We start from the raw sequence: 72,089 nt of genomic DNA on the forward strand, positions 1-72,089 counted from the left end.
TTTAAAATTTTTTTTTAACCATTCAATTCAATTTTTAATACTAAATTCTCTCAACTATTCATTATTTTTTCGTACTTTTTTTTTCATAATTTAACAACACAATCATTACAACCCAATTAAAATAAAAACTCAACTCTACTTAATTCTAAAACCAAACACACTTGCATCTGAACAAAGTCAGTGCAATCATAACCATCGATTCTCAACTAGTACGATAGTGATGTAACTGCAAATTCCCAGATAAATGTAAAGACGACAAGTATACCCATCCATCAAAAGGACGTAGCAATTATTGACAACAGCGGTAATTGCTCAAAATGAATTGAGAGAAATGTAAACAATCACAAACATAGTTAAAGCCTGACATCAACCAAATTATAAAATAAGTTACAGCGTCAGAGAAAATAAGATAAGGAGACGCATGACCTCATTGATGGGATTTAATAAAATACGCGTGTAGACGGAAAAAGAAAGAAACGGTGAGCAAGCGGCATCTCATCCCTTTTGGTCTTTCACCTGTAATTTCATATACACATATTACGAATAATTTAGAGAAATTAAAATATTATCTATTTATGTGCATTTATTATACCATAGATCTAGCACAAAATTCCTAAATTCATTGTCAGTCGACTAGTAAAGTCAATTACAAAATGCCTGACTCAATTGGTCGATCCAACGGCTTACGACTTCCTCACGGCTAACATTATTGCACGATGGGACTCGAGAAAGATAATGGAGGTTTTGAGAAAGACGATGGGGGATGTAAGACAGACCCGATGCGCGAGAAAGTTATCTACGTACGTAAAGTTGAGTACGTAGATTATGGATTTAAGAGTAAAGCACAAGTTCTATGGATTCGTCAGAGCTTTGCCATTCGCCGAGGACCCTCAGGTAGAATCAAGTCGAATTAAAGAAGTACGGTTGCTTCCCTATGTCAAGACCAAGGGGGAGGTGGTGAATGGACTCACCCCCGAGTGAACTTGCCCCCCAACTCAGTGATTTGGGTCAAGTGGGCTTGCCCCCCAATTGGTTGGACAAAAGTAAATACCGATGGATCATCATCGAGTAACTCGAGGGTGGGTTGATTTGTGATTATCGTGGTGATTGGCTTTATGGTTTCACCATAAAAATAGGTAAAGAAGCTAGGACGAACGAAGCCGGGTTATATGCGGTCATTGATGGGCTGCAGTTAGCTTGAGACTACGGCTCCGGGTTTGTCATTCTTGAGCTGGACTCGCAGGAGGTTTGTGATCTCATTAATGAGATCATTCATTAAAAAACAAAAAAAAAAAAGGAGCATTGACACCGGTGGTGGTTCCAGGAGACCAGAGCTTGCGGAGTTGATCCCCGCCGTCCGAGACTTGTTGGATTTGGAGTGAACGGGCTTTAAGGCTCAGCGTGTCTAATGGGAGGCGAACACCCGTGCGGACGTGATGCTTCGAAATTAGAAGTCTTGAAATTTGCATACCATTCACCCAATGATTCCATGAGCGCTTCATATCCATATTTGATTCGAAATACCGTATTTTTTTTAATCAAAATAATAGAATAATCAAGTGACATGTCTTGTTTGAAATATCTGACGGTATCAGAACATCTTCTAATTGTTAACTTATTATTTTTATGCCTAATTATGTCCTTGACGAAGAGTAATATTATAATCAACATATAATAGAATGATCATCATACATAAGGCTGAATATATATTGCAATTGATGGATTAATGAAGGCCTCGTCTTAATTAAACTGATTTCCCTAATTATTGATTTTGTTTGTGTAAAATGAGCCATTTTAGCTAGCTAGATTGACTAGTTAATTAATTGGCTCAATCTCCAAAAGCAAGCCTCTCTTGAATTCCACGTAAGGGTAAGCAAGCGGCATCTCATCCCTTTTGGTCTTTCCACCTGTAATTTCATATACAAATATTACGAATAATTTAGAGAAATTAAAATGTTATCTATTCATGTGCATTTATTATTCCTTAGACCTAGCACAAAATTCCTAAATTCATTTTCAGTCGACCAGTAAAATCAATTATAATCTTTATAAGAGTATATAACGATCAAATCTCTCATGATTTCGAGAGATCGAAACCTGCCCACATTGGGCTGTGAAGGCCACCAAAATGCTGGAGGTTACATCACTAGGCGTCCCATGCCCCGCCGCGGGTGGTGGCAGGGGCAGCACATACCCAGGGTCTTAAACAACTTTCATTGCATGTATGTACTTAAGATGATTATCAAAATGATTCAGAATTTTTTCTTATTAATCTTAAGCAACGTCTGCTCTTGAGAAAGTCATTGATGCACGTGATGCAAAAGCGACCGAAACCTTTTATTTTTGGGTAATTTTCAAGGACTTAATTAACATTCAGATCAATGTGGTAATTAATTAATGAGTAAATGATTTTTACGTATGTCGATTTGGTACGTGCGGGTGGATGGCGCTCTATGAGTGGGAGTGATCAAGGACCATTGATTTCTCATTTGATGTTTACGGACGACCTTCTCCCGTTTGCCCAACCTTCGGAGGTTCAATTGATTGAGATTTGCGCAGTTCTGGACCAATTCTGTGCAGCCTCGGGCCAACGGGGTCAGTCCTCAAAAACTGTTGCTTTCTTCTCAAGAAATGTGGAGCTCGCACGTAAGAGACTATCTTGTCACATAGTTCTGTCTAAAGGACGGATGATCTTGGCAAATACCTTGGTATCCCAATTGTTCATGAGCAAGTGAGGAAATCTCACTTGATTGGGTGGTTGCTCAGGTTTGTTCGAGACGGAATGGTAGGTCTACATCAACCCTTTCATGGCGGGTCGTGTGACACTCATACAATCAGTCCTATCAGCCATACCTTCTTATACAATGCAATTAATGCGTCTCCCAGTGTTGGTGTGTTTGATTTTTGAGTTAAGTAGAGTTGAGTTTTGATTTTAATAAAGTGGTAATGATTGTATTATTGAATTGTGAGAAAAAATGTGAAAAAGTAATAAATAGTTCAGAAAAAGTAATAATTGTGTTGTTAAAATTTTTGGAAAAAATAATGAATAGTTGAGAGAAAGTAATGATTGTGTTGTTGAATTGAAAATAAGTGGAGCTAAGTAAAGTATAGTTGAAACTAAAGTTAAAACTGATTTGTGAAACCAAACAAGGAACGACTCCATCGAGACTTTATTTGGGGTCACTCCTCTGATCGACGGAGGATCCATCTTGTTGGGTTGGATGTTGTGACTGGACCAAGGCAATTGGGTGGTTTTGGGTATTCCACACTTTCACGATTTTAATACGGCTCTTCTTAGTAAGTTAAGTTGGAATTTGATTACTAATTACTCCTCTCTCTGGGCTCAGGTACCCCAATCGAGAAGACGCAGCCTACGAGGTCAACCTCCGAGGTCAATCTTAACTATGATTCCTTAGACTGCTCGATCATATTTGGGGTTGGGCGTTGGCTTATCTGGAAACGGAGAAATCAGGAAATCTTCCAGACTGGTTTTAATCGACCTTATAATGCAGCATCTCGTGTAATCGAGACTTGCAGAAGCTTCTCTTTGATGCGCCTCCATTTCTGATGCCTCAGCTCCTTTGCGTTCCTGGCAGTGTGTGCAATGGACTAAATCCCCGGGCGGGTTTCCTTAAATTAAATACGGATGAAGCGTCTCGTGGGAACGCAAGTTTGGCGGGAGCGGGTGGAATCATCTGCGATGAGAACGGGCACTGGGTTATTGGTTTCATGATGAGTATTAGTATTGGCATTGCCTCTTCGAAGATGGCGGAGCTTCAGGGTATTGTTGCGGGACTCAAACATGCTTGGGAGTTGGGATGCAGAACTCATTTTTGAGATGGACTCCTTGGTAGTTCGGAATATCATTATTGGCAGAATGAAATGTTCTCCCTTGTTGCGAAGGCTGGTGGATGATACTCATTGGATTGGGAGGGTCTCGTTACATCATGTCTTGCGAGAAGGAAACTCGTGTGGATTGACTTGCCCGGCGAGCGGTCTCTCTTCCTTTTGGGGTTCTTATTTTAAATTTCGTTCCTAACAGTCTAGGCAATTTGTTGTTAGGTGACATCGTGGGGTTGCTACTCCCCGTCTGTGCTTGGTTTAATCTCTTGTAGGGCTTTGGGCTTGTTAACTTATCGAAACGTACCGGTAATTAAGGACGAGATGGTGAAGGAAGAAGGCAAGCTCTACTTGGGCGAGTCCATAGCCTGGGCAGAGTTGAGCTCCCCCTCCAAACGGCGTCACTGTCTTGTGCGTCCCTTTGTCCTGCGTATTGACATGCATGACATGCACGCATAAACAATTCATTAGCTACACAGCTTAATAATATTTTTAAGAACTCCCAGCCAGCATCCAACTGCTTTATCAAAACCGTTTCATACGATGTTTCGGTTCGGTTTTTGCCTCGACTCAATTTGATCGGGTCACTAGCTTGAGGAGTCGAATATGATATCTAAATAGTGTGGGCACACGTGTGGCTTATTTCGACTTTCATACAAAACGTCTGGAAAAGCGCTCGATTTCTGACACATGCATATTTACGTGCTTGGATTTACTAATGTACTTACTTTGCTCCATCTCCAGGGATCGAACTCCATAGGGTTTGCGTGAAGGTCTGGATCAAAATGCGATGCGGTGAACATCGGAAGAACCTTCCATCCAGCGGGTATGCACAACCCTTCATCCATTAATTAAGTTGAATTTGATCAGAATTAACGTTAAACATATGCTGGCTGGCCAGGTGGCCGAGAATAATACAAGATCAGTCAATCACTTATTAGGAGGAGGTAGCACGAGTAATTTTGTACCTTTGTACACTATATCTCGGATTACTTTCCGGTGCACAAATTTGACCACGTTTCCGTACCTCAAAGCTTCACAAATGACCTAGTACCAAACGTATAACATGTATAAAAGCCCACGTTACTATATGCATGTTATCTAGCTTCAAATTACATTCTCTAGAATTCTTACAATTTACTCATAAAATATATATATATATATATATATATATATATATTTATATGTGAATAAATGGAGGAATTTTTACATGGAAGTCACATAGATTTCAAATCTATGTAACTATTCATTTTTTAAAAAAAATTATGAAAAATAAATAGTTTTCAAATCAGAAATAAATTTTAACTTTTTTTTGTTATAAGGAATGCCTACGACCTAGCACAAGAATAGAACTAACAAAACTAAATAAATTGGCACAAAAGTCCAACCGACGATGATCGAACTCGAGATCTCATGGTTTCCAGCAAGGACTAGTGACACTGTACTAAACCCCCTTCTCATAAATTTTAACTTTTTACCATAAGTATTGCATAGATTACAAATTATCCCTTTGTGAAAAAAAAATGAAAAAGGAAACAGTTTTCAAATCAGAAATAAGTTTTAACTTTTTACCATTTTGGACGTGTTACATAGATTTGAAATCTAAGTGGCACTCATGTAAATTTTTTTGAATGAATGTGCTAAAAGTTATTAATTATTAAAAAAAAAGACATGACGTACATTATAAGTGAACTGCATTAGATTGTAATCTTCCCAGTTCAAGGGTTCTCCATCCTGCTTGCTTCGTCTTATTGCTTGGTGTTCTTCCTGCACCGATTTAGAGTCGTCGATGAAGAAACTTCAATTCCTTATTAACACGCGAGGAATGAAGTATATGCATATATCTCAAGAATTAATTAACTGAGCGAACACGACTACTATATATAAATGCATCGAAATTATAACACAAATGGGTGGGAGAGAGAGGGACCTTCAGGGTTTGGAGGGCAATGGGGGAATGGGCAAGAAAGTAGACGAGGAGGGACATGAGAGTGGCAGTCGTCTCGTAGCCACGGAGCAATATGTCCAGGACGATGCTCACTCGCTCTTCGTCGCTCAGGTCCCACAATTCCGTGGAAAGAGCACTATAAGGTTTCTCCCCTCTCAACAAGTGCGTTTCCTGAAATTCAAAGCCATCTTCTCCTCCTAGGGGTTGAGACTGCTTAATACTTCAACGAACACTTTATTGATTGTATATTTGTTTTTTTTAATGATAAAAGAGATCTATGTAAGTTGATGAAGTATTTTTTAGCTAGGCTTATTTGTGTATTTTATTTGTTTATTTTTGTGTATGCTCTTATATTAGGAAGTCTAACAAGTCTCGACTAATTCAGTATAATTCAATTTGAGTCAGATCAGTCTACTAAAAAGTAAAACTTTCTCAATCATGGGATTTTCTCTATTCAAAAAATCCAAACCCAAAACTTTGGTCGTCTCAAATGTTAAACCGCTTGAACCAACCAATACCGGTGGCTTGTCTGTGTCTTTATATATATAATACATATGTTGTACACATATATATGTATATACATATATAGGCCTGCCTAAAAAAAATAGCATAATGTTGGAATTGTAGAAAAGAGTTAAAGTACCAAAATCGTAGAAACATATATATATATACATATAAATATCTATATATATAAATCTCCATTAATGGACACAAAAGAGAGAGGACACATTTGACATCCAACATCATGGTTTATTAACTATGGGATTGAAAGAATAAACGAGAACGAGGATGATTATGTCTCCGGCGCATTTGTTAATCATTTAAGAGAGGATAATTAACAAATATTTTTCCCCTATGATGAGGTTTTCCATGCTTGGTTAAGTCTACAGTCAACATCTTCCCTCGCAAACCCTAGTCGCTTTATAATATAAAAATCTCTTGATAAGATCATAAATTAATCATTTGTTTTTCTTGCCTTTTAGGGCATCAAATGATAACAATCCTTTTTTTCTTTTTTATGGGTGCACTAAATGGCATATATCCGAAAATCTAGCATGTGCCCTAACTAATCTAAATTTGAATTTAATCAATTTACTGAAAGATAAAGCTCTTTCAAATCATGAATTATCTCATAGTAAGAATCATCTTTTATTTTTTATTGCCATTGGGTCCTATTAAATTGCATCGTTGGGCAGCAAAAAGGGGATAAAATAATGGTACATGTCTTGCTTGAAATTCAGATATTTTAGATTCAATTTTTGCCAATAGAATTCCCCATACCTTTTGTATCTAATTGCTATATTCCTTACATTAAGTTCATAGACATTTCTGTAACCAAAAAATAATAATAATAAGTAACAATGTGGTGGACAGAAGCATGTCTCCATCAATACAATAGTGGACTATCGAAAAAAGTCGCGGGCGGAGGGTCCCTTGGAGGGCTTTAGAATGGGAAGACACATACATTAATTCTTTTCTCTGGTCACACTCTCTAGATGTGTTCATGATGCCTCATCCCACGTTCGGGGCAATATATGATTCAAAAGAAACCATCGTGTTGTTCTTCTTATGCTCTTTTTTTTTTGTTTTCTTTTGGGTCAATTCTTCATTTCAAAGCCTTGATCCATTCATGCAAGCCCTAATCAAGGCTTAAGAAAGAGACAAACTTATTGCCATTTTTTCCCTTGCTAAAAGATTGCATGCCCTCGTCTTTGAGATGGTCCCACAGACAAGAAGGAGGCGATTTTGCTCGAAAAAGCTTGAGCAAGGGGAGGAAGAGGTTAATGATTAGCATGAAACATGAGACATATTCGTCCTTGTATCCTTTCTTACACAAGCGGACGTGTATCGCAAGACCGAGCAATTTTCAAATCGTATTATAGGGAGGATTCATACTTACTTTGTTTTTTGGTTAAACGGAATACCTTCAATAGATTAAACCCAATCTTATATTTTTTTATGATTTTTTTTATAAGAAAGCCAATCTTATATAGATCTTCTCTCGTACGGGGCTCGTGGAAATCTCAGGTCGTAATTAATGGTTTTGTAGCAAAGCATAAAGTTTCTCTATTGGATTAAGAAAGGATTGTCTCTTATGTCTTAAGCAACTCCCGAGCCCAAAAGATGGACTTGGGCTCGATCGAGGCCCAACAACCTATGCGGCAGTAAGCTTATTATCCAGTCCACTCAAATCTCATCTCATATGATGCGTTAAGAATCAACCCCTGAATTTCTTAAAATCGGATTAATCCTTCATCTACCGGAATTTTATAATGTTGTTGATTTATCACATGGCAAAAAGGGACTCATCACCGCATAATTGTTGGTTACTTGCTCCATCGCATTCTCAGCTCAAGCGCCCTTACTAGCCACTAAGACTTAATAATTCATCAAAAAGTTGCAAAGACTCGGTAAGTCCGGATTGCTTGATATGCAGGATGTCTGGGTAGATTCAGCAGATGGATCGATCACGGGATCAAAATAATGCGGACTTCAATGCAGTGGTTATTTTGTAATAGGCACAGGGATACATGATGTGCAGGCGGTGATCCGACACTTCGAGACAAAAGGAAATCCGACACTTCGAGACAAAAGGAAATGGTGGACGAGAGAAATGGAAAGGAATCACCACTATTTATTTTAGATCCGAAAACCTAGGGCCGATGAGTCGCTGAGTCTAGGGAATATAACGATACCTCCTAGGTTCATTTAAGGTCATAATCTTTCGGAAAGAAAGTTCCAAATTCGGGGATCCTGACACGACCGAGTTCCCTCGATCGCCCCAGAATTGGTACTCAGTACATCTAGGGGTTGTCATATTTTAACTTATTCACCAAGTGATTAAGGTTCTGCAAATCTCACGCGATTTGACTCGAATATGAAAAACGGGAGAATCAGGGCGAGCGGATGATTTCAAATCATGAGAGAGGTGGCTTAAAGGCATAAATGCCTCGCTCATTACTTTAAGGGGAATATGAGATTACTAATAATTAGGCCAAATCCCATTAACAAAATGCAGATATTATAGGCCTAAGCACTAGAAATGAGACTAAGCATGCACATTTCGATTTTTCCATGACATGACCTATTCAATCCAATGAATGTGTGCCTAAACTACAAGGCTTCTTGATTTTCCGGTTTTACTCTCGAATCAAGTGAAATCCTAAGTCTGATTGGTTTCATTTTCAAGGGCCACCACCCTCATGTTCGAAATAATCCACTTAACTCAATTCTCGTTTATATCCAGACCTCACACATATTAAGCTCAGAACTCTTACAATTCTAATCGAAATACAAGATATGAATTTCCACTCATTCTCACCTATCCGACCCAAATACATGAAATGCTCAATCCTCTCTTTTATATCTCTCCCCAAACTAAATTGCTCAAAAGCACATAAAGGAAAGGAAAAATAATTCGAATTACGAGATTAACATATGCAGGCTAGTATCATCTCGTGCTCACCATGAATTTGACAAGGCATCGAAAAATCAGATTTAATTACCGAAATTGTGACAAAACGAGTTTTGATTGAGAATAAAACATTTTAAACCTATTTTTAATTTTAAAAATGGAAAAGGAAGCTCGAGCCGGCCCGTTGGGTCTAGTTGGGCCTAATCAAGCCCGCATTGGTTGTTAGGCCACCATAGTAGTCAACCACTTGGATCCCGAAAGGTCCAGTCGGGTCTGTGTTGGCTAGACAACTGCTTTCCTGATTTTGGTCGCATTCAAATTTTTGGGTTTTGACCCAATTCACGCGTTAACTCACAAAATCATGTTTCTTAGACGATTTGACCCATTATCGCGATAAATAAATTCGATTTTAAGCAAGTTTACGCAATTAATCTGGTTTATGTCAGGTTATTATAAAAAAATATCAATGAACACTCCAAAACACACGTTCATGCTCACCTATGCTTGGAAACAATCCACGATGTCCATCTTCGATTCACCTACCCATTTCACAGTGGTTTGGGTCGAGTATTGCCGCTAAATCGGATTAGGCTCGTCGTAGGCTTCAATTGCAGGCTATCCTCCTAGCTAGGGGTGTGCACGGATACCGGGTATACCTGGAACCGGTGAGAACCTACCCGTTAGGATAGGGTCCGGGTAGCTCGTATTGAAAATAGAGTAGAGTCTGGGTATTAAAATACATATAGAGTACCCAAAACCGGAACCAGAACCGGTATCCGGAACCGGTATCCAGAACCGCCGGTTTCATTAATTTTTTTAAAAAAAAAATTCTGAAACCTAACAGTAACACCAAATCCCTAGCCCTCATTGCCGCCTTAGCAAATTCCACCTTGAAGGAGGAAGAAAGCCCAAAGCCTAATCGTAAGAGTTGGAGAGTTGACTCTGACATTCGACTTCGTCGCCGCTGTTCCTTAGTCCTCTCCACTACACTCCCTCATCTCATCTCATCTCGCAGCAGCTCATCGTTCCTCTCCACTCGTCGTCGTGACCGACCGTCGTCGATCTACTCGAGTTGCTCCTGCCCTGCTTCAGTTCGGGTAAGTAGAGGTACTCTGCATCTCATATGCAAGAGGGAGAAGGAAGTTTGATGGGGAACGATGTCGTATCTTCTGCCGCACCTGCACTCGTGACAGGCTGTGGATCAGGCAATCCTGGCTGAGGAGGAGCGCCTCACCGTCATCTGATTCGGCCACGATTGGGATGAAACCTGTATACAGGTATCGCAAAAATTGAGCTTGAAATTGATATCGAGTTCAATTGAATTGTGATTGATTCCTTGCTCTAGTGCTCTGCTCCATCTCTTCCTCTCCGAGTTAGGGTTTCTTGTCTTCTGCTTTTCTCTTAGATACTACCGATCACCGATATTAGGGTTCTTGGCTGCTGAAATCTCTACTTTTGAGATAGTCTTAGAACGATTTCTTTGCTTGGCGTTGATTTAAATTGTTAGAATATGGTCAATCACTTTCACTTTTATTCAATTTTCCTCTGTTTCTCAAGCGTTCAGATGCCTTGGATACCTACCCACCATTTCTATTGTGCAAAGTAGTCTCTTCGATTAATTAATAATCAAGAGCCCTTCTAGGTGTTCAGCTGTCTCTTATGTAATATTGAAGTTGAGTGATCTTGAAAATAGGATTGGTCTGCAAACATCATGGAATTCTACAACTTACTTTATGTTTGCTTTTCGGATTCTTTGCGCAGTCAACTCTTATAGAAATCGCTAGTACAGCTCATGACAAATAATTTTGAGGGAGACCATAATCAATGATGAGTTTACAATACATTTGTCTGTACATTTCATTTCAGCCACTGGAGTTGTGTTCCGTTCTAGATTGAGTAAATATTGAAATTGGGCTATCGATATTATTATTGGCAATAGTTTTATTATAGGGATTAAATATTGCCCTAGTCCATCCATTTAGTGAGTTAACTCAATCCCTTCTACCAAATCTTCAATGCTTCTATCTTCTCTTTTCACCAAACAAAAACCTTAAACTCCGGTTTTTTCAACTTGTCTTTCCTTCTCTCTTTTCACCACCACCGCCAACCACTGTAGGCTTGTCTGATTATGGATGATATATTTTTTTATTTTATTTAGCGAGATAAAAAATTTACAGGTTCCAACAGGGTACCCGGAACCTGTGGTATAATACAGGTTCTGGGTAGGTTCCGGTTCTAGGACTCAACATGGTAGGGTCCAGTTTCAAAATTTTGGAACCGGTCCCTTACAGGGTAGGGTCCGGGTATTGTGAAAAAAACAGGATACCCGAAACCGAACACCCCTACTCCTAGCATAGGTTGATCTCATGGGCCTTACATGCCTAATCTCGCATTTACTACAAAGAGCAAAAAATGAGTGTAAACAATACCCCCCCCGTATGTTGAGCTGCGTGAGAGTATCGAGCGGGGCTGGACATATAATTATAATTTGCCACACGAGCCAATGTGAACGTTTTGCTTCCAATGACTGTAGGTCAGCCATTAGCTTGAACTTCCATTTGAAGATAGTAATAGCGGCAATGTAGCCAACCGATGCATTTAGCGCTCTTCTAGTCGCGAATGGGGCTACACATGTGTTTTTTGACTAATCATGACAATAAGCCGAAATTCAAATGGATGGAGAAAACTGAGATGTTTGGCTCTTTCAAGCCAAAGTCTCCAATCTATGATACACTGCATCTTAGTCACGGCCTTAAGGCGACCCCTCGAGCGTTTTTGTTGCTCGGCTGTTGGTATTGGTAAACAACCATTTCGGTTACCGCCCCCCGAGCACTCTTGACGCTTGGTTGTTGAATATTGGGAATAGCCATAGGGTTAACCATTACCCCTGAGAGTTCTTGAAACTCGGCTAATGATGTTGAATGGCAACAGTTGGTTTTGCTGGGCTGCTGGCCATATGCAGTTAGTCGCGTTGAGGAATCAGCTAACTGTGCCTCTATGTAAGCAGCTGATTGCGAGGAAATAGTTGGTTGCAGTATACTATTGGCCTGTTGTTATTGTTGTGGTCGCCAATAGAATGTGCGCAACGTCAGATGGTTCGTCGATGAAGATCACGAACAATAGGTGAATGGCAGTGAGCTGTCGGTCGATGGCATCAACAGCGAATAGCCGGTTGATGAATAATAAGTATAATTATTTGAAAGCGATAAACCGCCCCATCAATGGCGACAATGAATAATTGTAGTTGTTCATGTCGATGTCAGCACTATTTCAATAGGGTCCCACTAGGCGTGCCAAAAGTTATTTCGCGCAGAATCACATAATTGCACTTTCAGCATCAGCTAGTTGAATCTCTTACAAGATCGATGTTGCCAGGTGTGCCAGGGCATAGTCCCAAGGATTGATTGCAAAACTGCTAGCTGACCTCACCGAGCTAGAGTGCAATTCCACGGCCCGGAAGTCCGTAGATTTAGTCAGCAGCTTGGTTTATGAGAGATATCGTGGAAGAGGATAGACAATGACAGTCAGACAATTATACAGGCCGAGTATTTGGCCGCTTGGATTCTGCCCAATTAGAGTGCTAACAATTGGATTATGTCGAGAGATTGCTAGAAGCCGGTCTTAAAATCGAGTTGCTCCGTACAGGGACGCCGGAGCAAACTGCGCCCCTATTTTGAAATTCCACCTCGGTGGGAGCTCACTTGAACCGGTTGAACTAAACTGGTTTGGTGAGGTAAAAATAACATTCCTACCCTCAAACTTTCAAAAATGTTACATTTTCACCATTTACGGGATTTTAAAGCACGTTTCAGCGTAGTAAAATTAAAATATCCATGGGTTTAGAAAGTATTTCTTAACTAGAAACCACCCCGAATTGAATATTTTTGCTATGAGAGAATATCAATTTCTCCATCTCGAACATTTGTCCAGTTAGATAAAGTCTATGAATCAAAGGGTTTTAAACAGAGAAATTTCACCGTGCCTTTTTACATTAAAAATACGACCGATTGGGTTTTAAAGAAAGTCTCTGAAGGCTGGGCATCACGTTTGACAATTCGTTTTACACGTGTTCCTCCAGAGGATAAAATTCTACCAATTAACCCGTATTGTTTTAAAAATAGGCACTGAATGTAGGAATTAATTACTTAGCGCTCGAAAACTTATCTGTTTATTCTCGAAAGTCCGTCTTCTGACATGTGATCCCCACCATTCTCTAATTCAATGTGCTTCTCAAATGGTAGACCTAGCCTGGGCTGGAACGAAGCACTTACACATATAAAATTTCATTGTTTCTTGAAAAGATAATTTTGTTATTTCTAATTAATTAAAACTCAACGTTACATTACTACCTCTTTGGTTCTCTGTTTAAACCTTTGGATTTTCTATAATTACCCCGAGTTCACTAATTTTCTAATTTCAGCATAGTATAGAATTTTTCTTCATAAAAATCGACTAAGGCTATTTTTCTTCGGGTTTAGGTATGGCTCATCTGTTATCCGCTACCAAATCTGTTGACTCAGCTGAGGCTATTCTTCACCGAGCATGGGCATTGTTCAATTTTTATATCCACTATTAGATCCATCTTTGCTATGTATTTTGATGATATGTAAAATATTCCAAATTTGGTAGATCAACTCAAAATGATAAAATGATAAATATGCCAACAAAAAGCTTATTACTAGGATGACATAGCTCGGTGTCAAAAGTACAAAATTGTTGAGGCAGTCCTAGTACAAAGAAAGCAGTCAACAAACGACAACTATGTATTTGTACATATGCCTATTTACTTATAATAATTGGGGATATAGGTATGCCAAGTATGTTGGGTATATGCTTTATAAAGTGCTTCCACCGCCAACTGATATTGGCATGTTTATAGGCTTTGAAGATTTTTTTAGCCACTTTAAATGTTCCGACAACCTTCTGAAACCATGTTTAAATGTGCCTCAAGCTTGAATCCATCTGCTAGAATAAGGATTAGAAGTAACAAATGCTCAACTAATATACATGTGTGTGTATGAATATATGTTGTGTATGTAATAGATTTGTAAGAGAAACTTTAATTGATTTGGTCCGGTGATGTGTTTTTTTGTTTTCATTTTTATTCCCCTTCCACCCTTGAAAATCCTCGTTAGTGAATCTTCCCTAAAAATATATGAGAAATCCCATAGTTAATTTTCGAATGATGTAACTTGTATGCCGTGTTGGTTTAAAGGCTTGAAGGTAGGAGTTGAAGTTTCTTAAAATCCTATAGAATAAAGAACCTACAATCATATGATTTACATAGAAAGAAAAGTTGAAGCAAATAAAATTTATTACGTATTATACATCACTTACATGCCTCTCTTTGGAGAATAGATTTGATGGTCTACAATTATGCAAAATAGAGAAGGTTAGTCTCGTATACGGTAGATTGAAAGCAAATAGACTGACTAAGCTATTACTTGCATGGCTCATATGAGAGAATAGAAATAGAACAATTACATGTTAAAGTCATGACTTGCATATCGCTGTTAGTGGAAGCAAAGTTCATGATACAAACTTCAGTTTTTATGTATAAATCTTGTAGAAGAGAACGCAATCATGTGAAGAAAATGTTAGGAAACAGTAGAAGAGATCACAATCAGGTAAACTAACTATAAGGAGTTTCTTTTAGGTAGTATTCTATAGTGAAGTAAAGAAATTTGTTATATCTCTCGACCTCCGTTCCCATCTTCTTTAGTGAAGTGAAAAATTAAAGAGCATATCGTTAAGTCTCTCACCTTTTTCCAAGAGCAGCTCCAACTATTGTGTTTTGTTATTATCTCAACTTCTTTTGTTGGTCACTAACATCAGCAAACTTTTCTAGACAAATTTTCTTTCAACTTTACACTAAAATTACCAAAAGTGAAGACTTTATTATTAATGTTGCGTTTGGTTTGTAAGAAACATTTTAAAATCAGATTTTGATTTTGAAAAAAAGTTATATAAATGATTATGTATGGGACCCACCTTTTTGACTTTATATGAGTTATTTTGTTTTGTTGTGGAAAAAAAGTGGTATAAATAGGGCTCACCATTTGACTTTGTATGAGTTATTTTGTTTTATTATGGGTATAATTAAGTTAAAGTGTGATTTCAAAATCACACTAACAAACCAAACAAAGCATAAGCCTCTCTCCACTTTAAGCTTCTTGTGTTATAAAACTTTGTCTATAAAAATTATGTAGAAGAGAACACTATTCATGTAAGATAACTCTAAAAAACATTTTCTTCTAATAGTATTGTTAAATGATGGAATTACAAAAGTGGGGAACTTACGGTCAAATCTTTCTCAGCATCGATCATGTCTTCTCTATTAACCTAGCTTCTTTGTGATTTTGTAGGTGGCAATGAGAAGAATTTTTATAGCAAAGTATATGTAGGACATGGAGCATGTAAGTTGCAAAGAAGCAAAGAAAGAATGAAGGAAGAAGAGAATGTTGTTTGTTCGTCTCATCTGAAATTATTGTTTATCTCTTATGTTTATCAATGAGGGAAGAAGAGAACGATGGTTTTATATAAAGTGCAGAAAATTAAACCCTCTGCTCCTATATATGTGTAGTCAGAGGGTACTAGAATGACTGATGAGAAGTAACTTGAAATGTGGAGCAAATCTACAAAGAATCGTATACGATTAAAGTTTCGAGCTTCCTCGTGGAGAGTTGGAATTCCAATTTCTATTATAAAGCTGACTCCCTCAGCATACAATAGTGCAAACAAAAAAAGCAAAAACAAAGTTTTCTTTATTTTTTGGAAAAAAAATAAAGATTAATATTTAGCTTCATGATATATATCATGTACAGTAAAAATATGAGCTGGTGAAGGTAAAATTGTACATTCTTTCGTTTTACATTTACTCCACCTGTCAAACTGCTTCTCATAAGTCATTCTAGTACCTTATGATTACATATATATAGGGGCGGAGGGTTTAATTGATTGTACTACTATCGACTCAAAAAGAAGAGACCTAAAGAGAAACATTACAACTTTTAGTAAGTCACTTTCTTTTGTTACAGTGGCACTTAAGAAAATTGAAGCTGCATCTCCAAATTTTTCTTCAACTAACTAAAGCATGTGAGTATATAACATGAAACTTACTATGCTATTTAATTGTTGTCTTTTGTCTTCTTTATAACAAAACAAGTTCTCACATAAATCGATGCCGAAGAAGAGAGCAACAAAAAAATAATAATACTACCTTAAAAGATTATGTGCCGGTTCACTTTACCTGATTGTTGTCCTCTTTTGTAGTTTTTCCAGGGAAGGTTGAGGCTGTACTAACTGGAGCATGTAATTCAGTAAATAATACTTTAGTTGTTGTTTGTTTCTTAGTAGGGATGTGCGGGGTTTGGATACCATGTGTTTTTTTACGATATTTGAACCCTACCATGTATAAGATTAGTTCCTAAAATTTGGAACCGGACCCTACCCTGTAGAAATGTGAAATAGACCCTATTTGGATCATGTATTATACTACAGGTTTGATTTTCTTTTTCTGTCGTCATACCCAATAGCGGTAGGCTAAGGTTATAGAGTTTGAGGGCAACAACCATCGAGAAATAGCAGTGGCTCGAGAAGGGATAGCCGCTCAAGATCGAGCATGAGAAACGAGAATGAGTAAATAGGAACGCCTTTAGAGTGAGCAAAATTAGGAGTAGGAGCTGCTTGTGGTGGGTGAAGAGGTGGCTATACCATTACATGTGAGCCAGAGTAAAAGATGAGATGGGTGTCAAGGGAATTGGGGAGATGGACGAAAAAAGAAAGGATTTGTTCAGGGGATTGGAAAGTAGGGGAATAGGGGACTGAGGGCACTCAAGAGAATTGGGGCGCATTTCTTTTATTCCTTTTTCTTTTAATATGTGGTAACATTATTTAAGATATATGTAAAGGAAGCAGTTCTGGGTACCCAGTGTGCAGGAAGCTGAATCGAAATCAGATCACATCGATTCCTTATTTTGCTACCCGAATCCTACCCAAATTCTTGAAGGTGCTACCCATAAGCTACCCTAAAATGGTAGGTTCCAACCGGTTTCGGTTTTACCTGGTATCATGCACACCTCTATTTCCTAAGGTCTTCAAACAAGTCCATCATTATAGCATATGTTATATGCTCCTTTTTCCATTTAAATATACTTTTTTCCCCATTTTTGTTCTTCTTATAATTATAGTAAAAGCGTAAAAACAGTTATATTACTCTATCTTTCAAAGTCTTTCCTTCTTTCTCTTCCTCCCACTAAGTTTGAATTACACAACCATGAGCCTGAACCCAACTGAGATCCCTTTCTTTTTTTTCTTCTTCAATTTTTTTCGTTGTATCACCCTTTATAGGAGAGGTTTTCGATTCTCATTTTCTATCTCTTTCACCTTTTTCTTTTCATTATGTCTAGGTGTCACCATATCTTATCTCTTTCTTTTAGGAGTCTCATCTTAATTCTTGATAACTATTCATTTATGTTTGTGCGTATTCTATCTTTTGTTTCTCGTATACTTCAGATGAATATGTGTTATTATAAAATGAAAAAAGACTTCCTTTATAAAGGCTAAAAGAGCCCGGTCTATTCTGGCCTACTCATAAGATGAATAAGTATTGTAATATTCTGTCTTTTCTTTAGAAAAAGTAGTTTGTCATGTTATCTGCAAATAATGCACATTTATTACTCCTTGAGTGTGTTGATTTTGTCTTTATCTACATCGTAAGCTTCAAATAAATATGACTAATTGTAAAAAATAGAAACTAACCTATTGCCACTTATGAATGTCTGTTATTTGTTGCTATAGATGTTATATTTTGTTACTTTTAGTTAAAGTTACGCGCATATTCCACTGTACAAAATTAATTATTCATTGTCATGCTTATGTAAATGGTGGTTTAAGTGCAAAAGTGAGATGATCTTATTGAAATCTATCATCCACACTGGAAATAATAGTAAAAACATTTATCTTCTAAGTTGTTTTTTAAAATTTTCATTCTCTCAAATTCTTGCTTTCGTTGTAATACTACTTTTGCCTTTCTTTTTGTCTTTATTTCTTCTATCAGAGTTCTCCAATAAAGATAATGCTATTGAAATTTCCTTAAACATAATTGTATTGTAATCAAATTATACAGTAACAAAGCTATTTACATATATTTAGTAGTATAAACATTTTTACACAACAACGCTATTACATCTAACAGAAAATTAAGTATATTAGTACAATGATGGGGCGCTTGCTTCAAAAAACCTCTTTTGAAGGACTCCATATATTTTTGTTAAGATGACATAAATCTGTTAGATGAAGAATTGTGAGAAAAACTCTGTAACTCAGTGTACAAAATTAAAGAGATTTCCTTTTTCAGTTTGAGGGATAGATTTTTGCATATATTTTAGTAACAATAACCATATCTAATACTATCATTACACATAGAAGGGAAAGAAGACAAAAAAAAATTTAAGAGTAAAAAATGAAAAGAAACCGTGTTATAAAATTTTCAATCATGAGACTCTTACTGCAAAGAACCATAATGAAACATAAGAGAGTAATATCTTTCAAATCCTTTCATACAACATAGCAAGATCGAATTCTTAATCTCTAACTATCACAATATTCTTCTTAAATAATTTATATAACTATAATACATCATTTTACAATGGAGTAGAGTACTATCAGAAATTTCCAAAATATTTCATTGACTTGGGCCTTTGGGATTCATGGTCTCGATCACGTGAGCCCTATCAGTTTCGAGCATAAAATTAATTATAAACAATATACTAACATAAATATTGTATATAGTGGTACTAATGGGTTTCTATCAATACTAGCATAAATACTGTTAAGTTTATAATTGGTTTAGGGTGCCATAAGACTCACCAATTTTCATCAATCTTAATCCACATCTCAAAACCTCAATAACTCATTCACAAATATCGTAATTGGTTGTAGAAAAATACATGCACGATTCAAAATATTGATATGGCCATGACAATGCAATTCTAAAATTACCAACATAATGAGAATAAAAGTACTAGTTTAAGAATATGTTACTCACCTTGACAAGATTCCAAATCTCAAATCTTCGAAAACAAATCGTTCTAATTTTCTAAAAATTCTTGTCTCCATTTTCTCACACGGTTTCTCTCCAACTCTCGACCTCTCTCTCTGCTATGAAAGAAAAATTGAAATATAAATATAAAAGGAAGAAGATGCAAGGCAATGGGGTTTGATCAAATTGAGTGGCTCGCGTGATAAGTAGGAATGTGGAAAAATTAACACATAGAAAGCATACTCAAAACTTATCTTCTTAAAATAAAGTATTTTATATTAATTAACTAATAATAAATATAATATCAAATGCAATAATTGAAAAATATATTTGTATAAGCACGTGAAACAAATTTAGTATTTTCCAAACTCCCCACCTTTAAAGAATTTCATCCCCGAAATTCAGCTTATTGAAAATAAGTTTACATTCCATAGGCTCATAAGATCGAAAAATCTAAACTCTAATACTAATTATAAAATTCGAAAAAAATATACACGATAAAAATAGATTAATACATATGAATTTCCATAAAATTGAGAAAATTACAATGAACGAGTAAAAATTTCATAAAATGCCACGATCCACTGCCATTTTTAACGTATAAAACAATTGAGAGAATATATTTGTGGATGAGCTTGACACTCGGTGAATAACCGCAACCTAAAATAACCGAATCATAGCATGGGTTCAGTAATATCATAAAAATATCGTTGAGACCTCCAGTTCTAATAATCATACTTCATACTCAATAAGATCCACTATCTACATGAGATAATATTGGAGATTTGTACCTTCTTTCTTGTAGAAAATCACTGTAATGTTGGAAATTAAGGTCGTTGTAACTTGCATATTCTTGCACAATAGAAGATGGAAAAGTGTGAAGGTTAGATGAAGATCAAACATGATTACATTGAAATCAATTGGAACAGTTACATAAAATAAAAGGACAATGTACGATTACTAATGCAGTTTGTGAGCATGCAATTGAACAACTAAGAAAAATCTAATTCTTTTGAAGTGAACCATGTGAATCATTTTCAAATGCATTTATACAGAGAAAGTTCGACCGACCCTACCACCGGCACAAAGAAGTCTGTCTGATATACACCCTAAAAATCCTAAAACCATAAACAAAGCTATCTAGGAAGTTCTCCAAGCTTATCACCGCTGTAAGAAATGGTTATCCAGCTCAGCCAAGCTAATCTCAATCCATTTGGAAAAATAATATACAGAGTGTGAGCTGCATTTCAGTGAGCACAATATTTCACAGTAAAATGAACCAATATTAAATAAAAATATTTTTAAACGACCAAGTGTTCATATAGCTAGTACTAGCAATCTGCATACGTTAAGCTTCTTGCTTCTTCATATGCTTTGTTTATGTTCATCCATTCCATAAAAATAATGCTTCTTCCATAAGATATTGAAATGATTGATTGCAAGCTTTCTGTATCAGAGAATGTGATGAATTGTTCATTTGGTAACTGAAATGTTAACCTTTCAACTGTGGAAGTATGATGATGTATATCGAATTGAAGTATTCTCCATGTTACTTCACAGGCTGATATATACCGACAATTAGATAAGTTTGTAACTTATCAACTTCTCGTGTTTGTTCTGTGCCGTCATTTATATTCCGGGTGACATTTTCTTCTATGGCAGTTGTAGCTTTGTCGATTCCTTTATTGATGTATTTGAATAAGTACTTTATTGATCGGGATCGATCGCACCATTCAACATTAATATGTGCTTGGTATTTTGTAACTAATCTAACATTGTGTGGCACAACAAATTTGTCGTCAAGCATCACACCTTTTTTCTTTACTGTTCTGCCATCTTTTCTTCTCTGACATAATGCATATCTTGTCTCATCTATTATGGTTTCATCTCGAAATGCCTTCGGATAATGTTTTGAGCATTGATTGTTAGTCACGCAAGGAGTTCCTTTGTTAGGTATCAGGTATCAATGGCAGGTCGATTAGCCCAGGAAATGTCAAACGATCGATAGTTAATTGAAGGTTGTTCCTCAATTAAAGCTACTGCTATTCGTTTTCGTTTATTTATTAATATATTATGATAAATTTATTTTAATTCTAATATATATTTTATTCGACTTTCGATGAATAAAGTGAAAGAAATATATGCGCTCACATTAAACTGCAATTCATTTTCGTTTTTTTAGTATATTTTAATAAATTTATATTATTTATACAGTATATTATATATAATTTATATTTTATTATTTACTTCCTCATTAAGTAATGTATATATTTTTATATTAAAATTTAGAGGGAAAATTATTAATTATATATTTTAAAATGAAAAATTTTAAATTGCATAATAAAACGAAATAGCAATTTCAATACATTTATTTCTTAATTTTTTTATAAGTCAAATAGAATATAATATGAGTAATATAAATTTATTAAAATAAACTAAAATAAATGAAAATGAATTGCAGTTTAATATGAGCGCATTTTTTCCATTCTACCCCTCCGTGGTAAGTGCTTGGATATTATGATATCGATTAGAGTACGATTTAAATTTTGTAATCATGCCACTGTGATTCGTTTCGTTTATTTATTAATATATTTTAATAAATTTATTTTAATTATATTTACTTATAAAACTAAATATTCTCTTTCAGAAGTGACATTATTTTTATATCTAAACCGAAAAACGTACCAAGTAATCTTGTCAGCATGTTACACCAAATGATCCTATCATTAACCGTATTTTTATTTTTTTTGTAATTTTTATTTTCTAAAAATTTTCTCTTTTTTTAGCCATTTCATATTCGACCCAAGTAAGTACCCCGAAAGATTAATCTCTGTTTTCTGGGTCAAATTATTATTTTTTTTAATAATTTGGAATTGGAAAAAAAAAATCAAAAGTTTCTTATTGGCCTCTCTCCCGCTGTCTCTCTCTCTCGTGTCCTTGTACTGTGCCGGTGTCCGCTTCCTTCTTTCAGGCTCTCTCGCCGGAGAATTAGGGTTTTGTCACCTTCCGGCGAAGTGCATCAGTGTCCAATCTTAGATCTCCACACATAGGCAAGACATCGATACCGAAGGATAGTCCTGAATTTGAGCAGGGAGGGACCGGAGGGGAGATCGGATTGTGAAGTAAGACCGAAGACCGCTCAGCTCCTGTCTATGGCGTGCGTTTACATACCAGTGCATAACTCGCAGGAGGAAGTGCGGGTGGCGCTGGACCAGCTCCCCCGCGACGCCACCGACATCCTCGACATCCTCAAGGCCGAGCAAGCTCCTCTCGACCTCTGGCTCACTATCGCGGTACTCTTCTCATCTTTCCTGTATAGTAATTCTTCTTCTAGGTCTCAGTTTAGGGGCATTGCTCTGTACCATGTTAGTACAGCGTATTGTGTTTCCACCTACTGGGAATAACTTCGTCCCTAGTCGCAATGTGGAGTAGCCGCTCAAAGGTTGAGGCTTGTAGAATTTGGTCGACATTATCTCTATTTTGTGCCGTAATGTCCTCTGTGTTAGTCTGTCTTGTTTGTTGGGATCAATGTATATGGGTAGTTTCAGCAATGTCTAAAATTTTCACTCTCCTTCACATAAAAGTTTGCTGCTTGATGCCCAAGTCTCCAATCATCCTCTTATCTTTAGCATTGAAACCTGTTGGTACAATCGTCAGCCTGCTTTTCTAATCGAAATGGCCATAGACGAAATTGTAATGCACCCCGAGTTTGTCATGCCAAAATAATTCACCCTTTGCTTCCAATTCAACTTCGGTTTATGTTTGCATCTTTTGTATTGTGGCTTGTGGATCAATAATGAACTGTAAATGCAGAGGGAGTACTTTAAGCAGGGTAAGGTAGACCAGTTTCGGCAAATTCTGGAGGAAGGTTCAAGTCCAGGTACATCCTTTTCCACAGCTTTCCACTAATGCTTATCTTATTCTGTCATCCTCTGGTAAAATTCTTGCTTAGTCCTAGAATAAGGTTTTGAAAGTGCTGACTTGGATGTTTTGTACTGCAGTTAATGCTTTTATAATGTGTTTGGAGGTTCAATAAGAACGAACCTTATGGAGCATATTTTGCTAAGATTTTTTTTTTGGGCAGAAATCGATGAGTATTACGCTGATGTGAGGTATGAGCGGATTGCGATTCTAAATGCGTTGGGTGCTTATTATAGTTACCTTGGAAAGATTGAAACTAAACAGAGAGAAAAGGAGGAGCACTTTATTTTGGCGACTCAGTACTACAACAAGGCCTCAAGAATTGACATGCATGAACCTTCTACTTGGGTTGGAAAAGGTAATATTAATAGGTTTTTCCTTCATGATGAATGATGGATGTTGTGTAATCAAGGTTCTGATTTTAGTATCACTGATAAAACTGTACCTGTTGCTTTTTTGTCAATTAGTTATTTAATTTATACGATGCCAAAGAGACTCATATGATAAGCTTTCATTGATCTACAGATATTATTCCCTTTCTTTGGTAGTAAAAAATTTAACTGAAAGGAGTTGTACCTTTTGATTTGTTACCTTTAAAGAGATTTAGGAAGTATTAAGACCAACCTAACCTAGGCTGCTGATTATTTCTTGCTCTGCCTGTATGCATATCATAATCTTTGACATAGGAATACTTTGGAACTTCTTTTTCCTTGTGATCCCCCTACAGGTCAGCTTTTACTTGCTAAGGGTGAAGTTGAGCAGGCATTTGCTGCCTTTAAAATTGTTTTAGATGGTGATCGCGACAATGTCCCTGCTCTTCTTGGTCAGGTACGAATTGCAAGAATTATGCATTTTGAGGAGTTCTCAATATTTAGTTGGAAACCTGAATCATGGAGATACTCAGGAAGAAGAGGAGAAGATCCATGACAACCTTATCCACCTTATTTCTTTTAAAGAAAAATGCCTATCAAGGAGCTAATTTAGTTAAACCTGGAGGATATTAAATGAAATTCTCTTTGAAATGGGTCAAGAACTTTATTAAAGAATCCGACATGCTCAAGTCGGTGTCAATGCAGGCCTGTGTTGAGTTTAATAGAGGGCGCTACTCGGATTCGCTGGAGTTATATAAGGTGTGTGACCTCATTTCTTCTTGAGATATGATAAGATTCCTCTCTATCTAATTCCACATTAAGCTTAGTCTGTAAGTTTATGTCAGATGATCTATGGTGCTACTCATTTCAGAACAATATTTTAGTTTAAAGTGGTCATCTGACTTTTCTCTGAACTCATCATGCATGAAATATTCACAGAGAGCATTGAGAGTACATCCTGATTGCCCTGCTGCTGTTAGACTGGGCATAGGACTCTGTCGCTACAAGCTGGGTCAATTTGGGAAAGCACGGCAAGCTTTTGAGCGAGTTCTCCAGGCAAGTTAATCAGGTTTTATGCATCCTTATGATATATAGATTTGGTACTGTGCATTATTGTTACTACTGCTGATTGCCCATTTTGTGTTTATTGCACAGTTAGATGAAGAAAATGTTGAAGCACTTGTGGCACTTGCTGTTATGGATATGCATGCGAATGAAGGTAATATGTGTCCTACTGTAGTACTTATGATTGGTATCTGCATATGTTTGCATTGGATTATGGCTGATCCATGTGAGGGTTGCTCTTTCAATCTAATCTCTATCTCTATTATCTAAATACATCTACAGCTGCTGGTATTCGGAAAGGTGTGGAAAAGATGCACAAGGCCTTTGAGATATACCCTTATTGTGCTATGGCATTAAATTACCTGGCTAATCATTTCTTCTTCACTGGGCAACACTTTCTGGTTGAGCAACTAACTGAAACTGCCCTTGTCGTTACTAATCATGGGCCAACAAAGTCACATTCATACTACAATTTGGCAAGATCTTATCACAGCAAGGTATGATAATCTACTAGCAATTTGGATTTATTAAGAACTTTTCATGAAAATACTTAAGATAGCAGAATTTCTAATGCTTCCTTTTCATCATGTCCCATCACTCAAACTGCTGATTTTAACATTACAGATAGTGTTTTGTTGTATGTTGACTTTGACTTGTTTTCTTCTGCAGGGAGACTATGAAAAAGCTGGGCTATACTATATGGCATCTGTTAAGGAAGTCAATAAGCCCCATGAGTTCGTCTTTCCATACTATGGTTAGTAGTTCAATGTGCTTTCTGTTGTCAGACTTTTCTTTCTCTTCTTATTTTTGCTGTATGAATAGTTATTTTCTTTCTGTTGTCCAGTAATATGTGCTGAATTCTTAAGTTTTCCTGACCATTGCAGTTGCTTGAAGTTGTGATTCTTTATATTATTCTTTTTTTCGCTTAGTTTTCTGATTAGGCTTCAATCAGATACTGTTCCATGCTAGCTCTTGCCTTAGCGTCCCCCTCATATGTTCATTTTATCAATAGGTCTGAGTCAAGTGCAGCTGAAATTAGGGGATTTGAGAAGTTCAGTGTCCAACTTTGAGAAAGTTTTGGAGGTATACCCTGATAACTGCGAGACACTAAAGGTAAGTTTGCTGATGTTACTGCTGTCAGGAAATAAATAATTTACATCTACTTTCAAGCTTAATGGGTTTATCTTTATTCAACCAGCCTTTCCTTGTCAGGTTCTTGGGCATATATATCTGCAGCTAGGGCAGTTTGAAAAGGGCCAGGAGTTTATGAAGAAGGCAACAAAAGTTGATCCCCGTGATGCGCAGGTGCTAATCTTTTCTTATGGTTCTTAATGCTAGGTATGACGGCGCATATGTGAATGATACCCCTGTCGGGTTGCTACGGCTTCCTTATTTCCATTCAATCAGAAAATTGTTTTTTTTTTTTCCCCAACTAGTGATCCTCTATATTGCATGCTAAACTTTGATACTCTAAATCCTAGAATTATCTTTTCTTAGCCAAGTTCTGTCGTGGCCTTTGTTTCCAAGTGAAAGTATCTATGAGGATGAGTGTATTTGTCCTCTTGCTTTTTTCTTTTTCTCTGTGTCTGCATTTATTTCATTCTAAAAAAGAAACATTTTGTGCGAATGAGTGGACTGGATCTACCTTTTTCATTTTGAATTAATATGATTTGAGCTTGGTGGTTTTTGAAGCTATATATGTCACATTCTTCTATGCTAACAATCTTAAACAAAATCAGGCATCTTTGGATCTTGGGGAACTGTTGATATCATCGGACCCAGCAGCTGCTTTGGATGCCTTTAAAACAGTAAGTTGTTCAGCTTTGTTTCTCTTCTCAAAATATAACTATGCTTGAGATAATAATAGCATTCCTTGTCATTTAAATTTTTTAAAATCATAGAATGAGACACTATGTCATCGGCTATTAGTTTTTCATTGTTATAAGATATACTCTACATCATTTTTGGACAATATCCTTTAGTGCTACAAACTTTTTCTGTGCAATTGAAGTTTTGTCAAACTTTGCTCTTTAAGTGGATAAATCTCACTACATCTTGTTAAAAGAACTAGGCTCGTCTTGGAATCATTACTCTGCACCTTCATTCTTAGTGATGATTTTGCTAATCATGTCACAAGGTGAATTTTTTACAAAAACAGTTGAGATGATACTTCTGGATCTGGTCCTTTTATCTTTCTTTATATAGGGGTTGCTTGCTAGCACGTGGTAGCTTTCAGTTGGCTTTACCATTTATCATTTAACTGTCCAATTCAACTTTTGCAAGTTTCCATTGATATATTCAAAAGTTGACTGTTTCATGTTATTGCCACGGTAGCTCTCTCTGTTACAATATGGTTTCATCTTTTCTTAGTAACCGACTTTGAATTTTGATCTTCCATTTCGTTGAATCTGTTGACGGTCTCGAGAAACATTATTTGGACTTTTCAAACTTTCTTGCAGGCACACAGTCTGCTGAAGAAGGGAGGGCAGGAAGTGCCGGTAGACTTGCTCAACAACATTGGAGTTATCCACTTTGAAAGGGGAGAGTTTGAGGTCAGACCTCTTAGTTTCATCTACATTTTATGCAGAAGAATCTGTTGCATCTTGTTGAAAATCTTCGTTTCTATTCCAATTTATGGAATTGTATATGATCCTCTCTCTCTCTCTCTCTCTCTCTTCCCCCCCTTCTAATTTCCTGTACTATCTTGCAATGTACTATACTTAAATATCTTCTCTAAACACATATAGTAAAACATTTCATTCTGAATCCAGCTAGCAGAGCAAAGTCTTACGGAGGCTGTTGGTGATGGCATATGGATTTCATTGATTGAAGGGAAGGTGAAGTCTAACCCTACTGATGCTGCTGAATCAGTACGTCTGTACAAGGACATGAAGATATTCACTGAACTCGAAGAAGATGATGGTCCAGTGGAATTACCTTGGAATAAAGTAACGGCACTTTTCAATCTCGCAAGATTACTGGAGGAGATTCATAAAACTGAACCTGCAAGTCTGCTTTATCGGCTTATTGTTTACAAGGTGAGTTAATTTACACATTTGTCTCTATTATTCTATCCTGCTGGCTATAAGTTCATTCTGTGCTAGGCAATTGTGAGCTCCCTGGGGCTCAGACCAACTGCTAGTGATCTAGCTGGTGCCTGAGCGGGGCCAATGGTGACCTTAGAGGGGCTCAGCCCAACCAATGGCAACCTTGCCTGGCCTTGGCTTTATGGCTCTTGGGTGGGCTTGCCGCACCCTTGCCAGGGTCCTGGCTGGATAGTGGTGGTGGTGGAAGTTTCCTCAGTAGTAGCTATGCTACTCTGTTAGACAACTTTGGGAATTACAAATGATAGTTCTTTTACGGTAATCATATACGTGGATGAGGCTAAAAAAGATGTTGGCTGACTTTTCTGTTTCCATCAATCAAATGTTGGAGTCCAAAAAATATTTTTTCGAAAGTGGTTTTTCCCGAAACAAATGGACCCTATCTCTTTCTCACTAAATTCTTTGTGCACACATGAACATACTTTTTTTTTTTTTAATCTTTGATTAGATGGTGTATACCCTTTTCTTGTTTTCTTTTTTGATTTCTGGGTAGGTTATGATGCTTGGTCTAATGCTATTTTTTCCTATAAATGTTTCAATAATCTAGATGTTTAACTCATTTTTTTCTCAGTATCCTGACTATGTAGATGCCTATCTGAGGCTTGCAGCCATTGCCAAGACGAGGAATAACATTCAATTAAGCATTGAATTGGTGATTACTGCTCCTAGTATTGATGTTGCAAACTTCTTGTACCAGCATTTGATATACTCCAATGCTTTTACCTTCTATTCTACAGGTAAACGATGCTTTAAAGGTGAATGATAAGTGTGCAAATGCATTATCTATGCTTGGAGACCTGGAACTTAAAAACGATGACTGGGTCAAGGCAAAAGAAACATTCCGAGCTGCCAGTGAAGCAACCGGTGGCAAAGATTCTTATTCCACTCTCTCTTTGGTACCCCATTTGACCCTCTTCAAATATGTTTTAGGTTGCTTAAGTATTAAGAAATCATTTTGGAGAATCAGAAAGTGAAATCTATTTTTGTTTTTGTATATTTCTGTTACCACGCTGGAATTCTGATGTACTGTGGCTGCGATTGGGCAGGGGAACTGGAATTATTTTGCTGCAATGCGCAATGAGAGGAGAAACCCTAAGCTAGAGGCAACACATTTGGAGAAAGCAAAGGAGCTGTATACAAGAGTATGATGTTCCTTTTCTCCCTCCCCCTTTATCCTTTCTGCTGTAGTTAGGGTCATTTTGCAGCAGTCTTTCGCTGCTGGGTGTTTCTGGTTCCACTCTCGGGGTATTCCATTTCTCATTTTCTGAGCTCTAAAGCCTCTGGATTATCGTTCTTCTTCCATTTGATTATCAGGTTTGTTGTTCAAGGTTGCTTACCTGACAATCTCTTTATGTAGATGTAACTCCTTTCTTTATCTCTCTGTAGGTTCTGGTTCAACATAATTCTAATTTATATGCTGCCAACGGTGCTGGAGTAGTCTTGGCTGAGAAAGGGCAGTTTGATGTTTCCAGAGATATCTTCACCCAGGCATGCTATAACTATTCTTTGTTATATAGTCCAGAATTCTCTTTTTTCCATTTTTCGATTTTTCATTTTGTAACTCTGACCTATTAATTTGATAATCTCCATAGGTTCAAGAAGCTGCGAGTGGAAGCATTTTCATTCAGATGCCTGACGTTTGGATCAATTTAGCACATGTTTATTTTGCTCAGGGAAATTTTGACCTTGCTGTGAAAATGGTGAGTGAGTGTAGTTTGGTGATTTGTGTATGCCCCTTTCCAAAACCATAAGCAAATCTCCTGGAAACCTTGTGGACTCAATGAGAACTTTTAGCTTGTGATGATATCTCATATCCGAAAACTAGCAGTTTACTGATAAACCAGTCTCTGAAAATGGCAAGATTAGATTCACGACAATCTAATTTGAAAAAATAAAAAATTTGGAATTCGAATCTTAAAATCAAAACCTAAGAGAAGTTGCTTTAATGTTCCCATTGGAAAATAGAGACTTTGCAATGAGAACTTGCTTTTCAGTTGGAAACTTCAAATAAAAAATTAATTAAAAGGAAGAGGAAAATTGGCAACTTTCCGTCCGTGTTTTGAAAACTAAAAGATAAGAAAGAAATAGGATAAATTCCTCCAAGACCCCCTGCTGTTAAAAGACATGGACATCCATTGTTTTAAAGTAGGTAACACCCCAATACTAAGTAAACTCATACCCTGTTAAAGTTTTCAAAAGGTTATAGTCACTCCATTGTAAGTTTCTAAAGACACTATAATCCCCGCATGTGGGGTTATAAGTGTCTTTTTGTTATGGGGATGTCATAGTTCTGGGAATAAGGGTTATTAGTGTTGTATTTTAGAATACTGTGGATGTCTTTTCCAGAATTGCTGAATATGTCGCTGGAATTTATCTGAGAAAAACTTGCACTACCGAGTCGGCTATTCAACTGGCAGCATGTGCCAAATGCAGCTCAGTTTTGTAAAAATATACCTGAAGGCGAATACCATTCGTCCTAGTTACTTATGCTCATGAACATATATATGAGCTTGACCTGATTGCACTTGTTCTCATGCAGTATCAAAATTGCTTGCGGAAGTTTTATTATAACACAGAGTCTCACATTCTTCTCTACTTGGCCCGTACCCATTATGAAGCTGAGCAGTGGCAAGACTGCAAAAAGACCTTGCTGAGAGCCATTCACTTGTCACCTTCTAATTATGTACTAAGGTTTGATGCTGGTGTCATGATGCAAAAGTACTCGGCTTTAACACTGCAAAAGGAGAAGAATAAGAGAACTGCTGATGAGGTTGCTTCTGGACCCTGGTTATATGTTGCCCATAGTTGTATTTAAATTTTATCAGTTTTGATGAGTATATATTCAGTCTTGTGTTCTGTTTACCTAGTAATTTGTGAAAAACCATGACAAGGCGCATGCAATAGTTCTTTCTTCAACGAGATATTGAAAGTTAAACTGAACAGGACAGTGAATTATTAGAATTGGGAAATTGCTACCTGTCGGTTCCTGGGACAGTTAAACTGAACGGGACTGGAACGGACAGGCAACGATTTCTATGGGAACTGTTCTTTGAACAGGGCATTCTGCTGGGTCTAATTGAAAAAAAAAGAATATATATATATTAAATTGGCGGCTGTATTCTTAATTTCTAAAAATAATTTAGACTTGGAAGTTGTTGCTTTCAAGATTTTCAAGAAACTTTAATTTAAGTGGCATGCATTTGATTTAAGTTTTGCAACTTCCAAAATTGACAAGAAGATTAGTTGTACGATATGATTTTACATCTGGAAAATTAGAACTCTTGCCCTAAAAACTAAACATGGAGAGTGGAAGTTGGAGGAGGATGCTGCAAAGGAAAGGAAATTTTCAAGAAGACTCACTGGGTAGTTGTTGCAATCAAATAAAAGGAGTCAGTGCAGTGACAAAAAATAATTTAATTTATAATTAAATAAGGATTTGTTTGGATTTATAAATTTTTTTTAACTCAACTCAACTCCATCTATATTCAATTCAACAACACAATTATTACTTTTTCATTTTTTTCATTTTTTTTAAACCATTCAATTCAATTTTTAATACTAAATTCTCTCAACTATGCAGTACTTTTTCCACAATTCAAGAACACAATCATTACGCAATCATTACTTTCTCTCAACTATTCATTAGTTTTTCACACTTTTTCTCATAATTCAATAACATAATCATTACAAACCAATTAAAACCAAAATTCAACTCTACTCTAATACCAAACACAACCTAAATCTTCAAGAAGTTCAGTTAAGAAACACTGGATTTTGTGCAATTTGTAGAAAAGCTATGCAAGATGTATGGTATATTTTGGTTGATGGGGATCTTTTATTGGGACAGGTTCGTTCAGCATTTGCAGAACTAAAGAATGCTGTCCGAGTATTTGGTCAATTGTCTGCAGCTGCCAATCTAAACTTTCATGGATTTGACGAGAAGAAAATTGCGACACATGCCGAGTATTGTAAGCACTTGCTGGAAGCCGCGAAGCTCCACTGTGAGGCAGCTCAGCGTGAAGAAGAGCAGGCTCGGCAAAGGCAAGAACTTGCTCGTCAAGTAGCTTTGGCCGAGGAAGCTCGGAGAAAGGCCGAGGAACAGAGGAAGAAACAGGTCTGCTGCTTTAGACTGCTTATTAGGTGGTAGAGAATGAGTTTGATACGGTCTTGTTTCTTGATATGGTGTTGTTTTTTGAGCAGTTGGAGAAGAGAAAACTAGAGGATGAGCTGAAGCGTGTTGAGCAGCAAGAGGAGCATTTCAAGCGTGTAAAGGTAAGGACTACTTGAGCAGTTACCACTTTATCTCTGGGCACATCTATAAAAGCATCAAATCTCTGTCTGGGCAAATGTCAGTTTTGAACCGGATCTATAAAACAATATCAAAAGTGGAGGGGACCAATACAAAGCTAGAGGAGGCTGGTTTTCTGGGAGAGGGGAACGAGCATGTTCACTTGGTCCAATTGCACATCCAGCTTTTATGCCGAGAGGATGGCATGAAGCTCCACTTTCATTCTGACTGGCAGCTTGATTTAAGCTCTAAAATGATTATTTCTATATAAGACTCTGCTGTCCTTGTTACCTCTTGCGTTAAGTGCCACTGGTATCCCCAGAAGTAAAGGAGCACTTGAAGTGTGCTTTTTTTTTTTACCAAAAAAGATGTCATATTTTTATATTAATATAAATGAACATTTTTTTTTATTGTGGATTTCCTGAATCGTGAATGTTAATGTGTATCAAGCCATAAATGAATACTTTTTCCTTCTACATTCCTTATCAACAGGAGCAATGGAAGAGCAGTGGACCTAAGCGGAGGGAAAGGTCCGATAATGATGAAGAAGAGGGTGGACACAGTGAGAAGAGGCGGAAGAGAGGTGGGAAGAAGAGGAAAGAGAGGGGCTCGAAGTCACGGTATGAGCCGGAGGAAACTGAAGCTGATATGGTGGATGATCAGGAGTATCCTGAAGATGAAGATGCCAACTTGAATTACAGGGAGGGGCCAGCTAATGAAACTCAGGAGCAGGATGACGATGAAGTGGAAGAAAATGCACAGGGTCTTCTTGCAGCAGCAGGGCTTGAAGATTCTGATGCTGATGATGAGGTAACGATATGTCTCAGTCAAAAAATTAGCTGTTTTCCTGTAGATGGTCAAACATATACAGTAGGTTCTGTGTTTACTTTCTCTGTTTCTTCTCTGCCATGGATTCATGTTTTAGGTAAAAGCTGCTCTTCAAGCTTTTGCAATGCTAGTCTGTCTAGCTTGATAAAAGTTGGTTTAGAATTGCAAAAAGGGAAAATGGGAATGAAGGAGGAGAGGGTTGAGTAACTATCTCAAATACCAATTCACTAAGCAGATGGAAACCCATCTGGTGAATACAATGGTTTTTGACTTAATTTGTTCTCAGACGTCTCAGCTCTCTCTTCCTTGGCTCTCCTTCCTTTCATTTCCTCTTCAAATATTTTTAAGTGCCTTATCTATTAATTTTAACCAATTAGCTTCCAATGCTGACATATTGGAGCACCTTTCAACTCGGTGGGGTTGGGCATAATTCCTGTTTGTATTATTACTAGCTGTAAATCCATGCCTGGTAAATTGAAGACCTCCATCACGTATTGTCACAGATGTATCTTTTCTTCTTATGAGTGTTAAAGGTTCAATCTGATTACCATCAATAGAAGTTTTTAAATTTTAGAGCCTCTCTTTATTGAAATGTTTCTCATATTCTTGTTTAAGCCATCAAATGCTGGAAAACGAAAGCCGGCATGGTCAGAATCCGACGATGATGCTCCAGAGCAGCAGCCCAACATCAGCCCTGTAAGAGAGAATTCCGCTGAGCCTCAAGAGAGCGACACAGAAGTTATAGAGAACAGCGAGAAGCCTAATGGAGATGATGATATGGACGAGGATGATTAGGGTTGTAAATGCAAATCTAAAAAATTTCTTGTTTCTTGGGTAGTACGAAGAGGCTGTGCTAGGGAGGGAATCTTCTCTTTGTTTATAAACGTTTGTCTATGATTCCCTAAATGTATAAAGCTGCGATTGCACTTGAAGAGAAATCATTCATATAAGCAATTCTCCTTGTCTTTCGGTTGCCTTTCGCATTTCTGAGATAGTCCACATTTTGGCTTTATATAGCTCATCTCTTTTTGGCACAACTTTTTCTATTATGAATTCTTGGGTTTCAGCATTATTCGAGAGGATACCAACTTCAGAGCGGATGAAGTACGAGAAGGCTTTTTATTGAGCTCAGAACAGGTATGAAACGGAGACAACCGTATTAAGTTTCCCAGCTACTTTCTGAATTTTATGAGTGTACAATGTCTCAATTGGTTCTGTATTTAATATATGCGAGTTTTTGGTAGTAATTAATGTCCTTTCGACAGATTTGGTTATTTTGACAATGGAACTGTCCTCTGGCAAGCATTAACTGGGCTGCTACTGATGTAGAGTCGGGTTTGGGCTAATCGAGAGAGTCGGTAAGGTCATCAGAGTTCTCCACTTTACCGGACACAAATCCTGTCTGGTTGTCTCTATTCTGCCTGCACAGAATGAAAATGATCTGATGTAAATTGAACACTTTAGGTGAAAAGATAGCATGGCTGAATGAACATCTACAATTACCTTGAGTGGCAGGATGAGGCCCTTATACGGTCGGGTCCAGCTTTAGTGGCTGCGGTTGTGAGTGTTATTGTTATGGATGACAATTGTCTTGTCTAATATCCATTCGTAGAAAATAGGCAACTCCAATGCTTAATACATGACTCCACTCTTGAGGTGAGGGTGAGTTCAACAAGAGGAGAGACTGTGGGGATAACATATCGTAATGCTGTTAGATCGACTCTCTTTTGATATAGGTCCTACAAAAGAAGTTCATCGATCGGACGGTTTGGTTTGTAGGCCCAAGGAACGGTTCCGAATAAGCTCTCTGAGCTGCTCGGGGGGGCATGACAAGAGTCAGGTTGTACGGATTTCTTCTTTTGCTAACTGAATATATGTAAATAATGAAATAAATAAATAAGAGTGTCCTTAAAAATTCACTTTTATGATACAAAAAAAAAGAAGGGTAAGGTTTTTGTTATTTCGTTAGAAAGCTTAATATTTAACAAGAATCTTGTTATGTTATATTAAATTTTAAAAACTTATTTTTTGATAAGGTAATATATTATTTTGTAAGAAACTTATTAATTTAGCACGAATTTTTTGAAATGACAGGTAAAATCACCTACTCACCTTCCGTTCTTAAATCTAAGCATTCTGTCAGTTCTCCCATTAATTTTAATAGATTTTACTTAACGGCGCCACATGGCCCATTCGAATTGGATGAGTGGATCCTATTGGTTTTATTTAATAATTAATTATTTTGAAAATGAAAATACTAAAAAAAAATTCAAAAAAAATTAGAGGGAAAGGAAGAAAGGGGTGGCAGACACGGTAGCCTCGATAGCAATTGCCCCAATTGAGAGAACTCCCAATTTCAAGGATTTTCCCGATTGGGGCAAGTAGGGCCCTGACCGCGGTTGCCACCCCCCCAATCGGGGTTGTCGGCAATGACAGAGGTCGCTGCCGATCTCGGTTGTGGGTTGGGGGGAGGGGGGGTTGCGGCGGCGGCCACGATGGAGGCGCCACACGCCCCAGTCGAGAGAAGTCCCAATTTCGGGGGTTTTCTCGATGGGGCTGGTAGCAACCCAATTGATGCCGCCATCCCCCAAATTGGTGTCGTCAGCGATGGTAATTTTCCGCCAACTCCAATTGGGGTGTGGTGGCCGCAATCGAGGCCACCATGGCTGTTGGTTCCCTTCTTCCCTTTTTTATTTTTTATTTTTTTAGAATAATTAAGTATTAAATAAATTCAATGGGGTCCACTCATCCAATCCAAATGTGCCACGTGGTGCCGTTAAATAAAATCCGTTAAATTTAATGGAATGATTGACGAAATACTAAATGTGAAAGCGAAATTTAAATTAGTGATTTTACGCGTCATTTAAAAAAATTCATGTTAAATTTGAGAAAAAGTATAAAGTTGATGATTTTTTCTGTTATTAACCCTCGATAAATTGTCAAAATATAATATGATTCTTGTTAAATAAGTTTTTCATTATTTAAAAAAAAAAAAAACTTGTTGGCAAGCATTGATGCATGGTGATATAGCTCTCTCCTATTAATCTCTGCAATTTACTACTTTTGAAGAGCTCCTTATGGAAGATCATGACAATTGTGTGTGAAGTCCTTTTTTTTTTTTCAGACTCTCCCTCTCTATCTCTGACTCTTTTTTGGGTTTGTGTCTGATGAGACCAGACTAAGCCCCAGAGCTGAGCAGAGAGCAGAGAGCAGAGACCCACTCACTCACCCACCCACCAGAAGGTTCAGAAGGGTCAGAGTCTCTCTCTCTATTTCTATCACTGATTTTGTTCTGTTGCCCTCAGACCAGAGGAACAGTCAGACAGGAAAGATGATGATGATATCCCATTCCTTGTAAGCTTCTGGCGCTTTCTCTGTCTCAGTCTGTGTCTCAGTTCTTTCTCAGGCGTCTTCCTCTTTTCTTTTACCCCTTAGTCACCGCCCCACTGCCTTTCCAACATAGCTCATCCTTTCTTAAATCTTTTCATTGACTGATTAATTAATTGATACTGTTGTGCTAGCATAACTCCATGTCATTGGGACACGACTTCTCCCGTGTTGGATGCGCATGAGTCCCGTGGCGCACTAAGTATCCAACGGTGAGGAGATCCATGTCATGGGAACAAAGACTCATACTAGAATTATCCTATTTGATAACTAAGGAAAGGATCACTGCTTCTATTCAACAGTCAAATCTCACCTCACTCCTGTTTCCCTCTTATCAGTTAGTTAATCACAGCTACTGTCTGTGCGAGTTGTAATTGTCTTTTGAGTGTCAGGCAGCTGCCAGCAGCGATAGGAAAATATTAGGACAGACGGACAATGCTTGGATTCCGTGATTGATATTTCAGTCACGGTTCAAATACAAAACACTTACTCTTGTTGTTCATGAGTTTTGGATTTATTACAAAGACATTACAAAAAAATTTTGTTCAAAACCCAAAACTCTTGTACAACAAGAGTAAGTGTTCTGTACTTGGCTCGTGACTAAAACTTAGTCACGGGATCCAAGAATTTCCCTAGGTGAGACTATACACTGCAGTGTGCAACTTTTCGCTCGGTGTCTGATATTGTCTTGTGGAGCTCGTGTTACTTATTTCTTTACATTTTGTGCGACATTGGAAGTAGCACATGCCACCTTAACGAATTAGTGTCGTATAATATGTTCTAGCCGCCGCCACCACCACCAGCTTTACGTATGTGGTTTCTTTTCTTCATTCTGTGCTTGATTAAGTTTAGTACAGATGTATCCCCTGAATGGGATGAAGGCTTCTAATCGAAAACTGATTTCGATCCCTCCCAAGTGGATATTCCACGACCGAGGCTGGTTTCATGGGAGCTCTGGGATGATTTCTTCTGCTGGCTCATTCTAAATGATAGCGGCATTACATAGCAGAGCGGATTGTCAGCTTTGGTAAAAAAATGTGATTGATTCGGCTTGCAGATCTAATGATCTCCCTACCCTAAGCTTTGGCATACAACCGAATACCAACAAAATTGGCTTTCCATCAAGTGATGGATGGATGGGATGGAAGGATGGAACATTCAGTTGTTTGACAGTACAATGGAGATGCACTGATTGTTATATCGGAAGGAATATGAATGCAAATCGTATTTTGCTTGGACAGCATTGAACTGAACTGAACTAAATTGAACTCCGAGTTGAGCCATAGAATTGGAAAATCACTCTATGATGAAATCTGAAAGAACAGAGAAGAAAGAACAAATAGTATTGGGTCCCAATCCCGAGGGGTTTGGTCTAGTGGTTAAGGTGCGCCTAAACTTGTATCCGATCCCAAGTTCGAATCCCCTTGGGACCACCGGAGCGCCTTTGGCGTAATTACCCGCTTCGTGTGCCGCCGGAGGTTCACAGAGCCCCGAGGATTAGTCGGGCTAGACCTGGACATCCCAGGTTAGCCAAAAAAAAAAAGTATTGGGTCCCGGCGTTAGTTTAAATATTAGACAAAGCAAGTTTTTCACGTAAGTACTGTGAAAGCTACTCCTCAAATCAGACATTGTATTTAGGTGTCACCTACCTACCCATGAAATGAAACACTTGAAAAAGAGATCTTGGCTCTCACTAACATTCAAACCCCTCAGCCCACAACCCCTTCAATTGCATCCATTCATCCATCCATCTCAACTCCCAGTACATATCCTCAGTATCATATCATATATATATATATATATATATATATATAGATGTATGTATTTTCATGGACAAAAGAACCACTTGGACCGACATAGAAGACCCTGATGCCCACACATACATACATATACCATTGGATCCCTCCAAAAAAGAACCAACCAGCATTGAATCCACTCAAAATGTAACCCAGTTTTTAATTGTAAACTCATTCTCTGCGGAACGGAAACTGATCAGATAATCAGATCCTTACGTAGAAATTCCGGAGCACATTATCCTTCCGGCTCGGTGGGAGCCCACATTACCTCTCCAAACTCAACCATCTGCATTGCCATGGCCATGCTATTAACAAATAAGAAATTCTAAGTTAAATATAATGTTAACCAGAGGAAGAGGGTCTCCAATCACTCATCATTGTCTCTTCTCGAACTGAACAGCTAGGGAAAGCGATCGTTCGAGGATGAGGAAGGCATCGAGATTGACAGCCTGGTAGTCGAGCTGTTGGACGACTTCTCATCTGGGTCGATCCAGGAATCTCTGCTGCCTCCTCTGATGGGCTCCTCGTCGAAGAACCGGTGGATGGTCTTGTGGGGCTCATCTTCTTGCTCCCTCTCGTGCTTCACGGGCACGTTGTCAACGGTCCCCAGAGTGTACAAGTAGTGATGGTTCGATGGCTTGCTCTCCTGCTTCGGGTAGTCCCCGAGGCTCTGGAGCTGCAAGTAGGGGTAGTCGGCGCTCTGCCTGGACCTGGCGGAAGAAGAGGAGGAGAAGCTCATCGTGAGCGGGGTATGCTGCCAAGAGTCCTCCATCGATGAAGCCGTTGAGAAGTTCCTCATCGTCCCTGAAGGCTCCGAGAAGAAGGCGTGCTCGTCGACTTCCTCTTTCATCCCATAAGCAGCATACCTGTTAGTTTCTCATTCCGACACGCCCCCGTATAAGTAAATCACCAAAAAATACGAGGAATGGTTGGACCAACGAATAAACAACGGGAGCTACCGAACCTGTAGTCGGAGTTGAGCTGAGAGTAGGACGATCCCGAGTCGAGGAAATAGTTGTGGTCGGAGAGGACCGAAGAGTGATGATGAGGCCGCGAAAGAGCAGCATTAGAGTCGAGGGAGTACAGACTACTGCTCCTGCCCGTCAACTGGTTAGCCATCGTGGTGGCGGTAGTACTAGCAGTGGAAGAGATGAGTTGCTGTTGTTGTTCCACATGCTTTCTTGAACGGTTCTTGCCTCGATGCATGTGGCGCTCGCAGTACTTGGAGTCGGGGAACGCCTCCTTCGAGCACCGCCACTTCTTCCCGTCCGTCCTCCTGCACCTCCCAGGTTCAGGGTCTATCTTCCTCGACCCCAGCATTGTCTGGGGATGCTGGTACTGATGATGGTAACAGCTCCACCCGCCCACTGTCGGCCGAACCGAAACCAATCACATGTCAAATCAAAGAGAGTAGAAACAGCGCAATCGAGGTAAAGTCCAAATTATAAATTAAGGGAGCGGAGAGGGGAACTGGGACTTCACTGTGGTGAAGAGAGGAGGAGCGCTTGAGGGGGAAGAGGAGATCGGGAGGGACAGGGATGCCGGAGACGAGGTACTTGTAGATGAGGGCTTGATGCTCCAGCTCCTGCCATTGGTTCGCCGTGAACGGGTTACTACTACTGCTGCTGCTGTTGCTGTACCTCATCATGATGCCACTACTAATGCTATTGTTGTTCATCTCAACCTTAAAACCCCAATCCCCAAGAGAGGGGAGAAATTTTGAATGAAGAGAAGAGAAGAGAAGAGAGAGGAACTAATACTAGGGAGGAGATGAGGCTTTGGTTTGAAGCAGTTTTTGAGTAGTGATGAATGACAGAGGAGTGGAGAGCTGAGAGCTGAGTTTGGTATGTGTTTATATTTAATTTTTGGAATTTGATTAGCTTTTATGAGAGGCACAGGGAGAGGGATGGGGGGACCACTGGACCAGTTGGGGTTTGCAGAATCTTCTCTCACACTGTAGATGGATAAAACTAACTCATGGTTCTGATTTCAGGGAGGAGAAGAAGTGGAGAGTGCATGCAGGCAGCTGATCAGCTTAGGAGCAACCAGCAAGGCAAAGCATATATATATCATAGATACATACATACAATAGCAGGAGAGGAGATGAGAGGAGAGAAGGGTGAGTGCGAGAGAGGGCTGCTGAGAAGCAGAGCTGCAGCAGCAAGCAGGTTATGTTATTATGACTGCAAAAGAAACTCTCTTTTTTTTTTTCCTCTCTTTTTCATTGTTATTATTATTGATAATAATATAATATGATGTGCAGGCGGGGCAGTGGAGTGCAGAGGGACTGCACTGCAGAGAGAGCAGATGCAGGCAGAGACGCAGAGGCAGGAGGAGCAGAGTGCAGACTGCCTCAGCTGCTTCAGTTTGGCAGCTCTTGTCTCTGACATCTCTACGGAAACCCATAGAAAACTAAAGCAATAATATAGACAGAGATCTATACAGAAAGGAAAGGAAAGGAAAATTTATTCAGTCCATGTAGCGGAATCAGGAATATAATCTACTGACAATATAACATAGTCGATCGCATTTTACTTCGGTCAACTATGTTTATTTTGTAGTCGATTATGTTAAGCTAGATAAGGTGAAACAAAAAGATATTTTTATTTCCCTCAAATATGATAATGAGAATCCTTTCATAAATCCACCGTAACAGCGAGTACAACGCATGAATTCGTTTCATATATTCTTATACCATTTTTTTATCATAATTGTTTACATTTTGAAAAATAAATTTTTTGATTTAAAATAATACAAATTTCCAATAATTGATTATAATTTCAAATATCTATGTTAATATTCTTTTAAAAAAATAAAAAATCAGAATAAGTTGATTATTTTTTGCAACATAACATGTTAATAATTATAATAACATTTTGAAACAAGTTATTTCATTAATATGCATCATTATATATATTTTTTAATTATCAATATATAGACTGACATATATTAAGTTTAGTAATTAGAATAAAATTTCATTTCACTCATTTCTTTAAACAATATTTATGAGATTCTTATTTTTAAAATTTTAATTATTATTTTAGTTATGAGTTTAAGCTCATAGCGCTATATCATACTATGTCCCATTTATAAGACCATAACTTCTTTGAAAATTATATTTTTGTTTTTGCGCTGAAAACATTTATATATCATTTTTATAATAATTATTCTAAATTTGAAAAACATATTATCTTCTTAACACACTAAAATATTTTAAATAATTAATTTCAAGTTTCATACGATAATTAAATATTAAAATTAGACTCATTTTGCATGGTTCAACATATATTTTGCAACATATAGTCCCAATTAGTAAGTATTATATTATATGTTTATTTAATAGTAAGTATATTAGAGTAATTTGTTGTAGATGACATCCTTCGAAGTTCATATATATTTACTTCATTGCCCATTTTTTAAATATGTGAATTTGTGACATCCTTGTTTGATTTTTTATATTATCATAAGTTCATAAATAATAATAACAATTTTAATCTTATAACATAAATTAGGTTAACATCCAATTAAATAATGAAATCCACATGATTAAATCAACTCTCTTAAACTTTTTATAATTATGTTTACTAATGAGAAATTATTTATTAATATAGGAGTCAATTTAGTTATATGACCATAAGTTCGTAGAATTAGTTATTCGTCATTTATATGAAAAGATTTTTAATATTTTCAATATGATTATTATTTAGTTTTATTGGATATTGTATAGTTTCGAAGAAAATTTTTTTTGGCTCTAGACACATGCTAAGAAATCAAGATTATGGAGTTAATGATATACATATATTTAATATACTCTATCAAATAAATATGTGGATACGTATAGATATTATTTCTTATGGTCTTATTTTTTTATAATCTTTAACTAGATCTATATATATTCGAGCTTCAATTATAAAATTTCTTAAATAGGTCTTATGTTCTTAGATTGTATTCTTCTTTTTTTTTGCTTGAAATAATTTTTCAAATCAAATATTTATTTTCCAATAGTTCTATTAAGGTCACAAAGAGGCAACCGGCTACTATTACACTTATTATCACAATGGTGGAATGAAATCACTAATCTGTAATACTCATAAACACAAACTAAATTATACCAACATAACATAATTATTATCAATATAACACTATAACATAAATGTTTTCATTTTTGGTGAATAATTATTTACATGAAGTACTTAATGATTTTATGTTATTTACTATTAAGGAAATTACAATTAATTTCTGCGCATCCGGCGGATTTTGATCTAGTTTATATTAATTTGCAGCCCATCCATTAGGAGACATTTTCGTAAAACACGAAGCAAAGTCCCTGATAAATATGGACTTCCATCAATCTTTTTTTTCGGTGTGTACCCTGGTATTCAGAAACTCAATGGGGTCTGACTAATCTAGTCGGGAGATCGAGCATTAAAGGTTATTCTCCCTCCCAACAAGTGCGCTTCCCGGTATTCGAACTTGTGTTCCTCTCCTTACAGGGGTGAGCTGCTTACCACTCAGCCAACACTTTTGTTGGTGACTTCCATCATATTTTTATTTTCCAATACAGTCACAACAAGGTGTATTGATGCATGCATAACACATATGCATTATTAACTCACATTTTTTTTCGCTGAATTAAAGGCTAGGTCGGGTTATTAACCCGTTGTGGCTGCCCCAACTAAGGGAACCTAACCGCCACGGAATGTTCCTTTTGTCATAGCTTGCTGAGACTTTAGCCCAACTCAGTCATCGCAATCCCACCAACACATTAGTGAATTAAGTCTAACACCTACTGGATCAAGCATTATAAGCCGGCCATCGTCATCCCATAATACACCCACATAGTGGCGAGCTCTACGTCCTTAGTGAGATTCGAACTCGTGATGTTCAAGTGAAGCGCTTGATACTTAACCATTAAACCACCGTGCTGGTAGTATTAACTCACATTTAAATGAACAAATAATGGCCCAAAAGCAATCAGTTTTCTTTAGTTGTATCACCATTAACTATAATAAATACACACACACACAAGGACTTCTGTCACAAAAGTGAAAGCAAGAAAAGCCATAAACTAAGATTTCCCATAAAATCTTGGGTTTTAGCAATTATTATTATTATTATTGTTATCGTTATTATTATTGTTGTTTTTGTTATTGTTACGCTTATTCTCTTTTTCTAAGTTTTTTTTATTTATTTACAAAAGTTAATTAAATGGAAAGGCTGTGTGGTATGCAATGAGAGTTGGTGTCTGAAGCAAATGCTCCTGCACTGGCCTGACATTCTGAAGATCGTACGGGCAAAGACCTCTTTTTATTGCTGCACCTGCTTCCGCTTCTTCTGCCAAAACTCTTTTTTATTTTCTTTGAAAAAAAGAAAAGAAAAAGAAATTTACTATATATTTATTTTGCTGTTCCTTTACATGTAAACTGATCAGAGACCCCTCCCCCACTTACGGACGGGCAATTTGACCTTTTTTCGATTTGGGAAACAAACTTATAAGATATTGAAAGAGATATTCATCAGGTCTTGTGGGCCTCTGCCTATCTCTCCCTTTATCATTTTTGAGTTCTGAATGAATCCTTCTGATTACATAAATCATTCATTAATATTGGTGGGAGCCCAGCCCTGCCCTCTTCTTCTTCTCAGTGTAAAGCCCTAATGGTATTCATCACCAATCTTATGGCCTACATTTGGAAACATATATATAGAACATTTTGAGAAAGGCATGGACGGCCAGAAGGAAGCATTTATTTTACGGAACTCTTCTCGGCGCTTCAACGAGTTCACAACAACTTGAGATCAATCTAAGGTTTCTCAAAACATTTGGGAATCCACTGTTCTAACTTTTGGTAACTCCACTAGCATATGGTCAAAACCCTAGCTAGGCCTGTCCTCCTAAAAAACATATGGTCACTACTGGCCGAGCAGCTCATCACCTGTAATCTCTATCAATATAATTGAGTCGATGTGCACGGATAATTTGATCGTCCAAATAGCATAAAGTCGTTCAATCATCAGAAGTACACATGATGCAAATCCTAAGTTTTGGCACAATATGGAACTCAAAAACAATGGCTTGCTATGTTAATTTACTATATATCTCTAGTATATTTTTCGGGTCTGCACCACCCGATACAAGAAGCCCTATGGGTCATGAATAATCAAGGTTTGAGCGCAATGAGCCCATTGAAAGATAAAACTCTTCGAATCGAGAATTTTATCTACTCATAGAACTCGAAGTCGAGATTTTACTTAAGGAAAATGGGTACTGAATCATCTAAATTAATGCACATTGGTTATGTATTTTGAATATTTAATGGTGAAAATCATGGATCGTAAAAATCTTTCTTCTGATCAGTTGTGGGACATTAAAATTTTTTTAACTGTCAGGAGATCAGTCCACAAGTGAAGTGAGATATTGGAAAGTTGAATCCTTTTTTGTTTGCTTGCTGGCATTCAATTATTCTGAAAGTCTCTACCTAATGTCTGAGCTCCCAGCTGAATGAAGAAACAAAGTACAAAGACAATCATCTCTGTCTGTCTGTGCCTAACCCTAATCTAATCTTCCACCTGACTTAAGAATGTAATTTACAGCAAGAATATCGAGAGTGCCCATAAATTCAGGTTGCATTAATTAATCGCATCTGTTTCCATCCAACATGCTGGGGATCGATCTACAAAAAACGAAGATAGAAGCGGAAATGAGAAGAAATTACACGTAACATATATATGGTAATTAAAACCCTCTGATGCAGTGGAAAAACATTCGTGAAAAAAGGAGGCTCGAGGGTAACTTCTTATCGAGCAACAATAGTTAAGTGTACAAAACGAGAGAGGCTATGCTCAAGCTCAGGAAACGAAGACCTAAACCAAAAAAGCAGACTGTAACCCTCAAGAAGTCTCTCCCACTCGCACAAAATACTTTCATTCATCAGGCGCTCTTCCCGCACTCCTATACAGCATAAAAATATATTTTTTTTTTAAAAAAAAATTAACGATAACATCCTAAGGTACATTACTCTTCATGTATAAATCTCCCTAAAACATAGAGATCCGAATCTAAAAAATACGGGAAACAATTTGGGATAAAATTCAGGACACAACCGAGCACCGTAAAATCAAGACAATTCTCGTGTCATGATTAGTTTCAGTAAAGATATCGGGTGTAGGTCAGAGATTATTTTTCGATGCAACGCAAGTTGCTGTAATAATCTCTCAGATCGATCCCTTCCTTCCCATGGCAGGCTGGAACACATGCAAAGTGTACCTTTTTTGGTACGATGTCCTCAGTCGTCCTTCCCACTTGACCAGTTAAGAACATCTTCCCAGGTGCAATCCCTCCGGCTAAAAAAAGAAATGAAAAAAGATAATTGCCCAAAATAAAATACAAATATTTACTCTCTGCAATTATTACCTATCTTCTTTATACATATATATATATATATATATATGTATGTATATATATTATTCACTTGGGCAGCAGGAGGGAGCAGGGGGCAGCTGTCAGAGAGAGCACGAAGATAATATTTCACGCTTCTCACTTGCCTCCATCCGCTTTTGACTTGCAAATGCACTGTGTGCGTAATACATTTACCATAACGGTTGCAGTAAACATAGTTTATCAACGCACGAAGACGTGTCATTGTCGAGTCCCTCCCCCGGCTGGTATTCGATTTATAGTTAGCAGAGATTAATGACATTCTTTGACATGAGAGTTCTGGAGACGGACCGTCGTACGTTCAACGACAACCCTGGTCAATTTAACCAACTAATTCAGTGGGCACAGCAGGATTCTTGAAAACCTTCGTGTGGCGTTTACTGTGTCTGTCGCATCGTGGCTGGCATGTAATAAGCCTGATCCATGTGGAGCACCTTTGTGCTAGAATGGCCACGGATCGTTTGTTCTCGGAATCCATAAAGAGTAATCCCCTAACCATGGCAGTTCCATCAAGATAGCGTTACTTGGTCTGTTTAGACCCCCATTTTGGGCCGTTAAATCTTCACCCGAGATTCCGAGACTAGGCATTCACCTGGCTAGGCTGAGCAATCGATCTTTATAGAAATCGCTAGTGTTAGTAAATTTTCGTGCTTTTTTCTTTTGTTTTTTTTTTTTCCTGGAAAGCAGACGTGCCTTCAAACGCAAACTTCCATTGAAAGAGAAGTTACAGATGAAAGGGAAGAGATGCCCCCATGGGGGCTTCAGTGCTTTCTTCCAGCAGGGAGGGGGTCACTCTCCATCTGGGCTTATTAGCTAAGTGGGGTCCTTTGCACCAATTTGACGTAAAGCTCATCCCTCACATCATTTTCTCCTTTTGAGTCCATGAATGATCCAAAATAAATGCAAAGTTCAATTAATTTTGGCAACTTTGAGCGTAAAAAAATCTCACACGGAAAAACTAAGAAACATCTAATGGGTTTATAAGAGATTGGATACTACAATTTATTAGTTCGAGCTTTTGGGTTGGAGATAGGCCCAATCGTAATGCTTCCGCGTGCATGTGTGTGGGTTTACATCCTGCCATTTGAAATGTCTCTTTGTCAATGGGCAGCCGAAATGCGCCCATGTTTAGCCCAAGTGTGAAGCTTGTGGTCTCTTTGAAATCTGAGTGCGGAGAGAAACCCGCCTCATCTTAGTCCGGCCCAAGCATGGTCTTATTGTCAATTGTCGTCCTCCCTCCTCCCGAGCATGGAAGTCTGGTCCCGGCTCGTAGTTAGTTCTTGAGGGCGGGTTGTTCTAGTCCACGTGGCAACGTGAGAGCGGGTGTTGAGCGTAAAAAATCCCACATTGGTATTACAATATATCAGCTCGAGCTTTTAGGTTGAAGTTGTACCTAATCGCTTATAGGCCCAGTAGAATTTTACATATACAGAATGGAATTTTACCTCAGTTTGTAGCAAACCTTAAGACATTACTACTAGGGATCCCAGCGGTTTCTCAAGTTCAATAGTTCCACTACAGACCTCGCATAATAAACTCTATGACGATTAAGATGCCGTCATTCAGTATCTCACATGCTCCTCATTTCATGGCATTCCTCGAACGCGGCAACTTTTCTATCTCAACCCTCGGCCATATTGGTTCTCTTGCTACACGAGCATTGGCTCCCACCCAAATCAATCAATGGATGAGCCCTTTTCTGTTAACCTGACAGTTATTACGGTGGTGGCTGCTAGTAAACTAAACGATGCAACAACAACTACAAAGCTTCATCAGTGATTATCATAATTAACTTTTGCAAGTAATTACTAATATTTGGTTATCATTATTATTGTAAGATCTTCGACTGTCAATGATTGAGACTATCAGTTCTGCACAGTTCACTTAGGACTGTGTCTGGCCGCTTCGAGGGAAGGGGGTTGTCAGACCCGCTTAGAGCTTAATTGATGTAGAACCCCGACCCACGTCCCCTCGTGGGATCGTCATCGGAACAGAGATGGATTCTCTAATATCCAATGGTGGGGTGGCTTTTCAAAGGAATAATATCAATTAAGGTTTACCAATTTTGCAGAACAGCAACTGTCTCCGCACATCATTCCTGCAGCAACTCACCGGACTCAGTCTATTGGTCCAACAGGAGAGATAGAGACAAAAACAATTTCTTCAATTAAAAATTTTACGATTGAGGCGTGCAAGAACAGAGAGAAAGTCGAGAGAGTACAGAATAATGAGTAGTTATTTACTAGTTATAAGTAGTGTCAAGTGTGAATTTACTGATCTAAAACCTCAATTTTATATCCAAGTGTTTTGATAAAACCTAATATTAAGTGTTCAAATTTAAGTGCTTAAAATTTAAGGACTTAAATAAATAAGTGCTTAGTGAAATAAGTGAAATGTATTTGACTGAGTAAAAATTTTAACAGCTGAAATTATATTTGCATAATGACCCTATACTTTAACTTTGTTTTACTTTTGACCACATTTTGTTATAACATTTTTAAATATCAAAAAATTAAAAAAAAATCAAAATTGCAAAAAAAAAAAAGAAGGGCGGAGGTTCTCGATCAGAGAGGAAGGAAGAAGAGGATGCCTATTTACTCACCAAAGACCTCCTTTGTGGAGGTGATGGCCAGGATCAAGGCCTCCACAGCACCCCGATCTCCCCCTCTCTCTATTCGAGGGAGAGAGAGATAGGAGATCGGGGGCGGTGCAGGCCCTGATCCCAACCACCACCTCCACAGAGGAAGTCGTCGGCAAGCGTAATAGGTGATGGCACCACCAGCACCCTCTCCCTCTCCGCGGCGTGAAGTCGTGCCTGCCTGCCTCCCTCTCTCTTTCTCCAGATTTCTGAGCCAAAATCCAAATGGACCAAACTGTAATTACAATAAAAATTGGGAGTATCGCTGCAAATTTTTAAAAAAGTCCCTTAATTGAGTGAATCAGCTGAAAATAAAAATGCAAGCTTTTTCTACTTAATAATTAAGTTCTTTTTTAACTTAAATTTATTAGGTTAAATCACTTCTTTTTACTTATCAAATATGCTCCACTCTATTAAGTGCTTAAAATTTAATTTCAAATATCCGCACTTAATTTATTATCAAACACACCTTTAAGCTAAAATACCATTTTGTGGGTATTATCGAGAAGAAAAGCTACACCAATTAATTTTCTTCTACCTTTTGTAATATATAGATAAAGATATGAAACATAAGAAAACCATAAACCAAAGGATTATGGTTCTTGAAGTAACCTAATCTCCTTGGCAACCTTCTCTTTGTTGGTCTGCCCTGGATGTCAATCTACTGACCACAATAGTAATTTTCTAGGAAAATCCTTATAGAAATATCCGTGAAATAAAACTGCAATCGAATACCATTCTCTCATTGAAGAGAGCTCCTACCAAACAAATTCGTTGAGCGGATCAAATTTTCTGCGGAATCTATAATAAGATTAGATGGCCGAGCACAAGCGGGGCGGGATGAGAGATCTTTATTTCAGGTTGCATAACGGAGCAAAGGCAAATTCAAGGACCCGATTCACGATTCCTCATAAATTACCAAACATGGAAGAAGAAATCTGATGCGCTTATTTTGCATGCAGATATCCTCATCCTCATCATCATATATCATTTCCCTTCTTCACACCCTAAACAAGCAAGCCCAGACATGGCATTCTCGATGACGAAATAATTTGGAGCAAAATTTTACATAAAATAAAAAGGCGCGACTTTCTCGCGATCTATAATTATATTTTCATATATATATGACTTATACATATGCATGCATCTTTGGTTCTTCAAGTTATATTGTAGGAAATAACACGGTGGTGGTATACATTTGCCTGCCCAGCACCACTCCAAGTCCTTATTCCTTCTGGAAGAAAGACAGAACGAGATCCGTTTGTACAGAGAAGAGTTGCGTGTCCACGAAATGCTGCTCCAAACAAACCAAATGGAACTATGACATCGAGAAAAAAGGTGTGTGTGTGTGTGTGTGTGTGTGTGTGTCAAGAACATTCATTTTCTTAAATTTGGTAATTGTTAACAAATTTCTCAGCATGCAGGATAAAAATCGAACAGAGCTGCTGCATCCACTTAATATAATGGAAGGGCAAAAGCATGTTAAGGCTTTCAGTACTGACCTTCATAAATGATCGCTCACGAGAAGGAAATGATTCAATAAAACTTTCCTTCAGAAGCAAGGATACCTGAAATCAGATGATATCAGTTTTCCAAATCAGCAGTGTGATTTAAGAGTCAAATATTATTGTGCTTGCAAGTATTCGTAACTTCATACTACTGCAAAACTTGAATGCAGAACACACCTTGTCATCGTTTGACTGTACATTTGTAATTGTATGCGAGCGCAGATTAGAGCAGAGAGAATCCAAGTAATGCCTTAAGACTCCCAAGAAACCCTTCGCAGCTTCAATCTGCACATTGATCGACATAGATCAAATAATTATAAACAAAACTAAGTAAACAGGCAACTGTAAATCTGGTCGAGAAATGATAAAGCCCTAGTTTGAGATCCATCATTCTGTTCATATGGTATCCTGTGTGGTTCAGGAAACTATGGTCGATCAATTCCCTAGTATAATACGCCAAATATATACAAGCAGAAGCTCACACCTGCACTTCGGTGCACTCATACATTGGCCGTTTCCTCCCCAAATAACTCTCTCCTACAAGCTTTGCATGGTAGGAACTCAATGATGAGAACAGCTCCTTGTGCTTCGGGAGTTGAGGAATGGTTGGTGCCTTCACCTATGACATCCACACCACATTAAAGTCTGCGACAAATGTGCCTAATGAAAATATCACAATTTTGCCAAAAGGGATGTTGCCTATCGTTAGAGATGGTATCCACCTGATTCCTGTTAGCATCGACTAAAATGGCGTTGGTCAGTTTAGACTGCACCTCCGCAGTTTTGTTCTTCACACCAACCTACAAATGGCGAGAAACATATCAAACCAGATTTATGACGGGAGACCATTCCAAGCAACCATAAGAAAAATACTGAAGTTGGAGAAAAAGTGAAATGACAATACTTTAAAAATTGAAAACAGGGGCAATGATGTCTATATCCCACAGTTAAAAGAAATTCAGTACTCACTATGTAAGGAACCGGTGCATCCAGAAAATCCAACATGTCATTAGGTAAAACCTGAAATTCCTCAGCAAGTTAGGGGCCAAAGGGAAATTTGACTTTTCAAGTGTGAAAGAAATTCCTGGCAAAAATGGATATTCAACAGACCGGCATTAAGAGGCTTTGCCATTGGTAGGGACGGATAAGAGGAATAACAGACAAAACAGTTGCTGACAAAATTCCCTGCATGTCCAACATATAGAGTCTGATGTAAGTGGAACGTGTTTTCTGTCAAGAACTCATCAACGTTAAGGAGTTCATATCAACAGCAAGACCAGGTACAAGTAAGGAACTAACATACCAAATTAGAACAAACAACAACAATCTGTTTCTCAAGCAATGCTCCTGCAAACAACGTCAACACCTGCAAATAAACATGGCGATCAATCACCAGACTCAATCTCATCATACAAGAAACTAAGGAATGCAAAATTGTCCAAGTGAAAGTTCCCAACTCCTCATGCTCTTTAAATTTGACATGGCGCCACCACCCAACCCCTCCCTCCCCTCTTCTATAAGCAACTTCACAGTGTTTTAATGCATCGACATTTAAAATAAAGAGTATGCTAATCTCCTCAAACCTCCAAATTGGGGATTGAGAGAGGAAGAAAACTTCAGAAAAGGACAGCAATTAGACTATTTTGCCGACAAGTCAAAAGGGCTTCCAATGTAAAGGCATATATGGCTCTCGGCCACTCTGCTTTCCTTCTTCAACAATATTAAAGCAAAGTGCAAGAATTTCCTTTTCCAATCCTTCTCTGTTTCTTTCCCTCACCTCTCCTCTGCTATCCATTCCTCTTCCTCTAATTTACAAATCAAGATTTCTCATTTGGTGTTTGAAAAGCAGATGTATCAAGAGCGTACAACTTTATGCTCTCTATTATGCAATAAGATAAAATACGATATTTACATGCTCAAGTCGTAGTGCACCACATATGGTTGCAAGAGTCCATATTGACAATGCAGTTGCTTCCTCCTCTACTAACAGTGCATTGTGTGCCTGATTAATACAAAAATAAAAAAAGATTAAGACTCTTTTAAGTGCAAAATCTAGACTAAGATAGAAAGAGAGGTAACAGTGACCACAGGTCCAAAAATAGAAACAAATACACTGCAGGTAATATGCTCATAGTTTACCTCTGCTAATTCTAGACTTGTGGTGCATGATCTCAAATCAATAGTTGAACCAGCTATTTGAAGAACCGCTTCCTCTGGCCTAGAATATTCCAGGGGATGTAGATGTTCCAATGGGTGAAACCTAACTATAGAACCCCTGGTAGGGCAGCGCAACCTATAATACTCACAAATTATCTGCAATAACCCATAACTGTTTGCCTGGAAAAATTATTGGGAAGATTTGTCAAAAGGCAGAAGCAACTAATGATGGCACGAGACTAGAGGCATCAAAAAAGGACCAAGAGGCATAAAAATGAACATTGCACCAACCTTAGCCCATTCAAGAATATCAGCATGGTCACTCGTGTCATCCTGGCCAGAGAAAGATGCCTCTTCTGTCTCCATATCATCCAGATCGCTCCTAAAATTCCTATCCTCAATTGGGGAGCTCTGAAAGCTGCATGAGCTAGTCCAATCACAAATCAAGACATGAAAGTAGCAGATCCATCATGTCATGCATATTTATGACATCAAATAAACCATGACAATAATCTGAATACTAATATGCATAAAGGATCAGTCATCTGAGTTCAAACATATCCAAGATAATCCACTGAAATTTCTGTAGCACAAAATTTGCCAATGCAATAAAGTTAAAAGTGTCGATTTCTCGTTGACTGGTGAAATACTCATAGCTGCAAATTAAATTTTCAATAAACATTAGAGAGCAAAAAGACTTAGATTAAGCTATTAATGAAAGTGGACCAGAAAAATAGAGTGCAGAACTCCCAATTTGAATTGACTTTTTATACCTGGATGAAGATTCAGAGCTTTCATATTGATAATAACGTAGAAGAGGTAAAACGGCACTGGGCAAACGCCTCTCAACTGTTTGTTTATTAGTCACACAGTCATCAGGATCAAAACAACAGCCCTCAGTGTTCGCTACGGAATTGTTTTTTTCGGATGGCAGGATCTCCATTTCCGGGTCAACTTTAGCAATATTATCACCAGTCCCCTTCTTTGGAGAATCCGAGTTTCCTTGATGACAGTCCACGTGCCTTTCATCATCTGTCACTCTTCGAGGAGTAGAATCTCCTGAGCTTAATTCAGAGGTTCCAGCGATTTCATTTGGAATCTCCTCGGCAACACTGTGACTAGGTGATATACCATCTGATTGTTCTTCTATATTTCTTTCCTCATGATAACCGTTGGGATTCTCCGAACTCAGATCAACCAGACCTTTGGTTAACCGCTCCAACCTTTCTTCAGTAAAGATGCTACAAAAATATTTTAAAAAAGTTCAACACAAGGCTTATAATGCTGTGGTTCACTTGATCACTAAGATTAGCCATAATAGAGTACTAGAAGAAAGCTTAAATGAAGTGCTAAAATTTAGTTCTTTGGTTTGAAATTTGTAAGATATAGCCCTAGCCCCCTCACCACCTAATCCTCCATTGATTTCTACAGCCATCCAGAGGATATCCCTTGTGAGAACCAGATTAGTTCACATTATCCATCATTACTTGATGTTGAATCTTTTCTCCTTTCCTCATGGTAACTTCAGAACTCTTAATGCTTATAATATAAAAAATCAATTTGTAAAAGCCAATCTGATGCATTCAGTGAGAACATTATCCATTTGCAAAGAAAAGCTAACTGGACATGTAAACAATTTACCTATTTAAAACACCGAAATGCAATTCAAAAAATGGAAGCCTTGACAGAATGCAATAGCATCTCCTTGTTGTCAATATATAACGGCTCAATGAAGGCAATGATTGATTGTTTGAAATCATAGAAATCAAGCCAGAGGGTCTCTGTACTAGTTCATCGACCAGCACACAGCATCCATAGAGAGTTGAGTCATCAGCAACCTACAAAACGAAATCAAGTAAGAATGCGAGATCCAGAAAAACAAAAACAACAGTGTTGTCAGATGTTGCCAGCGAGGGACTACGCTAGATTTTTTTTTTCCCAGTAGCATGAGCATTGTAGACATTATGAGGACAAGACATTCATCACAAGGAAAGATCTACCACATGGAAGACAACAAGCACATGTAACCAAACACCAAAAGTCTCCAATTTTCATTGAAGTCCAGAGAACTATTTTGATACATGCCAAAAGAGAAAGGTCCTCATTATTCATTACTTTCCTCACAGTTCCTACTGACAGTATCTAACCAACAGTGATGTTTCTGGTCCTAACAATTTGTGCACAACAGAAATTGCTGCAGCCAGTTTATATTTGCAGCAGGAAGCTAAAAACCGCACTAGCAAACTATATCTAACTATGCCTCTTCCATTAAAAAAGAATTAGTTAGATATTTCAGGGGGAGCTACGGAAGTACGAATGACTACATTCAGTAAATACCTGCAATCGGAATACAAATGACAGGTCACTCTGCTTAAGATGCTCCTGCAAGTTAAAAGCAGAGTTAATTAGGTCCATTAAAAAATAATTCCACATGTAATAACCAAAAAGAAACCAAAACCCAGCTGAAGGAAACTGGATGCAAAGGTTCCAACATCATAACAGCAAATTACAGACATTTCTGAATAGATAAAGAAAATTAAAACAAAAGTATTTCAATGAAACTAGGGGCAACCAAAACTTAGTGGGGGAAAAAAGTGAATGAGGACACAACATGTCTAAGAAATCTCCTTACTGTCTCTGTTATTTTGTTTTGTGCCTTATCTTATGGTGTTGGTTGTGTGGTATTGAGGGATATTCAAGTAATATATTACAAAGAAGCATCCAGCAAGGGACCATACTATCTAAGTCAAGTATTAGAAATTTATGAAACTTTAAATTTTGCTGAACAAAACTTGTAATGAGCAAGTGAAAACTTTACATAAACTTCAACATCTTTGCTTAGAAGGATAGTATAGACTAACGGCAAGTTACCTGCCCCAGAAGTATCTCATTCAACTCACTCATGCTAGGTGTCCGCTCCACAGCATTAACCTGGCAAAATAAATAATAATCATAAAACACCAGAACATGATCAATTCATTGTAACCAGGAACATTGGACAGTGATTTTAGGCCAAACATAGTCTAGTCCAAGATAGAACATGAGGATGGGCAGAACTTCAACAAAATCAGACGACTAGATTAACTATTAGTCCATAGCCATTTACAGAGGCAGCCAGCCTGTAAACACAGTCCTAATTTTGCAAAAAAGATGCACAAAAACACATAATGCAACTGCATCTTTTCACAGAGAGCTGTCTGATAGTGAAGATTAATAATGGCAAGTAGATAAACAATAATAATGAATGTACCAACCTCTACACCTCCAGGGAAGCAAAATGAGAGAAGATCCTTGTATTTAAGTGGTAGCTGCTTTTCTGGTGGATAAACAAAGAGAACCTAAACATGAAAGATAAAAGCCCGTAAGATACTGAATTTGATGCATGGTAATGACATAGCCAGTAAAGCAAGCATGAATACAATTTACCTGAGGCTCGAGACTAGGTTCCACACGAGTCTGACGCTGGCCACTCAACACACTTCGTAGTTTGCCAGGACCTTCAGATTTTCTCCCAATATAACGTTTATGAAGGGCTTGAATGTCACAATTTGGATGAAGTCCAACAACAACCATGCTCTCAAAGAGCCTTGATGGTTCTTTTAATGACCTATGATCCTGCATATTTAAAAGCATCGGCATTAGAAAGGCATTATTCATGACTGACAAAGGCTTTTTTCTTAAACACAAAGGCATCATTCACATATATCAGCAAATGCCACCTAGGAAAATTACGCAGAGAATGCAATAGTAAGTGCATTATAAGCACAGGAAAAGAAATAATTAGGAAAGGAATTACACTAGTAACTCAAGCCTCTCACATGCTCAATGCGCTATATCATGGACCCACAAGAGAAATGAATATGATCCAAGTTTAATTGAAAGACAGAAGAAAAGGGATTAGCAAACACGCTTACCAAGTACTGCAATTGAAAGCTCGCCCATTGACGCTTTTGGCTGGTTAAGACCTCTGGGTTGTACGTTACACTCTTAACCTCGGGAGGAGTTGAGAATCCTTTCAACACTTTTGTAAAATGTCTCTGCAGCTTCTGAAGTTGGTTATTGCTATCATCTTTTGCCGAGAATACAACTGATGGCCTCGGAGAATGAGCAGCAGTCGCAGCTGCAGCAGCAGCAGCAACAGCCCTGGCTATATCTTCTGTAGTTTGCATGAAGAAGGAAGCACTCCATCCTGGACTTCCTGTTTCTTCATTACTGGCCATCTCTAAAAATGAATTCCTAAAGAAAATAAAAATGCAAACTTAAGAAGTCAGTAATTGTGAAATAAAGAAGAACAAGGATGATGTCTTGTCTATGAGACATAAAATACACATATATAAATATATAGATTGCAAACGTTTGGAGTCCTTGTCCTGAAAAAGCAAACAAAACTCCTTAAAAGTTTCGAACTTTCAATTTCAGTGTTTTTGCAAATCACAATTGCAACATGTATATGAGCTCGTTCTTGCCAAAAGGACAAGGAAAAGTAGACCCTTCAGAACCAAGATAAAGATCCGAACTCCCAGGCCATATATGAGTTCTTCACTGGATTCCATTACAACATAACCATGGAGACATGAATTTTGCATCCCAAAAGTTAGACAGAAATTTGCAAGACATGATCCCAGTTATCCGCAGACATGAACTGAGAATAAAGAAGATCCATCAGAAACGAATCTCCAACCACCACCACAGCACTCAGCGCTCAAGCATGAGAATCACGAAGAACAACAGAATCTATCTACCCTCAAAAGTGCCTTCTTCTCCATGTCAGTCACCTTCACAAGACCGAACACGAGCAAGCTTTCCTCAAAAAGGGAGTTAAAAAAGGAAAAAAAAAAAAAGCATAAAGCATCCTCGCTTTTGTTCAGACAAATACTCGAAAACCTCCGGCAGCATATATCAGCGAAGAATTGGCCGGAATCAACACGAAAAACTTATGGCCTTTCCGATCAGAGACTAAGATTGGACCGGGCAACGAATTCAATCAACCTCCGGAAGCCATGATCGAGGATATCATCAACCGAAGGCAGAGACGAAATTGAAGTAGAGAGAGCATCGGAGGGGAGAAGTCTACCTTCTGATGAAACCGATAACAGAGTGACAGAGACAGAGAGAGAGAGAGTTCAGGCCGCCTTGACAGGGAGGGAGGGAGGGAGGGAAGGGGGAGTGCTTGCGGGTGAGAGACAGAGGGAAAGGGGAAAGCTACAGAGGCACGAGAGATTTTGCTTTTTTCTTTTCTTTTTTTTTTGTTCTTTTTCAATTTGACTGTCTAATTGATGATGATTATTATTTATTAACATAATAATCTCGATTTAGAAAATTAATGATGATACGAGTTTAATCGATTTTCCTAATTCGCATCTTTCTTTCTTCCTCCTTTTCTTCCTTTTTTTTCCCCTTCTAATCCCAACCTTATAACAATCATCTCAATTTTATCTTACTCTTTAAAAATTATATGTTTCAAATCTTTTTGATCGACTTTTTCCGTCAAAATCGACGGAGAGGATGACGCGACTATTGTTAACCGAGCCATGTAGGCAACCAATATAATACAATTGTATAAAAGAGATTTTTACCTTATATATATATCATGGTTTCACATTTTGTTCAAATCTATCATATGCTTTTAAAAGTGTCCAAAATATCGCATAATTTACATCTTTTTTCAAATCTATTCTACTGTTAGATCTTCCGTCAATATTTAATGGTCTTACCACTGTGGCCCTTTTACCCATGATAGATTTGAGAAAAAATTAAAATTATACGATAAATTTGAGAAAAAGATTAAAACCATATGATATATTTGAGAAAAAAATTAAAATCATATGATAGATTTGAAGCCTTCTTACGTTTCATTAACGAAAAATATAACGGCGTGATAGATTTGAAAAAAAATATATATAAATCATGGGATATTTTTTACACTTATAAAAGCATAGAATAGATTTGAACGAAATCATAGGATATATGGGATAATTTGCCTATATAAAAATCATGAGTTGTATGTTCAATTGATATTTTAATTTTAGCTAGATGAACTTTTACATATTTTATTCATAACATATTTTATCCATATTATATATAAGGAAAAATGACACCGTGCATCACAATTTGAAAACAATTTTTACAGTGCATCATATTTCGAAAAATTAACATTGTGCATCACGAAAATTTTGAAAATTTTCACCATGCATTATATCGTTACTCTTCCGTCTAAAATTGGATTGAATGGTGACGTTACTACATTTTCAGGGACATGATTGCACAAAAAAAAACTTGAGAGATTTAAAAATAAAATGAAAAATGTAAAAGAAAAAAGGGAGCATGCCAGCGACCCCAATCGGAGAGTTGATTACCAGCGAGGGTGCCGGGTGGCCAGTAGGGCTCCCCAATCAGCCCCTCATTTTCCTTTTTATTTTACATTTTTCATTTTATTTCATTTAAATCCCCCAAATTTTTTTTTGTGCAATCATGTCCCTGAAAAATGTAGTAACGTCACCATTCAAAATTTTCACGGTGAAAATTTTCAAAATTTTCTTGATGCAGCATGTTAATTTTTCGAAATATGATGCTCTGTGAAAATTATTTTCAAACTGTGATATATGTTGATATTTTCCCTATATATAAAGAATGTGGGTTATTCGTCCATATTATTGTATGAAGTGGTATAATTAAAAAAAAATTAAAAAATTATTTTTTTAAATTTTAACGTGCTAAATATTCTATAAATAAAAATCATGAAAACTCATTTTATAAATCATGCATCTTTTTGTTCAATTATTAATTTGCGTTTTGCACGGTATCTCCCACTCTAGGCACCTATATATAATGGTGATTGTCTCAATATATAAGTTATTTGGAGTTCTCTAAAATTAGAATAGGTATTTGTTTGCCATCATAATTTTCACTTTTTTAATATCTCAAAAAATTTGTGTTCATCATATCCATTCCATACTGTATAGAGTTTTGACATGCTTTATTTATTTGATCTATATTCATTTGTACGTCGTATTAGGATTGATGTGTGCTATAGAAGCAATATGTCATTAATTCTGTATTATGACACTTATATACCATGAGGCTTTTCAGTTATCGTGTGGTTGCTCTATTATTTTACACGATAACGTCCTTGGAATAGTAGGTTCGATAAGCATCAAGTATGACTTGAATGTAAATTCTATCAATGATGAACACTATTCCTGAACGTCCCTGGTTGAAATATTATTGTTAATTAGGACGACGATAATGCAGCGAGACTAGTGTGGTGGTGATTGATGACTAAATCTCACGGGTCATGGATGTACAAACATCAAGTCACACCACAGGTAAGCACCAGGGGTAATGCGTACTGAATTGACCCGCCATGAAATTGCTACATTGGTTGTGGCGAGATTGTCATTAGTAGCTCTCACAGTGACTATGGTGTAAAAGTCTTTTGACTTGATGTCATCATTGAATCCTACATGATATGCGGTATACTTTGATATTGTCAAACACCAACCATAATAATATGGTCATAAAAACAGTAATTAGATATGCCACAGAATATGGTAATGAATGTGAGTGACCAAGATATGACTTGTCTATCCTTCATAACGGGAGCGATATCTCACTGGACCCATTGATGGGTAAAGTCTGAAAGTGTAGCCGCATACCCAAATGAGTCGATATAGAAATATTAAGCTCGTTTGCTCTAACAAACTTTACCAGAACCAAGAAACTGGATTAAGTCATACAGATGATAACAACCATGCATTGAGCTCAATCAAGATATAGAGGACAAACGAACCATGCTGCATAGTAACATAGTCCATCGGTTCGTTAAACAATTGACTTTCTGATTGCTTGAATAGCAGTGATGCATTGCTTAATGCCGTTCACTGTTTGTAATGTCGAAATGAAGATTCCGACATCACTGCTAATGTAATCGGGAACCTACAGAATCACACAATAACCAAATTAGTGAATGATGAAGACAAGCCCCTCTAATACAAATTAAATGAGTTTAAGGCACAAGTCGGGAATATCGAAAGTTTAATGAGATTAAACTTCCCGATAAATTGGATTCTGATTATTAGATTTAATAAATCGAATTGGTAGATGAATAGGGTGTCGACAAATGGACGAATCTTATGACGACAAGTGATCCAATCATGTGATGACAAGGGATTAATTAGGTGTCGACACGTGGCTGGGAAGAACCCAGCCAAGTAGCCCAATCAAAGTCGGCCAAGTGGCACCAATGAAGGGTGGCAGCTAAGGAAGGTCAAGATAGCCATCCCACATTAGTTCCATGATCCCCCATGGGGTCCCTCTAGACCTATAAATTGGCGCCTCGGTCCATGATCCAAGCCATCGATGTTTGGGTTCAAGAATTACCTGTTCGATCACACAACTTGCCCAATAATCTATTCAGGTTTATTAGTCTAATAATTTTATCTTGTGTGGGTGCCTTCCTTCCGGCAAAAGTTGCTAACATCGTTGGCCTCGGAGTTTCGTCGACGCGGTTGGCATAGATATCGATAGAGGCGCAACACATGGAGCGCTTAGTAAGGGTGTGTACAGATACCGAGTATACCCGGAACTGATCGGAATCTACCCGTTAGGGTAGGGTCCTAATAGCTCGTATTGAAAATGAGGTACGATCTGGGTATTAAAATAAAGAACCCGTAAAAACTATTTCTAGTTCTGTTTCTTACATATAGGGTATCCAGAACAGGAACCGGAACCGGAACCGATACCCGGACCTGGATAATAATTTCTCCAATTATATATATATATATAATTATATTCAGATATTCTTATATTTAAAAAATATAGTCACTAATTTTAAAAAAATTAAATTTATGTTGACATTCTTTTTTGCATGATTACTGATTATGGAAGAAGCATTTTCGATTTTATTTAGCGAGACAAAAAAATTTATAGGTTCCAACTGGGTATCCGAAACCTGTAGTATAATACATGTTCCGGATAGGTTCCAACTTCAGAACTCAACATGGTAGGGTCTGGTTTTAAAATATTGAAATTTGTCTCTTACAGGGTAGGGTTCAGGTATCGTAAAAAAAATAAGGTACTCCGACTCGCACACCTCTAGCGCTTAGTTTGATGAACCGGTAGAGGTTTTCCGTCTTCCATGTAAGATTTATCTGTTTCTATTCTTCTACTATGATTCTGGTTTTAGGTTTCGCGTGGCAGAAAATTTTTAATTTTTTGCTTTCTGCCACTTCCGCTGTTGCTCTGTTAGGCGCACGATTCATACATGCAGTATGTGTTGATTATAGATTTTTCTTTTAAAGATCAACAAAGGGCCAATATCAACAAGTCGTTTTCATGAAAACTTCCTTGTGAAAATATTTAATGAACTGGTTGACAATGTTAAGAACGTACGAGAATAAAAATTGTCACTTCTGATTTCTGGATGAATTCTAATAGACAAACTCCCACGAATAATTTTACAAAAATACTGAGAGCAACCCACCACGAATGCACTCGTCGTAAGCAAGAATTGAATTGTTTATGACAACTCTCCGAATTGAACAAAGTTCTCGATAATTACAATGGTCACGAACGCAATGTTAAAAGAAACAAATCTATATATCCACTAATAAAATACTTGAGAGACATCACGAGTAAACACAATTAGAGAGAGGTCAAACTTTAATACATAGTAACGTGCATATATTTTATGGCACCCCCAAGATGGAGCGGATCCACGTGCGCTTTGGATCATAATATGCCGGAAAACACGGGATAGAAAAAGGCGCTTTGGGGAGACCATCCGCATTTGGAGATTCAATATAAACATATTGAACTTTCAATCGACCACTTTATATTTCTTTTCACAGAAATGCCTCCTTTATTTTTTTTTGATGTGCATCCTAATATCCATAAATTTAATTGATTTCAAATTTAGTTCAAGCCAGATTGGCCCTTTCCGAGTTTTCAAGAATTGTTCTCCGATTCCCTGATAAAGAAATAAATAACCTCTTCATTAACCAATGACATGGTGAATATATATAACCTCTCTCATTATAATTTCTAAAGTAAGTGCCACGTAAAGCAATAAAATTCTCTAAATTATATACTCCAGCATTTCCTAGTGTTATCTCTCGGCTTGTTGGTGTCGCACGAAAGCCATTCCATGTGACAATGTAACGTGGCTTTAAAATCTTCTAATTCTCTTTATTTTTTAAATATTTTTTGGAAATACGAGATCGAAGTCCAAATGCATCACAATGAAATATTAAATAATACAAAAACGAGGCACGATAACTCCTACAATACCCTAAATAATATGAGATCGAGCTCAGGTGGACACAAGCTTAGTCAGTGAGCTCAAATCGAAAGCGCAAAAGCATAATTAGCAAGAGAATCAACATATAAGTTTTTTTTTTCTTTTCATGATTAGAGGGATAATTCAATCCGCACAGAAGGTAAAAAATAATCAAAGAACAAATTCAGTCAAAAAAATTATCATCAACATAATGAATGATCCAACAAAAAATATTTAAGAAGAGAGAACGAGATTAATATTTTAATAATAATAAAAATGAACGGATGAGAGAGGGTGCCCTCTGCAGTCTGCTCGACCTCGTGTGCGTCGAACGATTTCGTGTGGGGCCAAGACTTGGAGGTAAAGGTGGGTCCTAGTTCGGTATCGTTTGTTTGTGCTCGGAGAGGACGGGCGTAAGAATCTTATCGTAGATTCTGCTGTATTGGATAGACCGCGGTTGGCAGAACGGTACTCATCCGATTCTTCTTTGTCTTTTATTTATTTATTAATAAATAATAATACCAATTAATTAATTATTACATTAACCTTTTGGCAAAGCAAAGGAGGCTACTAGTGCTATGCCTTATTATTTTTTGGATATATTACACAATATAATTTAACGTTGACGGATATTTTTAAATCTATTTCAATATCGATTTTTTATCTGAGATATCCCAATGTTACTACTTGCTAGTTTGATGTCACCATCTAAGGGATATATGGTAAAATAAAAATAACAATGTTGGGATATTTCAGACAAAAAAATCGACTTTGAAATAAATTTAAAAATATCTATAAACGTTAAGTTATATGGTGTAATATATTCTTAATTTTTAAGGGGTATTTTAGGCTAATAGTACAATGAATGATTTATCACGTTGAGCCCCCAAAAGAAAATAATATATTAATCATGAGGGTTTTTATATGGAGTCGTGGACGGCTGTGATATGCTTTGAAACCGATCCGCATGACTGCACACAGCGCAGCTCCGTTATGCTTACGCATCTAATCTGATTAACCTTTCTGCCGCTCTTTATGATAGTCAACTGAGCATGCATCCACATGCCTATCGATTTTTTTAATTATATTATATTATATATGAATGTAAAAGAACCTAACCTAATACTTACTCCTTGATAATTGAGATTTATTATGAATTTTGTCTTGAATCCATATATAATCAAAATGCAATTCGGTTGAATGGAAGCACGAAATTAATAAATTAAACAGTTAGGAGAGTGGAGACATTATAAGAACCATCCCGACGTAGGCTAAATTTGAATCGCATGAACTACAAGGAGCGAAATATCAACTAGGCTGAGTTCACATGGCTCGACATCAATGGCCTACATCTTATGTCCCTGAATGAAATATCTCTCTTACATATCAATTTTGGAAGATTATATAGAAGCACACAAATTTTTTTAGAAAGTGATATTTCTAGCTAGATGAATATATTCGGAGATTTATTTTTAAAATTACAGAGAGATGTATTTAGGAGATTCTTTTTATATATGAGATGGGATGGGATATTTAGGACGTCGAGCAGTGCATTTTATTTTTTTTCTTCAGTTACAAAGCAGTCTCGTGGATTTAGTATAAAAAATAAAAATACTAATAGCTAATAAAATGGCACATGTAATTCAACTGAATATCGAATTTAGAACCTTTTGATTACCAGCGATGACATAAACTACTATGCTACACTCTCTTTTGATAATTTGATTTTATTTTTATCCTTTTTTTTTGCTCAAGTAGTGGATTCTTTATTAATCCATAACAAAAAAAAATACGGGTAAAATGTCCTATCGGAGATTACAAGAGCGGAAACAAACAGTTTATTCATCGGGTAAACTACAAAGGCTAATAAGAGAAACAAAATAAAGGACAAATATAATTGTAGTTTACTATCTTGAAACCGATAGTTCCACTCACTACCTACTAACAGTATTTCATGGTGAACCCCGATAGTAATCGAGAAGTAGGACATGCTAAATCCACGATGAGTTTCCACTCTATAATAAAGTAGAGTAGTCAGGATGACACGGGCCGTATCTGAGCGCAAGATCCCACCAACAATCATATCCAACAAACATAATAAGTCTACTAATCCTTAATAACCAATCCTATGTAATCAAACCAAAGAAACCCAAAGCCTCCTTTATTGGTTTAGACCAGTGATAATAATTGGGGCTGAGACCTACAAAAGGTCGGTTCTTTTTTGCGGAAGGTAGTCTAATAGACTGTTGACGTAATCATGTCGAGGTGGGCGAGGATGCTATTGTAGGTAGGAGATAGGAAATCCGAGAGAAGAACCCTCACTAGAGGGAAGGTTGGAGAAGCTGAGTGGTCAGAGATAAGGTCGAAGTATGCATTGATGCTGCCACCACCAAAACAAGGAAGGATAGAGAAAATTGAGGCCGTTGGTCTGGGCTGGTCGTGGCCAGTTAGTGTCCAAGGCCGTCACTATTGACGATGTCTTGTCACTGCCGCCGTATGCACTGACACTCCTCGTCCTAGATCTGACCGGAAAAGTGAAAGGGCCGCTGCGTGATCACCGAAGGGGAGGAGGAGACCACCGCCATACGAGCCTTACTGAAGACAGGGAAGAAGAAGAGAAGGGCCGCTACGACCTTCGGGACACAATCGAACACCATCTCCACTGTAGATCATGTTGGAAAAATAATGAAATTAATGGTGGTTCGTGAATGAGAAATTAATGAAATGAATGTACTAGATGGTGGTTCGTGAATGAGAAATTTATGAAATGAATGTATTGAATGGTGGTTTGTGGAATTTGGGAAAATGCACCATCAATTGTTATGAATTAAATGAGTGCGAATTGAAAGGACACAATCTTCGATTGTCTATAAATTGAACATTCCCCTCATTTCCTGAAGATGAGACAAACAAGACAAACCAAAAGAAGAGAATTGAATAGTTAAGTGAGAGTGTTCAACTTCATTTTCTGGTTTGCTGGGGTGCGGATAGCTCGTGCTCCTAGCTGCACTGGATGCCGTTTTATCCTGGAAAACAGACGCCCACGTGACCTCAAGCACGCACTGAGGGGACGAATATGTTTCAAGGGGTTTGTGTGATACACAAAACTCGACTTTCTCGCGTCTTCTGATTTTCCTGCTTCGTCCTTGTATCGGTTTGATTTTTTAAGTTCTTATACTAGCAATATTCATTTAATTTTAGGGGTTTTTACCTAAAATGACCCATGGTTTGTCCGTTTTGTCAAATCTATCATATGCTTTTTTTTTGTCAAATCTATCCCATGGTTTACTTTTTACATCAAATCTATCCCGGCGTTATCTTTTCCGTCAACATCTAACGGCCGTGCTGACGTGGCACGTGGAGAGATAGTGGGCCACTTGCCACGTAGGCACCACGTCAGCATGGTTATTAGATGTCGACGGAAAAGATAACGCCATGATAGATTTGATGAAAAAAGTAAACCATGGGATAAATTTATAAAAAAAAAGCATATGATAGATTTGACAAAACGGACAAACTATGGGCCATTTTAGGTAAATACCCCTTTAATTTTATAGCATACAACTTGCTATTCGAATTGTCGTTCAATTTTGTTACTTATTACGGGTAAATTATTTCTTACAGATTCGAGGGCGGAGACGTTGAAGATGCCATGGAAGAGCGACCACAGCCTCGGGGACAACCCTAATCTTCGAGGAGCTTCAAGCATGGCCGAAATGTTGACCTCAACCACGAGAATCAACCTCGAAGAGGATGCTCCGATCGCTACAAATCAATCGATGCCAACCCGCAACTCTTCCTATTGCACCTCCATAACCTAATCGGAAAGGAAGAGAAAGGAGAATAGAGGAGAAGGGAAAGGGTCGAAAGAAATCACCACCGGGAGAGAGAGGACAACTCAACTATCCAGTGTTGGTGGCCGTGAAACCCGACGCGCTCGGCCGGAGTCCGATGCGCTGGTGAAAGGGTCAGATTTTAGGGTTTACTCGAGGTGGGTGGAGCTTTAGCAAGGAGAGAGAGAAAAAAAAAGCCGTCTCCTTTCATTCCTGATTTTATTTTTTATTTTTACCCTTAAAATAGTAAGTTTGTTATATAGTCATTATAGGTCTATGGCCACAATCAACATTTTCAAGAATAATTTGTAATAAAATTTAAGTGTACTTGTCTAGGGTTTAAATGTTCTGTTTCTTTTGAGTCTAAATACACATTAAAGCTTGAAAAACCGTCCTCTTCATTGCATCAATTGGTATTAGATCATGACTTCCTGAAATCCGATAATGGTAGATGGAGCATGCACAAGTGCCCTAATGCCAAAGAGTAGGAGACGACAACACTATAAGCTTTGGATAAGAGAGTCGGGAAGTTGTAGTAGAGGCTTGATTGAAGATTGCTGAGGCCTAATCAATTAGGTGCTCGACGTCTATGTGCTAATTGAAGTTTAGGAATCATATCGGTGGCAAATTTCTTTGAGGATCAATGTCATTATGACATATAGAATGTCACGTTTGATTTTCGCTTGGCCAATTTAACATTAAACCATTTTATTAAACGAAATTGAAGTACATCGACTATATATTGGCAAAAGTTCTTTGGCAACAATACTTATGGTCCGCCCAAATTCCAGGAACTAATTTGAGAGTTCACCCATAAGATTTGTCATTCTCACATCATTATTTTTCCAAAGAAAAAAGGGGTGCCGTCTTCTACTTTTATTTTATTTGATCTTATTTTTGTATAGACATCGTCTTTCTTTCCACATGTATGGCAAAGAACTTCCCTTCTTTACAGGATCTGAAGACTTTACTTTCTCTTGAAACATTGGGCTTTGTCTCTTTCATGAAGCCTTTAGAAAGAAATGTCCAATGCACTAAAATAATGAAAGCCGACTGCTTTTTTCTCTCTCCCGACCTGACTAAGAGACTTATCAAATGTTTAAACACGACACACATGGACAAAGAGATTTTTTATGAGACCATACATAAAATGAAAATGATGCAAGAAGTTTCTTTTGGAGAAATGGAGATTCATCTCAAACTTTTGGCTTAAGTTTTAATAATTCTAGACAAAGGTGTGCAAACTTTTCGTGTCATGATACGACGATGTATATTTTGTTTTTTTTTTATGGCCAAAATTAATTTATTAGGATCAATGAGAGTTGATTTAAGCATTTCGTCACCTGTTCTCCTTAAATAAGGTCTCGAGTTTGAGTCTTGTGAATAAATAAAATCCTCGTTGAAAGAGATTTATCCCGTAGTAGACTAATCCGACTCAACTGAAATAGTTGAGAGCCCATTGAATTCTTGAATAACAGAGTGCACACCGAAAAAAAAAACCATTCACCATAGTGATATCAATCTTATGAAATTTATCCTTCATGTTCCCAAGATGTTGTTCAAACCTTTTCGCAAATAATTGAGGAAAGCCAGAAGTAAATTTGACTTTCTGATATATAGATTTACTGACCATCTATCCTAAGGACAATTTCATATACACACATATTTTGCATTAACTAGATGACGTATATCAAAGTGGATTAGTTCAAATAGTTCGGTATTTATTTCTTTTAAATAAGATCTAGTTAGAATATTATGAATGAAGAAAATCCATGTTGTGAGCCGATCTAGCTCGATTATGGATTAGTTGGAATTTTTTGGACTTCTGAATACTAGATGGTACACATTGAAAAATTGTGACGGACTGGCCAATTAATTGAATTGATAAGAAATTCAATGTAGTTATGGGACAATACATTTGGTTCAATATAAGGAAACTGGACCATGTGATGTTATCTATAATCCTTGAGAATTCTATTTTAATATACTAAGCTCATCAACCTTCCTTTGTAATAAAAAATAATCATTCGGGGACATTACTTGTGAAATCATGGATATACAGATAGCATCATCAAGTTTGACATATATATATATATATATATATATAAATTTATAGTTCAGGTTTACCATAAATAAAAATACAAATCCGTGTTTGGTTATGGAATAAGATCCCGCCCCAGTGTCGTGTGTTGAGCTTGAAGCTTGTGGCTCGAACTGGATAATTGTTGATTGCATGAGGATTGGTGATCCCACCCCAGGGATTCGGTATGCTCCTATTCTAAAGTAATAATGGACATCACCGTTAATTTTTTCATCACTTTTGATCCTCAAACTTTTCTTTTTCATTATTACTCTCAAAATTTTAATTTTTTTGCTATTTGGTCCTAAAATTCGGAAAAAAAGGGCGATGGGGCTTGGGCCGCAGGTCGGCGACCATGACCCCACCACCGAGGTGGCCAATACCCACAGAGGACTCCGGAAACCTCGATGGTGGGATTGAGATCGCCAATTGGTGGTTCTAGCCCCTGAATCGATCGGGATCTCGAGGACAGGGGTCGCCAATCTGCTGCCCCGACCCCACCTCCATGGTCATTGGCATCCTTTGTGGGTGCATACGACCTCGGTGGTGGGGTCGGGGTCGCCGACCAACAACCTCGGCCTCTTCCCCTTTTTCTTTTCGAATTTTAGGACCAAATTGAAAAAAATTTAAAAGTTTGAGGGTAATAATTGTAAAAAAAAAGTTTGAGGATCCAAAGTGACAAAAATTAACATTGAGATCCATTATATCTCACGAAGTGAACTACAAAGTATTATTTGTCCCTAAAAAAATCACAAGATCCAATTTGCGTCAAGCTAAAACCATAATAAGGTTTTTGTACTTTTTCCTAATCTCTATCCTAATATATATATATATATATATATATATCTTCAAGTAAATATTTCATATTATAATGCTCAAGTAAAAGTAATTTTCCGAGAAAGAAGTTCAATGCAACGGTACTCATTCTTGATCAGAAGTTCGTACATTTATTCTGCTTAGATGACATTTGGTTAGCGGATTATTAGATTACAAAAAATGTTAGATTGTTGAAAAATTAAGTCCATGTCAGATTTTTAGGAATATTATATTACCGTGATTCATAAGTATATTGTACTTCTGAAAAAATAAACCGTAATATAATATTATGATAAAAAAAACTGATGGGAAACTATGTAATTATACTATAATGTCCTTAGTATATAATGTTTTTGGTGATAATTTAATTAACAATAAAGGTGAAAACTAACACAATAAAATCTATTTTTAAATCTTAATTTTTAATATGAATAAATATATATTTTATTCCATTACAAGTGCTTATAAATAATACAATAATAATATAGCCGTACGATTATATTTTAAATAAATAATAACAAATATTGATTTTGTTTATTTTATTTTAACTTATAATAGATTAAGCAATATTTATAAAGGAATTGATTTTTATTTTTAAATAATAAATTAAAAAATAACTAAACTTTGCCCTCTTACTCGAGGTGGTAAGAGGGTTACGTTACATATAAAATATAATAATTTAAAAAAAATAGCCACTGTTCTTGGGGAAGGGAAGCTTCCCCAAGAAAACCACCTTTCCCATTGAGAGAGGAAAAAAATTTTGGAGTTTACTTTTCCTCCAAACATGGGGAAATTGGGGGATTGTTCGTGGAAACCAACCGCCCACTAAAAGTTTGGTGCCAATTCAAGATTTAGATGTGAATTACTTTTTTTATTCTTTTTTCTTTTTTTTTTCCTTCTAAACGAAACGTTTGGTTGTTGAGGTAATTTTAGCAAGACACATTAAATTTGCTCTGATAATCACAAGAAAAAAATTAAAATTTTATATGATCGTTTCTCATATTAACGTGATAAAAAAGATATAATAAAATTCTTTCATTATTGCACAAGAAATTAGGGCCCACCGTGTACCTTGAGCCTATCATACATTTACTTACTGCAAAATCTTTTTTAACGTCACATGATGAGATAAAATATGTTTAAGAATTTATTGGCATAACTACTAGCAGGAATAAAGAGAAAATAAACTAGGAAGGTGAAGCATGATTACGCCAGCATGGTAAACACATGGGTCGGCATTAATGGCATTTCAGAGGGAGAGTACTTGGTCAAAAGCATGAACAAGAAAATAAAGAGAAGTATGAGCCACGCATGTCAAACCCTCTCATTATTGATCACCCCCAAAAAAAAAAAATCACAGTAGTTTTATTTCTTTTTCATATTATTCTTTTTTTTTGGGTCGAATTTCTCATCAACGTTCTCTTTTAGGATGACAATGATGACGAGGAATGATGGGGGTTACCAATAAAATGTCCAATATACACTGATGACATGGGACACGGAATGGGACCACATATACTATAATGAGAGGGTCCACTCAACTCGGATATATGTCCCTAAGGGAAGTAGAACAAAATAGAGACAATATTTATCTCTATTAGAAAAATCACGCTTTTAATTAGAGTAATAGTTAATAGATTGATATGAAATCATATGACTCTTCATGGACCAGAGTTCAACAAGAAAATCTTATGGATCTAAGTTCAAATTTATTGGTTTAATTTTTCTTTTTTTTTAGAAAGAAGTCACATTTCATTTTCAATTTTCAACGATTTTTCACTTTTATCCTAATTTTTTTGTTCAGTTTCATCCTCAAAATTATATGGCTTATCCCCACTAAAAGAGTGTTAAAAAAACACCCAACCTAGTTTTCAGTAAAATCTAAATACAGAGAAGGAAGCTGGCATTACAATTAGTTGTTGATCACTATAAGAAAAATAGATATTGCTGATTGAAAAATAAGCTATATGAGCTTGAAAATCCGTCACTGGCATTAGTGACGAAAATGATATTGGAATTTCTATTGTTAAAAATATCGTGACAATGCTTGATGCTACTCTTTTATGCAGGACGAGTCTGTCACACATTTACTGACAAAAATATTTCCGTCACCAAATCCATCACAAAAATAGATAAATGAAAACCGATTTTCCCAGTCAAATTGTGATAGAATTGTGTCTGATTATGATAGACAAAACGAGAATTACGGACAATTTTATAACAAAATAGTAATGGAATTTTTGTGACCAATCAGTGACGGTTGTCTTGTGGTAATTTTGTGACAAATCTGTGAATACATCATTAATTCAAACAATCACGTAAAATCCGTCACTAATTTTCACTGATTTTTTAATTGCTATACTTTTGTGACTGATTAGTGATGGATTATTTTGAATGATCCGAAGTAGTTCTAACAAATTCGAGTGCGAAAGTTATGGTGTTTTAAGAGTTTGCTAATTGTAGTTTATAAGTAGGCTTTGTTGTATTATCGAAAAGTCTTGCCGAAATTCTCTACCAATTTTATGGGGCGAATAACTCTTTCGGAAAGTGTTATACGTGCCTTGATACAATTGTTCATCATCGAAGATCATGTTCGTCATCTTCTACGAGTTCGATTTCAGGATCGACATCATCTTCTTTGATTGTCTCTAAATTTCTTCTTCTCCGACTCCAAATTCGGCTTCGTCTTTGTCTCCGGACCATCGATCTCAACGTACAAATCCTCAAAAATAGGCAAGGTCGCATACGACTAACCTCACTTACAACCACCACCCCCTACGATGAGGCCGACGACAATCTCAAGAGGTGTCGACAACCTCATCCTTATGGGATGGTGGCCGGGGGCAAGGCCCCTATCCTCATATCGTCCCAAAATTGAAACTCGATCTCTGCAATAGGGGCCCCTCCTGTAGACACCGTTTGTTGACTTTCCTCGAGGATTTCGGAGACCTTATCCAAGAGAATGGTAAAGTTACTAGGGAGGCCCCCATCCTTAAGATCAAGCTCGAAAATGGAATTTGGTTTTAGGTTCAATCTCAAGGTTAGGGGCCTCACCGCGGTCACTATCTTTTGAGATGAAGTCGTCGATACCTCTTGAGGTAATTGGTACCGCATCCTAAGGGTGGCAGTCGCCAGCGTGGCCCCCAACCCTAGATAGAGCCCGTAATTGGAATATTAGTTTCGGAGTTGATATTGTAGAAGGGGTCCTTGCTCGTATCTACCACTCCTGGGATAATGTCGTCACTAGTCTCTTCCTAGTTGGTGTGGCCTTCGATAAGGCCTCTACTCATTTAAAATTTATCTTTTTTCTTGAATTATTTGATTTTGTACTGTATTTGAAA

The 72,089-nt window shown here is 37.3% G+C and overlaps 3 protein-coding genes and 1 long non-coding RNA gene across 8 annotated transcripts; 2 read left to right on the plus strand and 2 right to left on the minus strand.

Annotated features, from left to right (window-relative positions):
- The first annotated feature begins 10,055 nt into the window (after positions 1–10,055).
- On the plus strand, positions 10,056–15,877 carry LOC116197051. The gene is made up of 2 exons (XR_004154979.1): positions 10,056–10,480; positions 15,569–15,877. It is a non-coding gene; the product is annotated as an uncharacterized LOC116197051 (long non-coding RNA).
- A 6,282-nt stretch (positions 15,878–22,159) lies between these two features.
- LOC116195997 (protein CTR9 homolog) lies at positions 22,160–33,834 on the plus strand. The gene is made up of 24 exons (XM_031525487.1): positions 22,160–22,538; positions 23,059–23,125; positions 23,330–23,524; positions 23,894–23,994; positions 24,243–24,296; positions 24,477–24,593; positions 24,693–24,756; positions 24,885–25,099; positions 25,272–25,356; positions 25,615–25,715; positions 25,815–25,907; positions 26,342–26,410; positions 27,062–27,154; positions 27,374–27,640; positions 28,278–28,358; positions 28,444–28,602; positions 28,753–28,848; positions 29,093–29,194; positions 29,299–29,406; positions 30,246–30,476; positions 31,554–31,820; positions 31,907–31,978; positions 32,487–32,804; positions 33,438–33,834. Exons 1-24 carry the CDS (start codon positions 22,398–22,400, stop codon positions 33,615–33,617), a joined length of 3,276 nt encoding a protein of 1,091 aa, XP_031381347.1. The 5' UTR covers positions 22,160–22,397; the 3' UTR covers positions 33,618–33,834.
- Positions 33,835–37,819: 3,985 nt separating this feature from the next.
- LOC116193470 (growth-regulating factor 3-like) lies at positions 37,820–39,919 on the minus strand. The gene is made up of 3 exons (XM_031522178.1): positions 39,488–39,919; positions 38,970–39,372; positions 37,820–38,871 (listed from the first exon to the last, which is right to left on the minus strand). The coding sequence occupies exons 1-3, from the start codon at positions 39,681–39,683 to the stop codon at positions 38,406–38,408; spliced, it is 1,065 nt and encodes a 354-aa protein (XP_031378038.1). The 5' UTR covers positions 39,684–39,919; the 3' UTR covers positions 37,820–38,405.
- A 9,041-nt stretch (positions 39,920–48,960) lies between these two features.
- Positions 48,961–56,989, minus strand: LOC116196519. 5 transcript variants are annotated; one of them, XM_031526266.1, is made up of 20 exons: positions 56,818–56,989; positions 56,486–56,518; positions 55,658–55,979; positions 55,170–55,358; positions 54,998–55,081; positions 54,615–54,674; positions 54,081–54,125; positions 53,385–53,581; positions 52,517–52,984; positions 52,035–52,170; positions 51,726–51,923; positions 51,499–51,588; positions 50,890–50,952; positions 50,697–50,771; positions 50,556–50,606; positions 50,309–50,386; positions 50,071–50,205; positions 49,764–49,871; positions 49,581–49,646; positions 48,961–49,372 (listed from the first exon to the last, which is right to left on the minus strand). In XM_031526266.1, the coding sequence occupies exons 3-20, from the start codon at positions 55,961–55,963 to the stop codon at positions 49,304–49,306; spliced, it is 2,418 nt and encodes an 805-aa protein (XP_031382126.1). In that variant the 5' UTR covers positions 55,964–55,979; positions 56,486–56,518; positions 56,818–56,989; the 3' UTR covers positions 48,961–49,303. The 5 variants fall into 5 exon arrangements, with proteins under 5 accessions (XP_031382126.1, XP_031382130.1, XP_031382125.1 ...); XM_031526270.1 differs by lacking the exon at positions 56,486–56,518 and having other exon boundaries at positions 48,961–49,312; XM_031526265.1 differs by lacking the exon at positions 56,486–56,518 and having other exon boundaries at positions 56,818–56,988.
- Positions 56,990–72,089: the final 15,100 nt, after the last annotated feature.

This window comes from Punica granatum, chromosome 2, assembly GCF_007655135.1.
Source record: "Punica granatum isolate Tunisia-2019 chromosome 2, ASM765513v2, whole genome shotgun sequence".
Lineage (NCBI taxonomy): Eukaryota > Viridiplantae > Streptophyta > Magnoliopsida > Myrtales > Lythraceae > Punica > Punica granatum.

Coding starts and splice junctions, on each gene's coding strand:
- LOC116195997 (XM_031525487.1), top strand. CDS start 22,398: ATGGCGTGCGTTTACATACCAGTGCATAACTCGCAGGAGGAAGTGCGG. Junction 26,411..27,061: donor CTTTGGATGCCTTTAAAACA/GTAAGTTGTTCA, acceptor ACTTTCTTGCAG/GCACACAGTCTGCTGAAGAA. Junction 31,821..31,906: donor AGGAACAGAGGAAGAAACAG/GTCTGCTGCTTT, acceptor TTTTTTGAGCAG/TTGGAGAAGAGAAAACTAGA.
- LOC116193470 (XM_031522178.1), bottom strand. CDS start 39,683: ATGAACAACAATAGCATTAGTAGTGGCATCATGATGAGGTACAGCAAC. Junction 39,373..39,487: donor CTCCTCCTCTCTTCACCACA/GTGAAGTCCCAG, acceptor TTCGGCCGACAG/TGGGCGGGTGGAGCTGTTAC. Junction 38,872..38,969: donor CAGCTCAACTCCGACTACAG/GTTCGGTAGCTC, acceptor AGAAACTAACAG/GTATGCTGCTTATGGGATGA.
- LOC116196519 (XM_031526266.1), bottom strand. CDS start 55,963: ATGGCCAGTAATGAAGAAACAGGAAGTCCAGGATGGAGTGCTTCCTTC. Junction 52,985..53,384: donor CATTTCGGTGTTTTAAATAG/GTAAATTGTTTA, acceptor ATATTTTTGTAG/CATCTTTACTGAAGAAAGGT. Junction 52,171..52,516: donor AGCTCTGAATCTTCATCCAG/GTATAAAAAGTC, acceptor TGATTGGACTAG/CTCATGCAGCTTTCAGAGCT.